The sequence below is a fragment of the Triticum aestivum genome, chromosome 1D (genome assembly GCF_018294505.1).
Source record: "Triticum aestivum cultivar Chinese Spring chromosome 1D, IWGSC CS RefSeq v2.1, whole genome shotgun sequence".
Taxonomy (NCBI): Eukaryota; Viridiplantae; Streptophyta; class Magnoliopsida; order Poales; family Poaceae; genus Triticum; species Triticum aestivum.
The window spans coordinates 409,961,696-410,033,784 of record NC_057796.1 but is presented as its reverse complement, the minus strand read 5'-3'; the positions used below and the strand labels follow the sequence as shown (position 1 = coordinate 410,033,784).

The following is a 72,089-nucleotide window of genomic DNA, read 5'->3' as shown; positions in this document are numbered from 1 at the left end:
CATAGTTCGTAGGTTCGTTATGGTCTAGTAACATCACGTCCAGAACAGGATTACCGTACCACTCTGGTGCGGATCTTACTCTGGTTGACCTACGAGGTTCAATAGTAACTTGGTCTGAAGTTTCATGATCACTATCATTAGCTTCCTCACTAATTGGTGTAGGAATCACTGGAACTGATTTCTGTGATGAACTACTTTCCAATTCGGGAGAAGGTACAATTACCTCATCAATTTCTACTTTCCTCCCACTCACTTCTTTCGAGAGAAACTCCTTTTCTAGAAAGGATCCATTCTTAGCAACAAATATCTTGCCTTCGGATCTGCGATAGAAGGTGTACCCAACAGTCTCCTTTGGGTATCTATGAAGGCGCATTTCTCTGATTTGGGTTCGAGCTTATTAGGTTGAAGCTTTTTCACATAAGCATCGCAGCCCCAAACTTTCAGAAATGACAACTTGGGTTTCTTGCCAAACCACAATTCATAAGGTGTCGTCTCAACGGATTTAGATGGTGCCCTATTTAACGTGAATGCAGCCGTCTCTAAAGCATAACCCCAAAACGATAGCGGTAAATCAGTAAGAGACATCATAGATCGTACCATATCTAATAAAGTGTGGTTACGACGTTCGGACACACCATTACGTTGTGGTGTTCCAGGTGGCGTGAGTTGCGAAACTATTCCACATTGTTTCAAATGAAGACCAAACTCGTAACTCAAATATTCTCCTCCACGATCAGATCGTAGAAACTTTATTTTCTTGTTACGATGATTTTCCACTTCACTCTGAAATGCATTGAACTTTTTAAATGTTTCAGACTTATGTTTCATCAAGTAGATATACCCATATCTGCTCAAATCATCTATGAAGGTCGGAAAATAACGATACCCGCCGCGAGCGTCAACACTCATCAGACCGCATACATCAGTATGTATTATTTCCAACAAGTCTGTTGCTCGCTCCATTGTTCCGGAGAACAGAGTCTTAGTCATCTTGCCCATGAGGCATGGTTCGCAAGTATCAAGTGATTCATAATCAAGTGATTCCAGAAGCCCATCAGCATGGAGTTTCTTCATGCACTTTACACCAATATGACCTAAACGGTAGTGCCACAAATAAGTTGCACTCTCATTATTGAACTTATATCTTTTGGCTTCAATACTACGAATATGTGTATTACTACTATCGAGATTCAACAAAAATAGACCACTCATCAAGGGTGCATGACCATAAAAGATATTACTCATATAAATAGAACAACCATTATTCTTTGATTTAAATGAATAACCGTCTCGCATCAAACACGATCCAGATATAATGTTCATGCTCAACGCTGGCACCAAATAACAATTATTCAGGTCTAAAACTAATCCCGAAGGTAGATGTAGAGGTAGCGTGCCGACCGCCATCACATCGACTTTGAAACCATTTCCCACGCGCATCGTCACCTCGTCCTTAGCCAATCTTCGCTTAATCCGTAGCCCCTGTTTCCAGTTGCAAATATGAGCAACAGAACCAGTATCAAATACCCAGGCGCTACTGCGAGCATTAGTTAAGTACACACCAATAACATGTATATCACATATACCTTTGTTCACATTGCCATCCTTCTTATCCGCCAAATACTTGGGGCAGTTCTGCTTCCAGTGACCAGTCCCTTTGCAGTAGAAGCACTCAGTCTCAGGCTTAGGTCCAGACTTGGGCTTCTTCACTTGAGCAGCAACTTGCTTGCCATTCTTCTTGAAGTTCCCCTTCTTCCCTTTGCCCTTCTTCTTGAAACTGGTGGTCTTGTTGACCATCAACACTTGATGCTCCTTCTTGATTTCTACATCCGCAGCTTTTAGTATCGCAAAGAGCTCGGGAATTGTCTTATCCATCCCTTGCATATTATAGTTCATCACGAAGCTTTTGTAGCTTGGTGACAGTGATTGAAGAACTCTGTCAATGACACTATCATCAGGAAGATTAACTCCCTGTTGAGTCAAGTCGTTATGGTACCCAGACATTCTGAGTATATGTTCATTGACAGAACTATTCTCCTCCATCTTGCAGCTATAGAACTTATTGGAGACTTCATATCTCTCAATCGGGGCATTTGCTTGAAATATTAACTTCAACTCCTGGAACATCTCATATGCTCCATGACGTTCAAAACGTCGTTGAAGTCCCAGTTCTAAGCCGTAAAGCATGGCATACTGCACTATCGAGTAGTCATCAGCTTTGCTCTGCCAGACTTTCTTAACGTCATCAGCAGCATCTGCAACAGGCCTAGCACCTAGCGGTGCTTCCAGGACGTAATTCTTCTGTGCAGCAATGAGGATAATCCTCAAGTTACGGACCCAGTCCGTGTAGTTGCTACCATCATCTTTCAACTTAGCTTTCTCTAGGAACGCATTAAAATTCAACGAAACAGTAGCATGAGCCATTTATCTACAACAACATAGACATGCAAAATACTATCAGGTAGTAAGTTCATGATAAATTAAAGTTCAATTAATCATATTACTTAAGAACTCCCACTTAGATAGATATCCCTCTAATCATCTAAGTGATCACGTGATCCAAATCAACTAAACCATGTCCGATCATCACGTGAGATGGAGTTCTTTTCAATGGTGAACATCACTATGCTGATCATATCTACTATATGATTCACTCTCGACCTTTCGGTCTCAGTGTTCCGAGGCCATATCTCCATATGCTAGGCTCGTCAAGTCTAACCCGAGTATTCTGCGTGTGCAAAACTGGCTTGTACCCGTTGTATGTGAACGTAGAGCTTATCACACCAGATCATCACGTGGTGTCTCGGCACGACGAACTTTCGCAACGGTGCGGACTCAGGGAGAACACTTGTACCTTGAAATTTAGTGAGAGATCATCTTATAATGCTACCACCGAACTAAGCATAATAAGATGCATAAAGGATAAACTTCACATGCAATCAATATAAGTGATATGGTATGGCCATCATCATCTTGTGCCTTTGATCTCCATCTCCAAAGCACCGTCATGATCCCATCGTCACCTGCTTGACACCTTGATCTCCATCGAAGCATCGTTGTCGTCTCGCCAACTATTGCTATCACGACTATCGCTACTTCTTAGTGATAAAGTAAAGCAATTACATGGCGATTGCATTGCATACAATAAAGCGCAACCATAAGGCTCCTGCCAGTTGCCGATAACTGTTACAAAACATGATCATCTCATACAACAATTTATATATCATCACGTCTTGACCATATCACATCACAGCATACCTTGCAAAAACAAGTTAGACGTCCTCTACTTGTTGTTGCAAATTTTACGTGGCTGCTACGGGTTTAACAAGAACCGTTCTTACCTACGCATCAAAAACCCCAACGATTTTTTGTCAAGTGTGTTGTTTTAACCTTCAACAAGGACCGGGCGTAGTCACACTCGATTCAACTAAAGTTGGTGAAACTGACACCCGCCAGCCACCTGTGTGCAAAGAAAGTCGGTAGAACCAGTCTCACGTAAGCGTATGCGTAATGTCGGTCCGGGCCGCTTCATCCAACAATACCGCCGAATCAATGACATGCTGGTAAGCAGTATGACTATTATCGCTCACAACTCTTTGTGTTTTACTCGTGCATATAACATCTACGCATAGACTTGGCTCTGATACCACTGTTGGGGAATGCAGTAATTTCAAAAAAAAATCCTACACACACGCAAGATCTATCTAGGTGATGCATAGCAACGAGAGGGGAGAGTGTTGTCTACGTACCCTTGTAGACCGAAAGCGGAGGCACTATGACAACGCGGTTGATGTAGTTGTACGTCTTCACGATCCGACCGATCCTAACACGGAAGGTGCGGCACCTCCGCGATCTGCACATGTTCAGCTCGGTGACTTTCCACGAACTCTAGATCCAGCTGTGGTCGAGGGAGAGTTTCGCCATCACGGCGGCGTGATGACAGTGTTGATGAAGTTACCGACGCATGGCTTCGCCTAAGCACTACAACGATATGACCGAGGTGGAAATCTGTGGAGGGGTCACCGCACACGGCTAAGACAACTGTTAACTTGTGTGTTCTAGGGTGCCCCCCTGCCCCCGTATATTAAGGAGAAAGGGGGAGGCCGGCCAGCCCCTAGGGCGCGCCCCCAAGAGGGGAATCCTACTAGGACTCCAAGTCCTAGTAGGCATCCACCAAGAGGGAGAGAGGGGGAAGGAAGGAAGAGGGGAAGGGAAGGAAAGGGGGGCGCCGCCCCCTTCCCCTAGTCCAATTCGGACACAAGGGGGGCGTGGCCAGCCCCTCCTGGCCTTTCCTCTCTTCCCACTAAGGCCCATAGAGGCCCATTAGTTCCCCCGGGGGTTCCGATAACCCCCCGGCACTCCGATATTTATCCGGTGACCCCCGCAACTCATCCGATGTCTGAATAACATCATCCAATATATCAATCTTTATGTCTCGACCATTTGAAGACTCCTCGTCATGTCCGTGATCACATCCGGGACTCTGAACAACCTTCGGTACATCAAAACACATAAACTCATAATACCGATCGTCATCGAACATTAAGCGTGCGGACCCTACGGGTTCGAGAACTATGTAGACATGACCGAGACTCACTTTCGGTCAATAACGAATAGCGGAACCTGGATGCTCATATTGGTTCCTACATATTCTACGAAGATCTTTATCGGTCAAACCGCATAACAACATACTTTTTTTTTGACTGGGCATAACAACATACGTTGTTCCCTTTGTCATCGGTATGTTACTTGCCCGAGATTCTATCGTCGGTATCTCAATACCTAGTTCAATCTCGTTACCGGCAAGTCTCTTTACTCGTTCCGTAATGCATCATCCCGCAACTAACTCATTAGTCACATTGCTTGCAAGGCTTATACTGATGTGCATTACCGAGAGGGCCCAGAGATACCTCTCCGAAACACGGAGTGACAAATCCTAATTTCGATCTATGCCAACCCAACAAACACCATCGGAGACACCTGTAGAGCATCTTTATGATCACCCAGTTACGTTGTGACGTTTGATAGCACACTAAGTGTTCCTCCGGTATCCGGGAGTTGCATAATCTCATAGTCATAGGAACATGTATAAGTCATGAAGAAAGCAATAGCAATAAACTAAATGATCATAGTGCTAAGCTAACGGATGGGTCAAGTCAATCACATCATTCTCTAATGATGTGATCCCGTTAATCAAATGACAACTCATGTCAATGGCTAGGAAACTTAACCATATTTGATCAACGAGCTAGTCAAGTAGAGGCATACTAGTGACACTTTGTTTGTCTATGTATTCACACATGTACTAAGTTTCCGGTTAATACAATATTAGCATGAATAATAAACATTTATCATGATATAAGGAAATATAAATAACAACTTTATTATTGCCTCTAGGGCATATTTCCTTCACTTTCCTCCCCCCTACCCTTTTACCCCTTCCGGTAATAAGGAAAGGGGGGCCGAATTGGACTAGAGGCCCAAGTAGGATTCCTCCTACTTGGGGCGCCCCATGGCAGCTCCCCTCCCCCTCCCACCTATATATACATGGGGAAGGGGAGCCTAGAACACACACCAACAATTGTTAGCCGTGTGCGGTGCCCCCCTCCACAATTTACGCCTCCGGTCATATTCTCGTAGTGCTTAGGCGAAGCCCTGCGCAGATCACTTCACCATCACCGTCACCATGCCGTCGTGCTAACAGAACTCATCTACTTCCTCGACACTTTGCTGGATCAAGAGTTCAAGGGACATCATCGAGCTGTACGTGTGCAGAACTCGGAGGCGCCGTACGTTCGGTGCTTGATCGGTCGGAACAAGAAGAAGTTCGACTACATCAACCGCGTTGTCAAACGCTTCCTCTTTCGGTCTACGAGGGTATGTGGACACACTCTCCCCATCTCACTGCTATGCATCTCCTAGATAGATCTTGTGTGAGCATAGGAAATGTTTTAAAGTTGCATGCTACGTTTCCCAAAAGTGGCATCCGAGCCAGGTCTATGCGTAGATGATATGCATGAGTAGAACACAAAGAGTTGTGGGTGGTGATCGTCATACTGCTTACCACCAATGTCTTATTTTGATTCGGCGGTTGTTGGATGAAGCGGCCCGGACCAACCTTACATGACCACGTTCATGAGACTGGTTCCACCCACAGACATGCAACTAGTTTTGCATAAAGATGGCTGGCGGGTGTCTGTTTCTTCAACTTTAGTTGAATCGAATTTGACTGCGGCCGGTCCTTGTTGAAGGTTAAAACAGCAAACTTGATAAATCACCGTTGTGGTTTTGATGCGTAGGTAAGAACGGTTCTTGCTAGAAGCTCGTAGCAGCCACGTAAAACTTGCAACAACAAAGTAGAGGACGTCTAACTTGTTTTTGCAGGGCATGTACGATGTGATATGGTTAAGACATGATGTGATATACGTTATTGTATGAGATGATCATGTTTTGTAAAAGTTATCGGCAACCGGTAGGAGCCTTATGGTTGTCTATTTATTGTATGAATTGCAAACGCCATGTAATTGCTTTACTTTATCACCATGCGTTAGCGATAGTTGTAGAAGCAATAGTTGGCGAGACGACCACAACGCTACCATGAAGATCAAGGTGTCGAGCCGGTGACGATGGAGATCATGACGATGCTTTGGAGATGGAGATCAAACGCACAAGATGATGATGGCCATATCATGTCACATATTTTGATTGCATGTGATGTTTATCTTTTATGCATCTTATTTGCTTAGTACGGCGGTAGCATTATAAGATTATCCCTTAACTAAATTTCAAGGTATAAGTGTTCTCCCTGAGTATGCACTGTTGCGACAGTTCGTTGTGTTGAGACACCACGTGATGATAGGGTGTGATAGACTCTATGTTAACATACAACGGGTGCAAGAAAGTTTTGCACATGCGGAATACTCGGGTTAAACTTGACGAGCCTGGCATGTACAGACATGGCCTCGGAACACTGGACATTGAAAGGTCGAATGTGAATCATATAGTAGATATGATCTACATAAAGATGTTCACCATTGATGACTACTCCATCTCACGTGATGAACGGACATGGTTTAGTTGATTTAGATCACATATCATTTAGATGACTTGAGGGATGTTAATCTAAGTGGGAGTTCTTACGTAATTTGATTAATTGAACTTAATTTATCATGAACTTAGTCCTGATAGTTTTTGCATATCTATGTTGTAGATCAATGGCCCGTGCTACCGTTCCCTTGAATTTTAATGCATTCCTAGAGAAAGCTAAATTGAAAGATGATGGTCGCAACTAAACGGACTGGGCCCATAACTTGAGGATTATCCTCATTGTTGCACAGAAGAATTATGTCCTTGATGCACCGCTAGGTGTGCCACCCCCTCTAGCAACTGCAGACATTGTGAACGCCTGGCAGTCGCGTGTTGATGACTACTCGATAGTTAAGTGTGCCATGCTTTATGGCTTAGAATCGGGACTTCAAAGACATTTTGAACGTCATGGACCATATGAGATGTTCCAGGAGTTGAAGTTAATATTTCAAACAAATGCCCATGAAGTCTCCAACAAGTTCTATAGATGCAAGATGGAGGAGAACAGTTCTGTCAGTGAACACATACTCAAAATGTCTGGGTATCATAATCACTTGACTCAGCTGGGAGTTAATCTTCAAGATGATAGTGTTATTGACAGAGTTCTCCAATCACTGATACCAAGCTACAAAGGCTTCGTGATGAACTATAATATGCAAGGGATGGATAAGACAATTCCCGAGCTCTTCGCAATGCTCAAAGCTGCGGAGGTAGAAATCAAGAAGGAGCATCAAGTGTTGATGGTTAACAAGACCACTAGTTTCAAGAAAAAGGGCAAAGGAAAGAGGGGGAACTTCAAGAAGAATAGCAAGCAAGTTGCCACTCCCGGGAAGAAGCCCAAATCTAGACCTAAGCCTGAAACTGAGTGCTTCTACTGCAAAGGGACTGGTCATTGGAAGCAGAACTGCCCCAAGTATTTGGCGGATAAGAAGGATGGCAAAGTGAACAAAGGTATATGTGATATACATGTTATTGATGTGTACCTTACTAATGCTCGTAGTAGCACCTGGGTATTTGATACTGGTTCGGTTACTCATATTTGTAACTCGAAACAGGGGCTATGGATTGAACGAAGATTGGCTAAGGACGAGGTGATGATGCACGTCGGGAATGGTTCCAAGGTCGATGTGATCGCCGTCGGCACGCTACCTCTACATCTACCTTCGGGATTAGTTTTAGACCTGAATAATTGTTATTTGGTGCCAGCGTTGAGCATGAACATTATATCTGGATCTTGTTTAATGCGAGACGGTTATTCATTTAAATCAGAGAATAATGGTTGTTCTATTTATATGAGTAATATCTTTTATGGTCATGCACCCTTGAAGAGTGGTTTATTTTTGTTGAATCTCGACCGTGGTGATACACATATTCATAATATTGATGCCAAAAGATGCAAAGTTGAAAATGATAGTGCAACATATTTGTGGCACTGCCATTTAGGCATATTGGTGTAAAGCGCGTGAAGAAACTCCATGCGGATGGACTTTTGGAATCACTTGATTATGAATCATTTGATGCTTGCGAACCATGCCTCATGGGCAAGATGACTAAAACTCCATTCTCCGGAACAATGGAGCGAGCCACTGACCTATTGGAAATAATACTTACCGATGTATGCGGTCCATGAGTGTTGAAGCTCGCGACGGGTATCGTTATTTTCTGACCTTCACAGATGATTTGAGCATATATGGGTATATCTACTTAATGAAACACAAGTCTGAAACATTTGAAAAGTCCAAAGAATTTCAGAGTGAAGTGGAGAATCATCGTAACAAGAAAATAAAGTTTCTACGATCTGATCGCGGAGGAGAATATTTGAGTTACGAGTTTGGCCTTCATTTAAAACAATGTGGAATAGTTTCACAACTCACGCCACCTGGAACACCACAGCGTAATGGTGTCCGAACATCGTAACCGTACTTTATTAGATATGGTGTGATCTATGATGCCTCTTACCAATTTACCACTATCGTTTTGGGGTTATGCATTAGAGACAGCTGCATTTACGTTAAATAGGGCACCGTCTAAATCCGTTGAGACGACGTATGAACTACGGTTTGGCAAGAAACCTAAGTTGTCGTTCTTAAAGTTTGGGGTTGCGATGCTTATGTGAAAAAGCTTCAGCCTGATAAGCTCGAACCCAAATCGGAGAAGTGTGTCTTCATAGGATACCCAAAAGAAACTGTTGGGTACACCTTCTATCATAGATCCGAAAGCAAGATCTTTGTTGCTAAGAATGAATCCTTTCTAGAGAAGGAGTTTCTCTCGAAAGAAGTGAGTGAGAGGAAAGTAGAACTTGATGAGGTAATTGTACCTTCTCTCGAATTGGAAAGTATCTCATCACAGAAAACCGTTCCCATGATGTCTACACCAACTAGAGAGGAGGCTAATGATAATGATCATGAAACTTCAGATCAAGTTACTACTGAACCTCGTAGGTCAACTAAAGCATGTTCCGCACCAGAGTGGTACGGTAATCCTGTTCTCGAAGTCATGTTACTAGACCATGACGAACCTACGAACTATGAAGAAGTAATGATGAGCCCAGATTCTGATAAATGGCTTGAGGCCATGAAATCTGAGATAGGATCCATGTATGAGAACAAAGTGTGGACTTTGGTTGACTTGCCCGATGATCGGCGAGCCATAGAGAATAAATGGATCTTCAAGAAGAAGACTGACGCTGATGGTAATGTTACTGTCTACAGAGCTTGTTTCGAAAGTTTTTGACAAGTTCAAGGAGTTGACTACGATTAGACTTCCTCACCCGTAGCGATGCTTAAGTCTGTCCGAATCATGTTAGCAATTGCCGCATTATATGATTATTAAATCTGGCAAATGGACGTCAAAACTGCATTCCTTAATGGATTTCTTAAAGAAGAGTTGTATATGATGCAACCAGAAGGTTTTGTCGATCCTAAAGGTGCTAACAAAGTGTGCAAGCTCCAGCGGTCCATTTATGGAATGGTGCAAGCATCTCGGAGTTGTAATATACGCTTTGATGAGGTGATCAAAGCATATGGTTTTATACAGACTTTCGGAGAAGACTGTATTTACAAGAAAGTGAGTGGGAGCTCTGTAGCATTTCTAATATTATATGTGGATGACATATTGTTGATTGGAAATGATATAGAATTTCTGGATAGCATAAAAGGATACTTGAATAAGAGTTTTTCAATGAAAGACCTAGGTGAAGCTTCTTATATATTGGGCATCAAGATCTAGAGAGATAGATCAAGACGCTTAATTGGACTTTCACAAAGCACATACCTTGATAAAGTTTTGAAGAAGTTCAAAATGGATCAGTCAAGGAAAGGGTTCTTGCCTATGTTACAAGGTGTGAAATTGAGTCAGACTCAATGCCCGACCACTTCAGAAGATAGAGAGAAAATGAAAGTCATTCCCTATGCCTCAGCCATAGGTTCTATCACGTATGCTATGCTGTGTACCAGACCTGATGTGTGCCTTACTATAAGTCTAGCAGGGAGGTACCAAAGTAATCCATGAGTGGATCACTGGACAGCGGTCAAGAACATCCTGAAGTACCTAAAAAGGACTGAGGATATGTTTATCGTTTATGGAGGTGACAAAGAGCTCATCATAAATGGTTACGTCGATGCTAGCTTTGACACTGATCCGGATGACTCTAAGTCACAAACCGGATATGTATTTATATTGAATGGTGGAGCTGTCAGTTGGTGCAGTTCCAAGCAGAGCGTCGTGGCAGGATCTACATGTGAAGCGGAATACATAGCTGCTTCTGAAGCAGCGAATGAAGGAGTCTGGATGATGGAGTTCATATCTGATCTAGGTGTAATACCTACTGCATCGGGTCCAATGAAAATCTTTTGTGACAATACTAGAGCAATTGCCTTGGCAAAGGAATCTAGATTTCACAAAAGAACCAAACACATCAAGAGACGCTTCAACACCATCCGTTATCAAGTCAAGGAGGAATACATAGATATTTGCAAAATACATAGATATCTGAATGTGGCAGACCCGTTCACTAAGCCTCTTCCACGAGCAAAACATGATCAGCACCAAGACTCCATGGGTGTTAGAATCATTACAATGTAATCTACATTATTGACTCTAGTGCAAGTGGGAGACTGAAGGAAATATGCCCTAGAGGCAATAATAAAGTTGTTATTTTATATTTATTTATATCATGATAAATGTTTATTATTCATGCTAGAATTGTATTAACCGGAAACTTGGTACATGTGTGGATACATAGACAAAACACCGTGTCCCTAGTAAGCCTCTACTAAACAAGCTCGTTAATCAAAGATGGTTAAGCTTCCTAACCATACAAATGTGTTGTCATTTGATGAACGGGATCACAACATTAGGAGAATGATGTGATGGACAAGACCCATCTGTTAGCTTAGCATATTGATCGTTCAGCTTTATTGCTATTGCTTTCTTCATGTCAAATATATATTCCTTCGACTATGAGAATATGCAACTTCTGGATACCGGAGGAATACCTTGTGTGCTATCAAATGTCACAACATACCTAGGTGATTATAAAGATGCTCTACAGGTATCTCCGAAGGTGTTTGTTGGGTTGCCATAGATTGAGATTAGGATTTGCCACTCCGAGTATCGGAGAGGTATCTCTGGGCCCTCTCGGTAGTACAGATCATAAGAAGCCTTGCGAGCAACATGACTAATGAATTAGTTGCAGGATGATGTATTATGGTACGAGTAAAGAGACTTGCCAGTAACGAGATTGAACTAGGTATGAAGATACCGACGATCGACTCTCGGGCAAGTAACATACCGATGACAAAGGAAATAACGTATGTTGTCATTACGGTACGACGGATAAAGATCTTCGTAGAATATGTGGGAACCAATATGAACATCCAGGTTCCGCTGTTGGTTATTGAGCGGAGAGGTGTCTCGGTCATGTCTACATAGTTCTCGAACCCGTAGTGTCCGCACGCTTAACGTTCGATGACGATTTTGTATTATATGAGTTATGTGATTTGGTGACCGAATGTTGTTCGGAGTCCTGGATGAGATCACGGACATGACAAGGAGTCTCGAAATGGTCGAGGGGTAAAGATTCATATATAGGACGATCATATTCGGACACCAGAAGTGTTTCGGGGTGTACCGGGTACATATCGGAGTATCAGGGGGGTTACCGGAACCCCTCGGGAGATTAATGGGCCTTATGGGCCATAGGAGGGGAGCACACCAGCCCACAAGGGGTGGTGCCCCCCCTCCCTAAGGAAGGAGGCCAAATAGGAGAAGGAGGAGGGGGTTCGCCCCCTGAGGGAGTCCTGGACTAAGGGGTCCTCGGGCATCCAGCCTGTTATCCATGGGCCGGACTGATGGGCTGTGAAGACATGAAGGCCGAAGACTGTACCCGTGTCCGGATTGGACTCTACTTGGTGCGGAAGGCAAGCTTGGCGACCGAAGATTCCTTCTTATGTAACCGACTCCATGTAAACCCTAGACCCCCCCGGTGTCTATATAAACCGGAGGAATTAGTCCGGAAAGGACCGAGATACATTACCGTAGTCATACAGGCTAGACTTCTAGGGTTTACCCATTACGATCTCGTGGTAGATCAACTCTTGTAACACTCATATTCATCAAGATCAATCAAGCAGGAAGTAGGGTATTACCTCCATAGAGAGAGCCCGAACCTGGGTAAACATCGTGTGCCCCGTCTCCTGTTACCATCGATCCTAGACGAACAGTTCGGGATCCCCTACCCGAGATCCGCCAGTTTTGACACCGACATTGGCGCTTTCATTGAGAGTTCCACTGTGTCGTCGATGAAAGGCTTGATGGCTCGCCTTGTCCTTAAAGACAACATCACCGCCGGGGTAGTCCTGGCCCAAGGCCAAACCCTCCGGCTGGGCGACTTTACTATGATCGCCCGTTCGGCCGTTGAGCCGACGATGACCTCTCGGGCCATCGAAAATCCCCTTCGCATCAATTCCGGACACTCCAAGCAGATGGATCCGGTCGAGTTTTCGTCCTTAAACGAGCTCCTAGATCGCATCACCGCTTTGGGAATTGCTACCCCTTGAGCACTGCGTTGGTTTTCCCTTGAAGAGGAAAGGGTGATGCAGTAAAGTAGCGTAAGTATTTCCCTCAGTTTTTGAGAACCAAGGTATCAATACAGTAGGAGGCCACGCACGAGTCCCTCGCACCTGCACAAACAAATAAAATCCTCGCAACCAACGCAATGAAGGGGTTGTCAATCCCTTCACGGTCACTTACGAAAGTGAGATCTGATAGATATGATAAGATAATATTTTTGGTATTTTTATGATAAAGATGCAAAGTAAAATAAAAGGCAATAAAAATAGCTAAGTGTTGGAAGATTAATATGATGGAAAATAGACCCGGGGGCCATAGGTTTCACTAGTGGCTTCTCTCGAGAGCATAAGTAATACGGTGGGTAAACAAATTACTGTTGAGCAATTGACAGAATTGAGCATAGTTATGAGAATATCTAGGTATGATCATGTATATAGGCATAACGTCCGAGACAACTAGACCGACTCCTGCCTGCATCTACTACTATTACTCCACACATCGACCGCTATCCAGCATGCATCTAGAGTATTAAGTTCAAAAGAACAAAGTAATGCTTTAAGTAAGATGACATGATGTAGATGGATAAACTCATGCAATATGATATAAACCCCATCTTGTTGTCCTCGATGGCAACAATATAATACGTGCCTTGCTGCCCCTACTGTCACTGGGAAAGGACACCGCAAGATTGAACCCAAAGCTAAGCACTTCTCCCATTGCAAGAAAGATCAATCTAGTAGGCCAAACCAAACTGATAATTCGAAGAGACTTGCAAAGATAACCAATCATACATAAAAGAATTCGGAGAAGATTCAAATATTGTTCATAGATAAACTTGATCATAAACCCACAATTCATCGGTCTCAACAAACACACCGCGAAAGAAGATTACATCGAATAGATCTCCACAAGAGAGGGGGAGAACATTGTATTGAGATCCAAAAAGAGAGAAGAAGCCATCTAGCTAATAACTATGGACCCGAAGGTCTGAGGTAAACTACTCACACATCATCAGAGAGGTTATGGTGTTGATGTAGAAGCCCTCCATGATCGATGCCCCCTCTGGCGGAGCTCCGGAAAAGGCCCCAAGATGGGATCTCACTGGTACAAAAGGTTTTGGCGGTGGAATTGGGTTTTTGGCTCCGTATCTGGTAGTTTGGGGGTACTTAGGTATATATTAGAGGAAGAAGTACGTCGGTGGAGCAACGTGGGCCCCACGAGGATGGAGGGCGTGCCTGGGGGGGTAGGCGCGCCCCCTACCTCGTGCCTTCCTGGTTGATGTCTTGACGTAGGGTCCAAGTCCTCTAGATCACGTTCATTCCAAAAATCATGTTCCCAAAGGTTTCATTCCGTTTGGACTCCATTTGATATTCTTTTTCTGAGAAACTCTGAAATAGGCAAAAAAACAACAATTCTGGGCTGGGGCTCCGGTTAATAGGTTAGTCCCAAAAATAATATAAAAGTGTATAATAAAGCCCAATAATGTCCAAAACAGAATATAATATAGCATGGAACAATCAAAAATTATAGATACGTTGGAGACGTATCAAGCATCCCCAAGCTTAATTCCTGCTCGTCCTTGAGTAGGTAAATGATAAAAACAGAATTTTTGATGTGGAATGCTACTTAGCATAATTTCAATGTAATTCTTCTTATTGTGGCACGAATGTTAAGATTTAATATGATTCAAGATAAAAGTTTAATTTTGACATAAAAATAATAATACTTCAAGCATGCTAACCAAGCAATTATGTCTTATCAAAATAACATAGCCAAAGAAAGTTATCCCTACAAAATCATATAGTCTGGCTATGCTCCATCTTCCCCACACAAAATATTCATATCATGTACAACCCCGGTTTTAGCCAAGAAATTGGTTCGTACTTTTTAACGCGCTTTAGCCTTTTCAACTCTTACGCAATACATGAGCGCAAGCCATGGATATAGCACTATGGTGGAATAAGGTATAATGGTAGGGGTTATGTGGGAAGACAAAAAGGGAGAAAGTCTCACATCAACGAGGCTAATCAACGGGCTATGGAGATGCCCATCAATTGATGTCAATGCAAGGAGTAGGGATTGCCATGCAACGGATGCACTAGAGCTATAAGTGTATGAAAGCTCAAACAAAAGAAACTAAGTGGGTGTGCATCCAACTTGCTTGCTCACGAAGACCTCGGGCATTTTGAGGAAGCCCATCATTGGAATATACAAGCCAAGTTCTATAATGAAATTTCCCACTAGTATATGAAAGCGACAAAATGAGAGACTCTCTATCATGAAGATCACGGTGCTACTTTGAAGCACAAGTGTGGTAAAAGGATAGTAACATTGTCCCTTCTCTCTTTTTCTCTCATTTCAATTTTTTTATTTGGGCTTTTCTCTTCTTTTTATGGCCTCTTTTTTTTATTTAGTCCGGAGTCTCATCCCGACTTGTGGGGGAATCATAGTCTCCATCATCCTTTCCTCACTTGGGACAATGCTCTAATAATGATGATCATCACACTTTTATTTACTTACAACTCAATACTTAGAACAAAATATGATTCTATGTGAATGCCTCCGGCGGTGTACCGGGATATGCAATGAATCAACAGCGACATGTATGAAAGAATTATGAATGGTGGCTTTGCCACAAATACAATGTCAACTACATGATCATGCAAGGCAATATGACAATGATGGAGCGTGTCATGATAAACGAAACGATGGAAAGTTGCATGGCAATATATCTCGGAATGGCTATGGAAATGCCATAATAGGTAGGTATGGTGGCTGTTTTGAGGAAGATATAAGGAGGTTTATGTGTGATAGAGCGTATCATATCACGGGGTTTGGATGCACCAGCGAAGTTTGCACCAACTCTCAAGGTGAGAAAGGGCAATGCACAGTACCGAAGAGGCTAGAAAATTGCGGAAAGGTAAGTGTGCCTATAATCCATGGACTCACATTAGTCATAAAGAACTCATATACTTATTGCAAAAAATTATTAGCCCTCGAAGCAAAGTACTACTACGCATGCTCCTAGGGGAAGGATTGGTAGGAGTTAACCATCGCACGATCCCGACCGCCACACAAAGGATGACAATCAATAAATACCTCATGCTCCGACTTCGTTACATAACGGTTCACCATACATGCATGCTACGGGAATTACAAACTCCAACACAAGTATTTTTTTCAATTCCATAATTACTCAACTAGCACAACTATGATATTACCACCTTTATATCTCAAAACAATTATCTAGTATCAAATTTCTCATTATATTATAATTAAAGCAAATTTCCATGCTATTTTAAGACTCTCAAAATAATATAAGTGAAGCATGAGAGATCAATAGTTTCTATAAAACAAATCTACCGCTGTGCTCTAAAAGATATAAGTGAAGCACTAGAGCAAAACTATATAACTCAAAAAGTATAAGTGAAGCACATAGAGTATTCTAACAATTTCCGAATCATGTGTGTGTCTCTCAAAAGGTGTGTACAGCAAGGATGATTGTGGTAAACTAAAAACAAAGACTCAAATAATACAAGACGCTCCAAGCAAAACACATATCATGTGGTGAATAAAAATATAGCTCCAAGTAAAGTTACCGATGGAAGTAGACGAAAGAGGGGATGCCTTCCGGAGCATCCCCAAGCTTTGGCTTTTAGGTGTCCTTAGATTATCTTGGGGTGCCATGGGCATCCCCAAGCTTAGGCTCTTGCCACTCCTTGTTTCATAATCCATCAAATCTTTCACCCAAAACTTGAAAACTTCACAACACAAAACTCAGCAGAAAATCTCGTGAGCTCCATTAGCGAAAGAAAACAAAACACCACTTCAAGGTACTGTAATGAACTCATTCTTTATTTATATTGGTGTTAAACCTACTATATTCCAACTTATCTATGGTTTATAAACTATTTTATTAGCCATAGATTCATCAAAATAAGCAAACAACACACGAAAAACAGAATCTGTCAAAAACAGAAAAATCTGTAGTAATCTGTAACTAAAGCAAACTTCTGGAACTCCAAAAATTCAGCCAAAATAGGACGACCTAGAAAATTTGTTTATTGATCATCAGCAATTGGAATCAATATTTTATCACGTTCTGGTGATTTTTAAAAATTATTTTCATGAACAGAAAGTTTCTGGAATTTTCAGCAAGATCAAATAACTATCATCCAAGAAGATCCTATAGGTTAAACTTGGCACAAACACTAATTAAAACATAAAAACAAATCTAACCAGAGGCTAGATCAAATATTTATTCCTAAACATAAGCAAAAAGCAAAAAACTAAAAAAAAATTGGGTTGCCTCCCAACAAGCACTATCGTTTAACGCCCCTAGCTAGGCATAATAGTAAGGATAGATCTAGGTATTGCCATCTTTGGTAGGCAAATTCTTAATGGAGTTATGCTCGGTGATCCTTTGATCTAAAGCATCCAGCCGCTTATTGCAAAGCATAATCAGATTATTCATGCGGTTGATATTCCCACCAATACTTTTAAGAGGTTCAACATTTTTTTGTAATTCACATAATTTCTCTAGAATTTGAGTCTCTTCTTGGGTAAGGGATGATCCTTTTTATGGGGGGGTACTCCCACTATCCCCTCTATAATTTCATAAGCAAAGCCAGGATCAACATCAATAAAACTACCTTTGGCGGAAAAATCGAGGAGTTGTCTATGGGGCAAGGTTAGCCCAACATAAAAATTGCGAAGCAAGATTTTAAAATCTCCCTCTATATTGCAACTACGATAAGATTCGAGCATCCTAAACCAAGCATCTTTTAAATTTTCCCCTTGTCTTTGCTTGAAGTGGAGGACTTCAAAGTCGGGAGACGAAGGGATGAAGGCAGAGATAGCCATAATGACAAGCAAGCGAAAAAGAGGCGAACGGAAAAGAGAGGGCGAATAAAACGGCAAGGCTGAAGTGGGGGAGAGGAAAACAAGAGGCAAATGGCAAATAATGTAATGCGGGAGATAAGGGTTTGTGATGGGTACTTGGTATGTTGACTTTTGCGTAGACTCCCCGGCAACGGCGCCAGAAATCCTTCTTGCTACCTCTTGGGCACTACGTTGGTTTTCCCTTGAAGAGGAAAGGGTGATGCAGTAAAGCAGCGTAAGTATTTCCCTCAGTTTTTGAGAACCAAGTTATCAATCCAGTAGGAGGCCACGCACGAGTCCCTCGCACCTGCACAAACAAATAAAATCCTCGCAACCAACGCAATAAAGGGGTTGTCAATCCCTTCACGGTCACTTACGAAAGTGAGATCTGATAGATATGATAAGATAATATTTTTGGTATTTTTATGATAAAGATCCAAAGTAAAATAAAAGGCAATAAAAATAGCTAAGTGTTGGAAGATTAATATGATGGAAAATAGACCCGGGAGCCATAGGTTTCACTAGTGGCTTCTCTCGAGAGCATAAGTAATACGGTGGGTAAACAAATTACTGTTGAGCAATTGACAGAATTGAGCGTAGTTATGAGAATATCTAGGTATGATCATGTATATAGGAATCACGTCCGGGACAACTAGACCGACTCCTGCCTGCATCTACTACTATTACTCCACACATCGACCGCTATCCAGCATGCATCTAGAGTATTAAGTTCAAAAGAACAGAGTAATGCTTTAAGTAAGATGACATGATGTAGAGGGATAAACTCATGCAATATGATATAAACCCCATCTTGTTATCCTCGATGACAACAATACAATACGTGCCTTGCTGCCCCTACTGTCACTGGGAAAGGACACCGCAAGATTGAACCCAAAGCTAAGCACTTCTCCCATTGCAAGAAAGATCAATCTAGTAGGCCAAACCAAACTGATAATTCGAAGAGACTTGCAAAGATAACCAATCATACATAAAAGAATTCAGAGAAGATTCAAATATTGTTCATAGATAAACTTGATCATAAACCCACAATTCATCGGTCTCAACAAACACACCGCAAAATAAGATTACATCGAATAGATCTCCACAAGAGAGGGGGAGAACATTGTATTGAGATCCAAAAAGAGAGAAGAAGCCATCTAGCTAATAACTATGGACCCGAAGGTCTGAGGTAAACTACTCACACATCATCGGAGAGGCTATGGTGTTGATGTAGAAGCCCTCCGTGATCGATGCCCCCTCCGGCGGAGCTCCGGAAAAGGCCCCAAGATGGGATCTCACTGGTACAGAAGGTTGCGGCGGTGGAATTAGGTTTTTGGCTCCGTATCTAGTAGTTTGGGGGTACGTAGGTATATATAGGAGGAAGAAGTACGTCGGTGGAGCAACGTAGGCCCCACGAGGGTGGAGGGCGCGCCTGGAGGGGGCTAGGCGCCCCCCCCCCCTACCTCGTGCCTTCCTGGTTGATGTCTTAACGTAGGGTCCAAGTCCTCTGGATCACGTTCGTTCCGAAAATCACGTTCCCGAAGGTTTCATTCCGTTTGGACTCCGTTTGATATTCTTTTTCTGCAAAACTCTGAAATAGGCAAAAAACAGCAATTCTGGGCTGGGCCTCCGGTTAATAGGTTAGTCCCAAAAATATATAAAAGTGTATAATAAAGCCCAATAATGTCCAAAACAGAATATAATATAGCATGGAACAATCAAAAATTATAGATACGTTGGTGACGTATCAGGAATCGCCACCGATTACGATCGGATCGGGCCTAAAACCGATCAGGGAGAAACTGAAACTCCACCGGTCACCCACCAGATTGCGGTAGTCGTGGAGCAGGACGGCAAGTCTTCTTATATATCAAAGATGGACTATGTTCGGATCGCTGTTCATGAAGAGCCGGATACTCACCCGCGAAAGGATGCGACCAGCCCACCGAACATAGCATCGGACGGCGGTCCCAAACAATCAGAAGATATTCCGGAACCCGGACTATCAAGTCCGGAAGGTCGTCAGACTCCGGATAATCGGTCAGGTCAGGGTTCGGATTTAATTCCACCCTCCCACCCGGACATAGATGCTCTCATGAGCATAAAACAGCAGTCTCAGGAAAAGGTCCACCACTTCTGGGCCAGGTTCCTCCTTGTCAAGGACAAGGTAAAAGATTGCCATGACGAGGACGCAATATCAGCGTTCTGCAAAAATTGCGCGGACGAAGGAATCCTCAACGCCATCAATCGCCGCCGCATACTGAAATTCGCTGACTTAGCAACCATCGTACAAAAGTGCTGCGCGATGGAGAGCGCCTGGGAAACTCGGGCTGGGAACCGTCAGTTCCAACCCAACTCCCCCTACAGGCGAAAAGGGGGCACCCTCGTGGCACGCCCAGTCCAACAGTCAAAAAACACAAAGCCACTATACGGCACGACACCGTTCTGGAGTGGTGGCTCGATGGCCCATGCAAAATATATACAACAACAGACACCGTGGCAACCCACAGCCTTAGAGCATGTTGGATACTACGACAGGTAGCCAAGAGCGGCGAGGACATCCTTATCAAGGACGCCCCGGAACAGCACCCCCCAGAAGATGACGACTCAAGAGTATTGACAGTCTTTGAGACATTCGCTTCAAACAACAAGCACAAAAGGGCACTCCGCGAGCTCGACGAAGTCTGCCAAATAGCTGTAATAAACCCATGGAACGACACGGCAATAACATTCAACGCCGGTGACGAACCAAAATACAGAACAGTACGAGCGCCAGCCGCGTTAGTCCTCAGTCCCATCGTGGATGGGTTTCGACTCACCAAGGTCCTCATGGACGGCGGCAGCAGACTAAATCTCATTTATGAGGATACACTCCATAAAATGGAAATAGACAGGAACCGCATCAAGCAAAGTAACACAACCTTCCGGGGAATTATTCCTAGTCGGGAGGCGCGATGCGCGGGCAAAATCACACTTGACGTGGTATTCGGCACGCCGGAGAACTATCGGTCCGAAGAAATAACCTTCCAAGTGGCCCCTTTCAGCAGCGGATATCACGCCCTGTTGGGGCGGGATGATTTTACACGCTTCTAAGCTATACCTCACTACGGGTATATGAAGCTCAAAATGCCCGAACCAAATGGTATAATCACTCTCATAAGTGATCCGGACATAGCACTCCGCGCTGAAACAAAACCGCATCCCTGGCCCTGGAGGCGCTATCCGAAGCCCTCGCGGCCGAAGAATTAACCGCACTACGCTCCACAGTGGACAGGGACGATGTGATCCTCGACAAACGCTCCAAATCCACCTCATTCAAACCAGCAGAAGAAATAGTCAAATTTCAGGTCCACCCAACGGACCCCAAGAGGACAGCATCTATCGGAGCTCAACTGAACCCAACAGTTGACGCCGCACTACGAGAATTCCTGCGCGAAAACTGGAACATATTTGCCTGGCACCCTTCAGATATGCCAGGGATCCCACACAAGTTGGCCGAGCATAGCCTCAACATATTAAAGGGATTTAAACCAGTCAAGCAAACACTGCGGCGCTTTTCCAAACCCAAGCGACAAGCCATGGGGGAGGAGCTGGCCAAGCTCATAGAGGACGGATTCATTAGAGAAATCAAGCATCCGGACTGGCTGGCAAACCTGGTGATGGTACCAAAGAAGGATAAATCCTGGCGCCTATGTGTCGATTTCAAGGATCTCAACAACGCTTGCCCTAAGGATCCTTTTCCCCTTCCCCACATTGATCAAATCATCGATGCCACCGTAGGACACGACTCACTGTGTTTCCTTGATGCATATTCCGGATACCATCAAATCAAAATGAAGGAATCCGATCAAGCTGCAACAACATTTATTACCCCATACGGGCCATTCTGCTTCAACACTATGCCCTTCGGGCTCAGGAACGCCGGCGCGACATACCAACGCATGATTCAAACATGCCTGGAGAAACAGATCGGCAAAACGGTCGAAGCTTACGTCGATGATGTCGTCATCAAAACTAGGCATGTCGAAACACTAATAGACGATTTACGTCTTACGTTTGACAACCTCCGGGCATACGACATTAAGCTTAACCCGAAAAAGTGTGTCTTCGGCGTCCCCCCTGGAAAACTGCTAGGCTTCATCGTTTCCAATAAAGGAATCGAAGCAAATCCGGCTAAAATCCGAGCTCTGCCACAGTTGGCTACACCAACAGACCTTAAACAGGTCCAAAAGCTGGCGGGATGCGTGGCAGCACTAAGCCGCTTTATCTCCAGACTAGGAGAAAAGGCACTACCACTCTATCGCCTCTTACGGCACACTGATAACTTCGAATGGAAAGACGCGGCGACTGCCGGACTGGAGGAAATAAAGACCCTCTTAGCAAGCAATCCAATCCTGGCTGCACCGAACGCGGGTGAACCCATGTTGCTATACATATCGGCAACACATCAAGTAGTGAGCGTCGTGCTCGTCGTCGAACGAGAACAGGACGGACAAAAATTCCCACTTCAAAAACCAGTATACTACGTATCTACTGTCCTCACACCATGCAAATCTCAGTACCCCCACTACCAAAAGATAGCATACGCGGTTTTCATGGCATCCCGCAAGCTACGACACTACTTCAGGATTGCTCAATCACGGTGGCTTCTGAGGTCCCACTCAATGACATAATAAACAACCGCGATGCCATGGGACGTATCGCCAAATGGGCCATAGAGCTACTTCCATTCGACATAACATACAAGCCACGTCGAGCCATCAAATCTCAAGTACTGGCCGACTTTGCCGCCGAATGGACCGAGGCCGAACTCCCTAAAGAGTACGGCGCATACTCCAACTGGGTCATCTATTTTGATGGCTCCAAAATGTTGGCAGGACTAGGAGCGGGAGTCGTATTAACATCCCCCACTGGAGACGTCGTCCAGTATGTACTCCAGATATTATACACAGACTCCAACAACGCAGCCGAATACGAGGCCCTACTGCATGATCTTCGGATGGCCACATCCATGGGCATACAACGCCTGGAGGTGCGCGGGGACTCGAACCTCGCGATATCTCAGATAAACGGCGACTTTGACGCCAAAGATCCAAAGATGGCAGCTTATCGCAATGCCGTGTTAAAAATGTCGGCTCGGTTCGAAGGACTTGAATTTCATCACGTTGCCCGATAAAGCAATCAAGCAGCGGACGTCCTGGCTCACATTGGCGCTAAGCGCGACCCCGTCCCACCTAACATCTTCCTAGAAAGGCTCTTCAAGCCATCCGTGGTGTGGCAAGGGGATGGCGGCGACCACAGTTCAGATCCGAACACAACCTCAAATCCCGAACATACAGACAGTACCGGGGGCTCAGCCACCGAAATAACACCATCGGCCCATCTCATTATGGCAGTCATCGTCCCATGGACTGAACCCTTCTTGGCCTACATTAATAGGAAGGAGCTTCCCAACGACCAGAATGAGGCTCGCCGCATTGTCAGGCGTTCGAAGGCCTACAAGGTCCACGACGGAGAGCTCTACAAGAAAAGCACTACCGGAGTACTTCAAAGATGTATCTCCGAAGAAGAGGAGCGGCAGCTGTTAGCGGAAATTCCCACTGGCCTCGGCGGACACCACGCCGCAGCTCGGGCCCTCGTTAGCAAAGCCTTCCGCACTGGGTTTTATTGGCCGACTGCCCGAACGGACGCGCAGGACCTTGTCCAACGCTGCGTCGGATGCCAGCTCTTCGCCAACCAAAGCCACATGCCCCCAACTGCCTTGCAAACCATCCCTATTACTTGGCCTTTCGTGGTCTGGGGCCTAGACATGGTTGGACCCTTAAAGGGGGAAGCCATAAGAAAAAATATCTGCTGGTTATGGTGGACAAATTCACTAAGTGGATAGAGGCTAAACCGGTCAAAACGGCTGAGTCCGGCCCGCTGATTGACTTCATATCCGGTGTTGTGCACCGTTATGGTGTCCCACACAGCATCATCACCAACAACGGCTCTAATTTTACAGCCGACGAGGTAAAAACCTAGTGTACTAATCTGGGTATTAAACTCGATTACGCCTCCGTCTACCACCCACAAACCAACGGTCAAGTCGAACGAGCCAGCGGTCTTATTATGAGCGGCATCAAGCCCAGACTAGTGCAGTCTTTGAAAGAATCAAACAAGCACTGAGTCGAGGAGCTCGACTCCGTACTCTGGGGGCTGCGGACCACGCCCAGCCGTACTACCGGATACACACCTTTCTTCATGGTGTATGGCGCAGAGGCCGTATTGCCCTGCGATATTATTCACGACTCACCTCGAGTGCGTATGTATGAAGAGAGAGAAGCCGAGCTCGATCGGCAGGACAGCCTAGAAGCCCTCGAGGAGGAACGCGATGTCGCAAAAGCCCGTTCAGCATTCTACCAACAGCAGGCTCGAAGATACCAAAGCAGAGAAGTACGGGCCAAGACTTACAATGTTGGCGAACTCGTTCTACGCCTGCCGGAGAAGAAGAAGGACAAACTCAAGCCCAAATGGGAGGGTCCCTTCATAATTGACGAAGTTCTCACCGGAGGAGTGTACCGTCTTTGTGATGCATCAGACAATCGCCTCGAGTCGAACCCCTGGAACGCGGCCAGACTCCGAAGATTCTATGTCTAGCGTCGAACTCCCTGTTCGTCTCCTTCTCCCCTGTGGTTTCCATTATTTTTTCTCTCTTTTCCGATTACTTTTTTTTATTCTTCACTTTAAAGTTTTGGTACGGCTAGACCGCACACCGCTAACACATACATATTTCAAATATGTATGTCTATTATACCTGGGGGCTTCTTGGACAGAAGCTTTTTATCATTATTCTTCGAGCATCAAGCTCTTGACATATGAGTTCTTCCATATGTACCTTTTCTTCACCACTATATGCATCGATATGACTTATGTTTTGGCCAAGCTGGGTTGCCTGGCTCCTGTGCTTATGCCCTACGTTCCCGTTAGTTCGGCTAGGGCATAAAGGGAGCACCTCTGCGATTGTTACTGCCGGGTCATCCAGATGTGTACCTCAGACTGGGTGAAGCCGAAAGCTAGCGTTCTTAAGGGAATATTCGGTCGGTGAATTAAAGACATTTTTGCAATTACTCCACTGGTAACCCACAGAAGTTACATACAAGGTGATTTCTCCATCACAAATCGGACATGTACATTAATACATGCACACCCAGGGAAAGGAACCCTTAACGGAACTATTCTCTCTGGAAGATGTTTCTTACGATCTAAATGTAATATAACATAACTAGCAAAATACAACTTGTCTGTTCAAGCAACTATGACCCCTACGCCTAGCTTTCCAGGCATACCCCGGCCTATTCGGCCGTGAGGGTATTCGGAAACACTCTGCACCGTTGAGTCCGGAGGTCGAAGCGAAAAGGTCTACCATGACAAATGCTATACAATTCAGCGAGAATTACATAGGGCAAGGTAAGTACATAGTCACTTGGACTCAAACACTTCCCCCTCTATACCGTCCAACAGGCGGTCTAACTTACAATTCTTTTGGGAATATTTGGCGGCCACCTCTACTTGGTCATATACTAAACTAACGGGAATTTCTTCCCCATTTGACCCTAGCGGTCCAACCCGGGCCAGGTGATTCGGATCCAGCTTGGTATATCGCGTTTTAACCATAGCCCAGGCTTCTCGCGCACCCTCTCGGTAGGCCGATATCTTCCATAGTCGGATACGCCGCCGCGCTCCCTTGAACAGCTCTACAAGCTCCTCCATACTTCCTGGAGGGGAGTCGGACGGCCATAAGGCCTTAGCCACACTCCGCATGGCTAGCCGAGCATGCTCATGCACTTGTGATAGCCTCTGCAGCAGATCACTTGATGATCCGGACACCTCCTCTTCAGGACGGCCCGTCAGTACACCTGCAAACATGACTATATCAGTCCCATTCATCTCTGAGCTACTTCACAAATAGTTCGGACACATACTGAAGATACCGCCCCGCAGTTTTTTGTTCTCCTTCACGGAATCGGCTAGCTGGGCTCGAACATCTTTCAACTCTTTACCCAATGTAGTGTTGGAATCCTGTAGCTTGTTTTTATCGTCTCTAACGCGGGTCAGCACACGCTCGCCTGCGGCATGTTGCCTTTTGGCCTCTTTTTCTCCCTCTTGGGCGATCTTCAACCTCTCTTCAAGTTGATCAGACGACCCTATTACGCGATCAGCAGCGGCGTTAGCACAGTTGGTACACAATCATTGTTCCTCGGTGGAGGGGAACATTACCAGAAGTCGACTTCTTGACGTTTTCCAGTTCGGCGGTAGCAGCTTTTAGTGCGCCCGACACTGCTCAAGCTCTTGGGCTAGCAGGCCATTCTTCTCTGCGAGGACCTGATTGTTCAACAATCCTTAAATCAGTTGTGCCAACTGCTTTCAGTCTCGGGGGCTACAGGCATACGGCTATCTTTTTTGACAAAGAAAGCTTACCTGCACATCTGTCAGATATTGCCTTGTGGCTTTTCTAAGCCCGTCTCGAGCAGCCCGGATGTATGCGTCGCCCGAGCTAAAGGCATTGAATGCCTCGTCCGAGAACTTTGGGTCTCGTAAAACAGCCCTGCAGCGCCGATGTTTCATGGCGCTCTCTACCTCCGAGTTGGTGACAGACATATTGTCCGAACCCTCGGCCGAAGGGCAGTCCGGCTTTGTTCTTACATCGGCCCCCGTCTCCCCGACTGGACCTAAATCCCGGTTGTCGGGAGCACGACCGACCGGATCCCCGGACACAGTACGGCGAACCTTTTTCCTGTAATCAAACAGACGCACAGGTCACAGTTGGATGCGGCCACTGAAAAACATATTTATCCGTACCTCCTCGATGAAGGCCCGGTGGTGCCTTCACCGGCCCTCCTCTTCGAAGGCCTGCCCGGCGCAGGAACTGATCTCCTCGGAATCGTCGAACGCCTCCCCTGTGGAACGCACGACAATGCGGTGGGTGAGGCAGTGTAAGAGAACCCCTTCAGAGAAGGTGTTTCTTGATTACTTACCTGTGAAGCAGGAAGAAGGCCAGGGTAGTCGGCGGTGATGGCCACTTCGGTGCCATCATAGCTCGTCTGGTAAAACAACCCCTCCGCGAGCACCACGAATACATCCGGATCCTCTTCAAACCCGGGATCAAGCTCCCGGTTGTGGTTCTCTGGCTATGGGGCCGGACTATGAAGTCCCTCGGTGACCTTTCGCCAGTGCTGTCATAAGCAAACAAACTTGAAATTTACCAAAGGCAATTCGGAGATGGAAGGAGTAAAAACAGAGGGTTATACATAGAATACCCGTCTCTGAGTTTGATGCAAAGAAATTCCTCTTCCTCCCCTTTGAACAGCTCGGCTAATATCTTAGCCAAAGCGGCAGGGGTATCCGGACCTCTCCGGCCGCAGCGGGAGGCGTCATCCTCCCCATTGTAGTGCCACATTGGAAGCTCTCTGTATTGGAGCGGCTGAACCCCACGCGCTATGGAGATCGCCATAACCTCGACTACTGTGAGTCCGGATTGAACGAGCTCTTTTATCTTGCTCATCAGCTGACGAACCTCCGCTCCGTCGTCCTCTTCAAGGCTCCGGAGACGCCAACTATGACATTTCTTCAGCGGGACGCTCACAAATTCAGGAAGACCCTTTCGAACCGGGTCGGGAAGCGTGACGTCCTCAATATAGAACCATTCGGAGGGCCATTCGTCAGGTGCCTTCCTTGGTGTGCCGGACGGATATCCGGTATCGGCGACGCGCCATACTTCGGCTCCGCCCACTTCAAATATTGACCCTTCGTGATTACGCGGGACGAAACAGAACAACTTCCTCCACAACTCGAAATGAGCCTCGACGCCCAGGAATAGTTCGCATAAAGCGACGTAACCCGCAATGTGCAGAATGGAGGCGGGAGTGAAGTTGTGCAGCTGGATGCCATAGTACTCCAGAAGCCCTCGGAGGAACGGATGGATTGGAAATCCAACGCCTCTTAGCAGGTAGGGGACAAAACACACTCGCTCTCCCCTGGGCGGATTGGGGAAGTCCTCTGCCTGAGTCCCACCATTGAAGGAAGCTATCCCCGCTCGAACAGGGACTAGATCTGCAGGAGGGAGAAATCCCTACGTTTGCAACTTCGTCAATTGGCTATGAGACACCGAACACCTCTCCCACTCGCCTTTCTCTGGGATGGAACGAGCGGAGGAGCTGGGAACGCTTGCCATGCTGGAATGGTTTCTCCTAAGCAGTCTCCGGGGATTTCTTCTGCGTGGCACCGAATGGATCTGGGATCCGATCTCTTTAAATAGGCGCTCTTCCTTGCATGAGCGGGGTGTTATTTGCAAAAATACCCTGACCTTCCACATTCGCTCGACATGTGGAAGATGAAGATTATTTAACGCGCAGAAGCCAAGGAGGCGACATTGGATCAATGGCCGAATACATTACTTAGAGATCATTGAAGGAGGAACCCGCCTTGCAATGCCGAAGATAATATGTGTGCCGAACACCTCGCTATTGAAGACTGGTTCGGGGGTTACTGAGGGAGTCCTGGACTAAGGGGTCCTCGGGCGTCCGGCCTGTTATCCATGGGTCGGACTGATGGGCTGTGAAGACATGAAGGCCGAAGACTGTACCCGTGTCCGGATTGGACTCTACTTGGCGTGGAAGGCAAGCTTGGCGACCGAAGATTCCTTCTTATGTAACCGACTCCATGTAAACCCTAGATCCCCCCGGTGTCTATATAAACCGGAGGGATTAGTCCGGAAAGGACCGAGATACATTACCGTAGTCATACAGGCTAGACTTCTAGGGTTTAGCCATTACGATCTCGTGGTAGATCAACTCTTGTAACACTCATATTCATCAAGATCAATCAAGCAGGAAGTAGGGTATTACCTCCATAGAGAGGGCCCGAACCTGGGTAAACATCGTGTCCCCCGTCTCCTGTTACCATCGATCCTAGACGCACAGTTCGGGACCCCCTACCAGAGATCCGCCGGTTTTGACACCGACACCCCCCCTTTCCTTCCTCCCCCCTCTCTTCCCTTTCCCCCCTTTCGGTAATAAGGAAAGGGGGCTGAATTGGACTAGGGGCCCAAGTAGGATTCCTCCTACTTGGGGCGCCCCATGGCAGCTCCCCTCCCCCTCCCACCTATATATACATGGGGCGGGGGCGCCTAGAGCACACACCAACAATTGTTAGTCGTGTGCGGCGCCCCACTCCACAGTTTACGCCTCCGGTCATATTCTCGTAGTGCTTAGGCGAAGCCCTGCGCGGATCACTTCACCATCACCGTCACCACGCCGTCGTGCTAACGGAACTCATCTACTTCCTCGACACTTTGCTGGATCAAGAGTTCGAGGGACGTCATCGAGTTGTACGTGTGCATAACTCGGAGGCGCCGTACGTTCGGTGCTTGATCGGTCGAAACGAGAAGAAATTCAACTACATCAACCGCGTTGTCAAACGCTTCCGCTTTCGGTCTACGAGGGTACATGGACACACTCTCCCCCTCTCGTTGCTATGCATCTCCTAGATGGATCTTGCGTGAGCGTAGGAAATTTTTTGAAATTGCATGCTACGTTTCCCAACAGTGCGGACCTAGAGGTCGGCGGCTCAATCCCACCCCCGTGGATGCTAATGTTACTTTGAAGTACTCACCTCCCTCGAGAGGTGTTCCTCCACTCCAACCAGCCAAAATACCACGTGCGCGCGGTTCCTTGGTGCCCAGCACCATGCCAGTGGAGTGACGAACCAGCGGGAGTTGGTCGGCAGAATTGGGTAAAGAACATGGAATTTTTAGCTTTGGTCATTTTGCATAAACTACCCGAAGAAACAACTTTTAGAGACAAGTTAAACCCCGAACTTCTTTTTCTTTAACTAAAAAGATACACTTAAACCAATTAGTAGGCTAAAGTGTGCAATTTTTAAGTTAATAAACTAAAGTGTGCATCTGTGTGAGTTTATGTGTGCATCTGCGTGAGTTTATGGAACATGAAGTAACAAAGCATTTCACTCTTATTAGGGCTTGTATAATGCATGGTGTTTAGAGGAGGTAATAAATCAGTCTCCTCTTAAGAATCAATTGCTTATTTATTGAGGATAGACGTTTAATTAGACACTTATCCTGTAGAGATAAGCACCAACGCCTAAGAAAAAATTGGCTTATTTTACTGAGGATTATGCAAGGCTATGAAAGGTTATGGAAGGAGGAGGGACAGGGTCAAGTGGACAACGACTTGCTTTGGTCATTTGCAGAAACCACCCCCCTCAAAAACAACTTCCACGGATGTCGTCCTTCACATGCACACGTGTCCGACAAGAAATTACAGCAAAGACGGCTTTTTATCCCTGACCAAAGCCATACACTTAAACCAGTTGATAGACTGAACTGTGCGATTTTTTAGTTCATGAACTGAAGTGTTTATCCACCGTCAGTGTAGTTCATCCACCGTTAGTTTATGGGCTAATGAGGCATTGCACTGTTAGAGAGGGAGGAGGGACATATAGTCAAGCTGACAACGATTTCTAAAGCGCAAAAGGTCCAACTAAGTGACATAAGCTCGGCCAAGTGGCGGCAGCTCGAAACAACAGCCAGCAGAAAAAATCAACGCAAAATCGCGTCTTTTCGCAAACAAAAACCTCCCACACCGGCAAGAACCAGGGGATCGTCCCTCCCTCCCTCTCTCCCCACCCTCCTTTCCCACCCCAATCCAATCACGTCACACTCCATCTCCTCCGCCCCTCTTTCCAAGATTCTCCCCACCATCGCCAAAAAGATCGGCGGCGAGACGAGAGAGCGAAAGGCCGGCGAAAAGGGACCCTGCAAGGGGCAGCTCGGTGCCGTGAGCCGAGAGGAGAGGCCGGTCCACCGATTGATCGATTCCGTTTCCATATCGCTCCCCGGACCCCGAGATGGGATTTTGATGCCGGATTCTCCCCCGCTTTCTTTATCTCCAATTTTGTTCTTCTTCTTGCTATGTCCCTCGTGGGGTTTCCAGCTTCCAACTGGAACTTTTCGTCGTTATAGAGGCTTCGCTCCTGCTGTCCTTCCGCCCCTTCAATCTCGCACTCCAACCTCCGGTGGTCGGCTGTGTTCTTCCGATTTCAGAGCAGCTCGCCATTTTCGCCGGAGACTGCTGCTGCTGCTGTCGTCCGACATACTCTGTTCTTGATTCCAATTTCTTTTCCCGGCCGGGCGACAAAGTGGTTGTTCTTGGCATAATTCTAGCACAAATGGACGACGGGGTGGACCTCCCGAGCCAATTCCTCTTCCCCCACCCGGAGATGCCGGGCACGTTCGGCGACCTCCTGGGCGACGCCGCCGCCGCGACCTGCACCCACACGCACACCTGCAACCCTCCGGGCCCGTCGGCCGCCACGCACACGCACACCTGCCTGCACACCCACACCCACCAGCTCTTCGCCGCCGGCAGCGAGGACGACGACGCGGCGAGGCCCCGCCGGCCGCTGGGGAACCGGGAGGCCGTGCGCAAGTACCGGGAGAAGAAGAAGGCGCACGCCGCGTTCCTGGAGGAGGAGGTCAAGAAGCTCCGCGCCGCCAACCAGCAGCTCCAGCGCCGGCTGCAGGGCCACGCCACGCTCGAGGCCGAGGTGGCGCGGCTGAGGGGCCTCCTCTTCGACGTCCGGGCCAAGATCGACGCGGAGGCCGCCGGCGCCTTCCCGTTCCAGAAGCAGTGCAGCGTCGGCTCCGTGGTGTGCACGGACCCGACCCTCTGCTTCAACAATGGCAACTCTGAGGCCGGTGGTGCCTGTTGGGAGGGCAGCTCCGGGCCGGCGTCTGTGGATTGCAGGTTCGATGAAGATGGCAGTGGCAATGGCGGCGCGTCGCGGGAGATCGATGCTCCGGAACAACCGGTGCGCCCCATGGATGTCGTTGAGCTCTGCTTTCCTAGCTGAATCTATGAATGTGCTCAAGGATTGTTTGGGGTTTCGTTTTGGCAGTTGTTGCATGAGAGTTGTTTTACATTTTTGGTGAAAATATACTCTCATGGAATGAAAGGGCAATCAGTGAATATAACTGATATAATGTTCTTATGTTTTGATACTATGCTTATACTCATATAACAGCAATAGAAGGAGGTTACAGTTATACTCAGGAGGATGTGTTCTGGTACAAAATTGTAATGCCAACATGCGCTTCATCTCTGAATCTCTGGTTTGGATTCGTTAGTATTCATGCAATCGGATGGGACCATGATACTGATAAAAGAAATGCACCGTCTTCGGTTCTTTCTCGCTGTTCAATATCAATTTCTTAGTTGACTTGAGCATCGATTCAGAAAAGTTGTTCCACACATAACAAGATAAGCCTCAAGCAAAACGGAATGCTGTTTTGGTACATTGTCTGCTTTCGTATCTCCTGGTGCAGATAGAGATAATGATCTAACCAATGGGATTAAGAATGCTCAGTACAAGTACGCAAATGCCGGGCTTAATATTTTGTGGTGTAGAATTCAAGAGGCGCACTTTTCAAGCTCTCCCTTTTCTTTTTCTTGTTGGGAAATATAACAACGGAATAGCATCTGAATCTTTCTAGCTTCACTAGTACCACATGCTATTATTCTTTCCGACGGCGATGTACTGGATCATCTGGGAGAGGCGGCATTCAGGTTAGTATGCAGACAATCAGACGGGGCCATGGTACTGATAAAATGCACTGTCTCTGGTTCATTTTCCCTTCTTCTTTTTTGAAAGAAAAGAGAGCTCCCAGCATTTTCTGTGAATGAGAGCTGATAATGATGCAGAAATGTTTTGCACTTGACATGGCTATGATCAGTGCACTATCTGCTTGTTGTTCAATGCTGTGTGCACCAATTGATGCCACTAAGAATGTTCGATGCACATCGGGTTTGTAATTTTGTAGAGTAGGATTCAAGAGGCAAACTTTTGAACCAAATTATCTGAAGCTTTCTACCTTTATCAGTTATCGCACATTCTATTCTGTTCCGTTCCGACGGTGACGCAGTGGATCATCTGGGAGAGGCGCCATCCAGGTTTACTCTGTCTGATCAAGTTGGCCATGGCAGATTCCTGGTGGATTACAAACCAAGCACAGGGAATGTACTTTGATCCGACGTGTTGCCCTGTCACAAGTCCACATGTACCCTTTTGAAAAAGCAAGGATGCATGGCCGTCAATCAGGGTTTGAAGTTGGTATCCACTGTTGCAATGCCAAGACCAAGGACAGCTGCTAATCTTGGCGGCATGCATCACCATCTACAGCAGCATCTGCCATTATTTTTCCCTGAGAGCGAAGTCTGAATTGAGCTGAACACTTGTTCTTTCGCATTAAGCTAATGTAATGATATTCGTTCATCATTGACAGCCCCGGAACCTGTAGGCTGATCATTGGCTGGCCACTCCCTTTCATCTCGACAAGTATATTGATATTTGCTCTTGTCGCGAGTCCTCTCGTTTTTCAATTGCGACTTAGATTTCGTTCGTGTACGCTACATGTTTATAAACAAAAAAGATGCCCCATGCCGTTTTCAGCTCCATCCGTGGGTTGTTATGTTAATCTTTCGCTGGCGGGGGGTCTACGGATTATCTAGGCAGTTGGCAATCCTGACGTTCGTCTGCACGAACTGCGCACGTCTCCGCTGATGGCGACGGTATTTTCTCATTCTACGTACATCTCACCACAATGAGGTGAAGGCACGTGAAATTTCATTGGGCACCTTTGGAATGCCACTGTGATACTAACTTGGCAGAACAATCAACTCCTAATAGAGATCTTGTAAAATCTCCACATTCCAAACCAGGCTTCCAAAAGTTGGTTAATCTGCTGAGCACAAGGAAATTATTTGCTCACATGTAAAGCGACTTCATCTTCACACACACGAACGACTTGGTGTTTGCATAGGGAAGAACCCAGTACGGCAGAGAAGCGTCAGCGCACCAACCAGCCGATTTAATTTGAAGAAACTTTTGGGAAGCAAAGCGCCCAGCAGCAGCATGGATCAACACTGGCCGCACGCATCAACATCACACGAGCAGGGCTATCAGGGGTTGAAACGTGCACAAGGCACAAGATGTATCCCAACGAAGGTTCCAAAGTACCAAAAACATGAAATAGTTCTTGGTTGTTTTACTCATTTCCTTGGGAAAATAATAATTCGCTACAATCAGGCGGAGGGAATTGTCAGTAGTTAAGACTCGGGACTATTCACATTAATGAGTAACCATCACAGGTCTTGTCGCGTTAGTTCAAAAGTCGCTCGTGCGTTTCAAAATGAAGGACGGGATCGGAGAAAGACCTCTTTATGCAAAGTCCTGGAGAACCGAGTTCGCGGTCACGGTAGGAAGCGATCTCTATCTACATCATTTCATATGCTGCGCTCTCCAGTCAACAGCAAAATCTGTGCCATCGTCTTCGTCGTCGCTCGATGAGTCGCTGGCGCTGGAATCCGTGTCCATGCCGACGGGTTTGCTGTTCGCTTTAGCAGTCCGTGCGGCTTTTGACTCGGTGAGCTGTTTCTTCAGCATATCTACTCGCTGCCTGTACTCCCTGTGTACAGATAAATAAATGAATAATGAGTTGACAACAGAAAATAAATAACTTCACTTTGCAGAAAGCCTATAAGCCAATAAGCTGAAAATAAATGAATGATGGATACATGAACAGAACAAGATGTAGAAAGGAACATACTCTTGCTCTAAGGTCAAGTACTCTTCCCTCTCGGCAGCAGCATCAATCTACAAGGCACACGCACAAAATTCGCTAATATCAGCAGTGCACAACAATACGTGCAAGGTAACAATGTAGAGAGGTTAGCCTAACCTCCTCTTCTTCGAGGCGGTCATCAACTTCCTGGAGGTCTTCCTGAATTTCCTTTTCAAATTCTTTGTATGCGTCGCTGCGCGGGAGTTTAACATGTTTCAGATGAGAATATCAGGCACAGAAAAACTTAAGTCCAACTGAATACAGATCTTACGTAAAGATCCAAAGAAGCAATTTTTGTTACACACACAGGGGAAAATGCATGGAAACAACAGAGGAAATGAAGAATTGCACAGACAAGACAACGCAAAAAACTATGGAAGCATAAAAGCATTTATTTTTTAGCAAAAAGGCAGGAGTGCTACCCATCCATCCATTCAAGAACAGAAGAGTTTATGGTACAGAAGCTTTCCAACAGCAAGCACAAGAGCAGAAAACAATGATTATTGACCCTTCCAGACTCTGCAGTTTTGTAACTTGACAGCACTTGTGCAAAAATGCAACATGGTTGTAGAAGTAACATGGCTTATTTAGGAAATTATCCTCATTATTCTGTAACAGTAGAGTGAAGCTAGCTAAGGTCATAAAAGGCTCCTTACACATCCAAACAAAAGCCTATAAGGGTATGTTTGGATGGTGGCCAATACTCATGCTACCAATTTTTTAGTCCTGACTAAAAATTTGGTTTTGGTTTGGTTGGTTACCATTGTTTTGGCATGTCAATCTCCCTTTGTCTAATCTAGTTCATTTTTCTTGCCAATGTCGGCCGTCTCATTGGCAACCAAAAGCGCAACCAAAATTTTGGCTAGCCAAATATTTGGTAGGGCTAGCTTGGACTAGAACCATACCTTAAATCCTAACAAAATTTCATTATGTCAGATTAATTATTGTGGAAACAAAAAGGACTGCAAGAATAGCAATTCTTTAGTGAAGAAACCTTACTTGATGTCAACTTTTGGAGGTTGAATACCACGTGCACGGAGATCCGCATCTTTGTTATCGAAGAATCCTTCGGGCAGAGCTTTTACTTGAGCAGTTTCCAGATTATTCGCCGCTTGAGACGATGCACTGGTTTCGCTGGGCTGTGTGTTACTGCTATCGAAGAAGCCATCTGGGACACCTTTCACCTGCACGGGATTGGGGTTGGTGGTATTTCCCGAAGTCCTATTGGGCTCCTTTGGAGCTGGAGCAGGAGTTGGAACTTCATCTTCATCTTCTTCTGTATAATCAAAAAAATTCCCTGGAAGAATTCCTTTCACGTCGGTACTGCCTTTACTCCCTTTATTTGGAGCTTGGTCCATCCTGACAGATGGTTTATCTGCACTTGCTTCTTTGGTTGCTGGTTGAGCATTAGCCACTTGATGACGTACAGGCCTTCCCTCAGAACCAGTACCTACCCATCAAAGTTGTTATATTAAGGCACTCAAGTCAACAAGACCTTCAGGTACATCACAACTGCTAAATGCACATTGCAGCTGCTACTACAACATAATGCTGCTAGCAGGAATCTTCACAGAAAATACACAAAATGTTCACTATAGATGGAAGCTCTAGTGCTCTACAGAAAATAGAACAATATTGATAGTACTTACTATCCAGAAATTAGGATGTGTTCATGCAGCTTTACTAGTTCTAACGTCATTTCTTGCTTAAATGATACTCCCTCCGTCCCAAAATAAGTGTCTTAACTTTATTACTAAAGTCAGTAGAAAGTTGAGACACTTATTTTGGGACGGAGGGAATAGCAATTTTGTAAGATAAACAGTTATTAGGTATAGCCAGGAGGAATGTAAACTGTCATGTATGAAGGCTTTGACTGGATGGCCTCCATCCGTAAGCTTTTCCTTGCTTGTATGATAAAGGTTGCGGTGCAAAGTGAGGTTTTTTAGCACAAAAGCATACCTTGCTAAGCAAGGTTAGATGGGTAATTGCTTGGTCTAGCAGGAACCAAATGTGCTCTATTATTACTGCTCTGTACAACATGCTATCTGACTATTTTGGTGAGGATAGAATCAATGGCAAGCATAACAGACAACCAGTGGAAACCCAAAACAGGAAATTAGATGTGAGCAATTCCTTAGCCATGATACTGATAATTTACCTAGACTTACCAAACAAAGCAAGATGACACAGAGCAGAATACAATCAAACAAATGTATAGACAAGGCTGACCAAGTTCAGTTTATACTATGATCTTTAGCTTGCGAGGAGGGGGGGAGGATGTTTTGGCATTCTCACCATCACTTTGCCTTTTCGTTCCCTGATTGTCAAAAAAATTGGCAGGCATCGGAGAGGATTTTGCTTTCTGAGGCTCAGCTGGTCGTTCATGACTGACATTATTGCCACGAGGAGCTGCAGCTGGTGTAACTTTAGCGGCTGCGACAGCTTTTGCCTGTACCATAAATCGCCAAAATTAACACAGCTCACAAAGAATGTACACAGGCACCTTTGCAGCAAATATACTTCAGTCAGATTGGTACAATACATAAATGAGATGAATCTTTTCATCGGGAAAAAAGCATGCAGCTTAACAGTGAGCAGAAAAACTATACTTGAAATGAACAGAAAAAATGAAACACCCTGGTTATCAACAAACCACGAAAAATGGGTTATTATTGATACCCAACATGTTTGCATTGAAGTAAACCTTAGTGGTTGTCCAATTTGCTACAGGGTCATATACTCATATCTAGAATAACTACCAAACAACATGACAGCATACCCAGTAAAGCTGGAGACTGAGCGCTAACACTTTGAATTTCCATATGAAAACAGACCTAGACCGGCATAGAAATCCCCACATTCACGTTTCTGTCATACATACAGTTGTCCTTACTCAGTAAACACTAACATGGCTTAATTACTCTGCTTACCTCATGATGTTTCCGTGAAACCTGGTGCGCAGGCCAAAGTGCTTCGGATTTCAACGTAACGTTGCAGACTCTACAGATGGGCTGATCATATTCATTATACCTGCAGAAGATAATGCAACTGGCTATTAGATGATGTTATTGCTTGATTATCTTACAGATGAGCCGATCACCCTCAACTGGTTTAAGATTCGCATCAATGGGATTTAGCTAAGCAAATATAAGCAATGCATAAGGGGGCTAGATTGACACGAGACTATGCAAGGTTCGAACCCCGAGATGAAATCGGAAGGCAACTGTAAATCCGCACTACCATGGAATCAAACTTCAACACTGCGATGTCCCACCCTCTGCTCGAGAGCAAGCACAGTGGCGAACTCGGTCTCACAGTGCGCACAGCAGCAGCACCAAACACCCAGTAATTTTAGGCCTACGCATCAAACCCCTGACGCCCGCGCCGGCTGCCCGTCCCCATCTTGCTAGGGTTACATCAGGCGAACGCGCGCCCCGGCCCAAACAATCGCGGCCGTGGAAACCGGGTAGGCGGAAGGATCCGGGTTCCGGAGACAGTACTCTAGCAGGGAGGGAAAGGGAGGGGGGCGGAGGAGACCTGACGAGCGAGGGGTCGATGCGCTTCTCCTGCTTCTCCTTGGCCTCGCGGAGCTTGGCGCGGAACAGGGCCTTCCTCTGATCCATGCGCGCCGCCGGCGAGGTAGGACCGGGAATCCAGACGCCGAGGCTGTGGCGGCTGCGCCTCGCCTCTCTTCCTTCGAGAACCTTCTTTAGCTTTCGCGACGGGGGGCGGCGTCGAGGTCCAAGGAGAGGAGGGAGACGACGAGGCAGCGCGGCGTCTGCTCCGATGGCAAATGGGCCCGAGGGGCCGAACTTGAGCCGCACAAATGGGTAAAGCGATTGACGGACGGGCAGGCCGAGTGGACCGCACACCGCAGAAAAGCCCGGAGAGTTTGGCCTGCGCCACTGGCTGGACACGTTCCACGAAAAAAACTGGACGGCGCCATCCGGGAAATAAACTTCCCCTCAAAACAAAATCCGGGAAATAAACTTGAGATCACTCTAAAAAAAGCTTGAGATCAACATCTGGCCATCCTGTTTGAAGCTTTGTTTCCAAGGTCGTTGCCTGGTTAGCCTCTGCAACATTGTGCACAAGCTTGTTTCCAAGGTCATTGCCAATAGGTTAAAGTTCATCACACGAGAGATCATATCAGATAATCAGAGTGCATTCCTATTAGTGAGGCTTATCTCAGATGACATCGTGCTCACTTACGAGATGTCCCATTTCCTAAAACAGAAGAGCTCCGGTGGTGCGTGTTTTGCAGCCCTCACGTTTGACATAACCAAAACTTACAAGTCACGACTACGTCGAGTGGAGTTTTTTGGAGAGGATTTTGTTGCGGTTGGGGTTCCGGAGTAATTAGTGAACTTGACCTCCAAATGCATCAGATGTGTGACGCATAAGTTCAAAGTGTACACATCATACACGGAGACAGTGGTCTCATGCCAGGGTCTTGGTCAAGGGGATCCCATATCCTCGTACATGTTCCTGTTGTGTGCGGGGAGAGGTTATGTGTGTTACTTCATCGGGTGGAGGTTGCAGGACGATTGCGTGGGATTCAAATCACGCCTATGGCCCCTATGGTAACCCACCTCTCGTTCGCGATAACTCACTCCACCTACTTGAAGCTACAAAGAATGGGGCAACAGAGATCAATGAAAATTTACAAGTAAATGAGGCAGGTTCTGGGCAAGTGGCAAAACAAGATAAATCCTCCATTCTTTTCAGCGGGAACATATCGAATGATAACAAGCAGTCTGCGGGTGCTCGGTTTACAGCAGTAAAATTCAAAGGTAAGAACAATGTTTTGGAATACCATAAGGAACTGTTATGGGCTCGGATACTAGGGTGGATTGAACATTTTCTCGCGATGAAAGGAAGGAGCTTCTTATTAAGGCGGTTGCACAAGCAATTCCCACCTACGCGATGGGCTGTTTTGATCTCACAAAGAGTCTGTGTGACGAGCTTTGGCAACATGATTTGTCGTTATTGGTGGTCACAATAGGATAAGGAGCATAAAATGCATTGAATGGGGTGGGAGAAGATGAAAACTTGCAAAATCGGAGGCGGTTTTTGGCTCAAGGACTTGCACTCTTTCAACCCTTGTGATGCTATCGAGGCAGGCCTGGCGTCTGTTGCACACTCTAGAATTCTTATGTGGAAGTGTCTTGCAAGGTAAATGTGTGGCACCCCAGCTCAGAGAAAACCGGAACGCCCCGTAATCCAGCCCAGAGATCGAGGTGAAGTCTTCTGGAATACGGCACTGCTTAGTATAGAACAAACCAGCTCTCTATTACAACACGAATATGAATACAAGGGTTCCGATATTACAATGAATAACATCGGCACGGCGACACTACGCCAACCACGGTTGCTCTATACAAGCAGCATAACAACTCGAAGCAGCGGAACAACTACTGGCAGCGGAACAACGAACAACGATGATGGACTCCAATCCACAGGGACTCTAGCTGGAACGTTTATCCTAGCTCGCGAACACAGGAACAACACCAAACAAGCAAGAAATCCAGACACGACCTGCAAACTGGCATGACACGCCAGGTCAGTCAGTACATTGAATGTACTTGCAAGCTCACAATAACCAGAAGCATTCAAGACAAACAACAGCATGGCAATTACAGGTTAAGCAGGAATTATCATTGGATCGTCAGGATAGCATGGCATGAACAACATGAACATAATATCGCTAGGACAATATATGATCATGGCATATAAATCTGATGATACTAGCATGCAACATGATGACACTACATGCACCATTTATTCTGCTCGGGTTACCTCGTAATCCATCACATGCATCACTTACCAACCTCGGACATTACACGATCATCTCAGGATCAAATCAAGCTTGGTATAAACAATACCGTAGTAATCATCAAATGACCACAAGGAGCTTGATCTTTACCCACGATTCTCGCACAACATCACGAATATCCAACAACTCGGTATCCTCGATACCACGGTGATCATTCCGGAGATCACAACTATGACCAACACTTGGTCTCAAACGGTGATCTTTCCGGCGATCACAACCAACTTATCTCATCATCGAACCGGGGTTGTTATTAAGCACATTATTATTATTACTGTTGACTCACAGTGGGACCGACTATGAACTGGGCCCTTATCCGCGGGCGCGGCTATCGATAGATTTAATATACACTCTGTAGAGGTTAGTACAATGTACCCACACTACGGAACCCATGGCCTCGCATTCCCATTCGGGTGGACCAACGGCATTCCGACAAAACCGGTCTACTGCCATGACACTCTCCCGGCCACTCCGACCCACTCCCAACTGGGCTAGTCCTGGGTGGCCCCGTGTCTACCAAAGACACAACGACCACCGTCGTGGCCAAAACTTCCCTCACGGGGACCGGATCCATAATAATAACAACGGGCACACAATGTTATGTCTGCTTACCGGGCCAGGGTACCGCACGCCCATAACCTTCCCTAGTTGGAGGCACCGGTGAGAGGCACGACAATAGACCCAATTAGGACCTTCCCATAAAGGTAAGCGTGGTTGCACTGGTCAGTTCGATATGGTGGCACCATGACTCAGCCAACAGGTGTTCAAGTTTAATTTAATCCGGTTAAACTTGAATGCAAATATGCTGAGCCATGATAAAATAACATGATGCAATTACAATGCATGAGCATGATATCAACATAATCATGAGAGGACCGCATAACTATCCACCATATCATCAATGAATCATATCCAACTAAGCATGGCATACTGACTGGCATGAACATCATAAGTACATACTTCTCCGAAACATAGCATGACCACTAGCATCAACAATAAATATCATGCAAGAACATAACAACAATGCCATCATGCAAGCATTTAACCAACTGGATGCAATGGAACAAGCGTAACAACGGTACTCGGGACAGGCGGCAGTCATGCACCGAAGACCATTACCAACATCAACATGTACTACTAGCAAGCATAAGCATATGAAAAGAATACTAGCAACTAGCAGGGCATGACAACCAGGTGCATAACAACATAGCAAGAAAGTAAGCACTAATCCAGAAGCCTTACCGAAACAACGATAACCATATTTTAAACAACCAAACATTTAATAAATATTCAAGTTGAAAACCATGGCTACTGCATGACTATCATGCTAGTGGGTATTGTGGCTTGCCCTGGGGGGCGGAGACTCCAGGAAAAAGTGCGGTGAAGACGCGGAACGAAACGCCGGACAGTTCTTTCTCGGAGGGGGCTGATTAGAGGCAAGGGCATAATGGTCATTTTCACAGTGTGAACACTTAGTGAAAATGTTACCAAAAGATAGAGCTCGACGATACAAAGAAGTGAGCGTTGGTTTCACCTCGATCGGAGTTACGGTTGCGGAGTTATGAGGTGTAGAAGATCAGGGACTAATCTGTAAAAATATCATCACAAACAAGTCCCTGAGTGGATAAGACAGAAACAGATTTGAGAAAACACGCTTTCTGACTTAGAAAACGTACTTCAGGCCGAAGTAGAAACAGAATACGCTTACAGACAGAAGAAAATGTACTCTGGGAAAATGCGTTTCCACTTACGCTGAGCTGGCAAGGGGTGGGGGCGATCGGGTGGTCTCCTTCCTCTTGCTCCTGTGCTCCCGTGAGCAGAGGAGAGGAAGCAGGGGAGGGGCGGCAAGGGGGGCAGCCGGCTCCGGCCAAGTCCGCCAGGCAAAGGCCACCGGCGGGTGCGGCTCGGCCAGCCGCAGCGGAGAGGGGCAGCAGGGACGCGCGGGGATGCCTTGGGGAAGTGGCGACGGGAGGAGAACAGAGAGGAGCAGGGCGGGCGCCGGCGATGGAACGGGCTGCTCCGGCCACCTCAGGCCAAGGCGCGGGCACCGGCGATGGAACGGGCTGCTCCGGCCACCTCAGGCCAAGGCGCGGGCACCGGCAGGTTCAGGGCGGAGCACCACATCCATTCAGAGGCAAAGGAGGCGCCGGAGAGTGGTGGAGAGGTGGTGAGACGCGGCGACCGGGGAGGCTACAGAGAGCTCAGGCGGTGGAGGTGCTTGGCGAAGCAAGGCGCTCCGGCGATGGGAAAGTGGGTAGGGCGAACCGCGGTGACGAGGGGAACGCGGTGGACAGCTCTGGAGGAGAGGGGAGGGGCTAGGTTTGCCGGAAACGAGAAGACCGGCGATGGACGAGGCGAACTCCGGTGAAAAGAAGAGGGGGCCGAGGACTCCGGTGGACTAGAGAGGCGAGGGAGGGATGAATGAGATGAGGAGGGGTTCGGGGGTCCTTATATAGGCGCGGGGGAGAGCTCTAGAGCTCACGAGCGAGCTCCCGACCGAGCTTTAATGGCGGGCAGAGGCTGGACGCGGCACGGGCATGGAGCTAGCGGCTCATTTATGGCGAACCACGACGACGCACCGATGCAGGGCGACGCAGTCGAGCACGGGCGAGCTCCAGGACATGAATGGAGGTCGAGACGAGGAGGGAGGCGACGAGCACAGTGGCCGGACCGAGCCAGAGCTTGCATTGTGCGTGACGCCAGCGTGATCACCACGGGCACCGGTGCAAGCGGCGTGTTCTGGCCGGGCCGACCATATCAAGTAGATAGACCGTCGTGCCCTTAGCCAAAATGAGGAAATAAATCGGTACAGGGGCAAAGAATAGATTTGCACTTAGCTCCAAAGTAAATCAGTAAGAAGTTGTTTGTAACTCTCTGTGGTTAAACCAGCTAGGTAACATGGTAAAGAGTTTGTCTAGAGATGATCACACACTAAGGTGATTTTGATCACCAAAAATAAGACTAAGAGGAGGAGCTTAGATGAGGGTTGCTGTAGAAAGTGCAAAACTGGCCAAAATTAGGGATTTGGATGATACACTCACATATTTGATTGTCATGAGCTGAAATCTGGCAGAGAGGGGTTATATGATGGTATGAAGCTTCTGTAAAGATTTCATGCCATTTGGAAATACCAAAGTGGCACTTGCTTCACAAAGCTTCATTCTGGACAGAAACTTGGAAAAATTGCACAGGGCAAATGGTGTAATGGGTTGAGCCAAATTTTGGTGGAGTGAGTTTATATAGGTAGAAGCATTTCCTGGTAAACTTTCAGCTCAATTGAAGCAACATAAAATATAGTTACTTCACAAACTAAAAATCTGATCAGAAACTAAGATTTGGGGCTGGGCTCACATAGATGAGTTACATGAGCTCAAATTTGGTGGAGAGTCATAATTTGATCATATGAAGGAGCTTGCAAACTTGCAACTCATTTGGATATGCCTAAAGTATAGCTCCTTCACAAAGTTCCTTCGTGGACAGAAACTTTGGAAAATTGCTGAAAAATATTTACTATGCAAATTGAGTTGAATTTTGGCATGAGCCAATGATATGGAGAGGAAAAGGTGTCCAAGAAGTTTGGGGTCAATCAAGCAAATATAAATAGCACTTCCTTTGCAAAGTGCCATTTAGGGCAGAATAGGAAAAGAATTATTGGAGGATTATTTTTGAACATGGCAATGAAATATTTTGACATATTTGAGCAAGATAGGACCCAAACAATTTATGAGAATTATTTGGGAATTTTAGGAGTGAAAGAAATATAGGTTGCTTCACAACCTAGGGTTTAAAGGGTTATTCCTTTATCAGAAAAGGAATATTCCCAACAAAAGAATTTTTTGTTAGGTCAAGGATGGAAATGACATGATCTTGGGATGATGATGAGGGTGACAAGCCACTATAAAACCTAGGAAGACATGATCTTCCCAAGTTTCAGAACCACATAGCCACGGAAAAGCAAAACAAAACAAGAAATCCAAAAAACCAAAGAAAAAAAAGGCAAAAATCCAGGCTGTTACAAAATGTTTCCCAAATGATACCATTCCGGGAGCTACACCCACAATTAGTATGAAGTATATCATGACAAGTATTCTAAAGGGCCTACAAATTGTTGAAGAGGGGATTCTGGCATGTGTGATGTTAACTCAAAGAAATAATCTAGTATGCCATATTTGCATCGATTGGGGATAGGTCAATGTTTTTTTTCCCCTAAGAGCAACTCCAACGGGCTGACCCAAATGGTCCGTTTGGGTCGCCCGTCCGCTTGTCCGTGTCCGCTTTTTCGAATGGGTCGGCCTGTGCGCCCAACGGAGGCAGACGCATTTTAGACATGTCCGCGGAGGCATTCCGTCGAACATTTGGTGGGCGAGCTCCGCACCGCCGCCTCGCCCTGCAGCTCGCCTCGCCCTGCAGCTCGCCCCGCCTCCGCCCGCTCGCCGCCCCGGCGCTCGCCCCGTGCCATAGCTCGCCGCCCCGAGCTCGCCGCGCCAGTGCCGCAGCTCGCCCTGCAGCTCGTCGCCCCGCTCGCGGCGCCGCACCACGCCGCGCCAGTGCCGCAGCTCGTCGCCCCACTCGCAGCGCCGCACAGCTCGCCCCGCAGTCGCGAGCTCCCGCACCATGCTGCAGCCACAGCTCGCCGCGCCCGCCTAAAGCTCGCCGCCCCGCTCGCGGCACTCGTGTCGCAGCTGGACGCGCCCGCTCGCCACACCCGTGCCGCAGCTGGCCGCAGTCGCGAGCTCCCGCGCCACGCCGCAACCGCAGCTCGCAGCATCTGCGTGCATAGCCAAAGGGCATGTGCGCGTACACGCACACATGTACATGCACGCATGGCTAGCTGGACCAGAACGGACGAGCGTTGGGCGTAGCTCTACTTGTGCATATACACGCATGCATGGCATGCCTATACGCGCACTCGTCACTACAAACGGGAGCTCTGCTTACCGGCGAGCTGCGCCCAAAGAAGAGACCGCGCATCGACGAGGAGCTTGCCAAGGAGGAGGCCGCGGCGCTCACCGGCGCCGGCGTTGCCCCGGCTCCGGCGCTTCCTCGACGCTGCCCCGGCTCCGGCCCTTATCCGGCGCGGCGGCGTGGTTGGTGGTCTGGAGCAGGGTGGGTGGATGGGTGGGAGAAGAGAGAGAGGCAAGGAGGAGAGAGATGGGATGGGTGGTCGGATGACATGTGGGCCACGCAGCACATGTAAGTGCGCAGAAGCGGACGAGGAGAGCAAAGAAAGCGTCCGCTTTGTGTTCCGTCGCCGACCCAAATACAACCCAAATTTGAGACGGAAATGGGTCTGCGCGGATACAAAATAAAAATGGATCTCTACGATTGGGTAGTCTATTTTGTCCGCGCCGATCAAAACGAACACAGGCGGATGAAATGGGTCGCCCTCATTGAAGTTGCTCTAACTAAATATCCAAATACACGACACACTGTAGCACACAGCTGGGAACAAAATTGTTACGATTTGGCCGGTGAATGAATATGGCTTTGTTAAGACATGTGCATTCCGTCTGTGCTGACTCCTTAATTTACTACAAGATGCGGGCACGCACTCACGTAGGTAACCGATGAGGTATTCGGTGTGTTCTTATTCTTTAATAATTTATTTACAAGATGCATCGATCGACCGCCAAAGTGGCACGGTAAGGAACGAGGCGAGCCAGGCCAGAGACGCGTCCGTGCTGACGTAATCCAAGGAGCACCGAGGAAGACCTCCACAGGGTAAGCCGCCATGTGTGACGTCATCTTCTGCGTGGACGTCCCTGTCACCGAGGCCCCGGCGACCCGGCGTATATATACCCTTGTTGAGATGCTGCGACCAAGCTTCTCCAGCACTTGACTGCATGCCCAGCAGCTCATTGACGGAGAGAACCTCAGCTCCAGACCGATCGGCCACGCCACGCCCCTCCTCCTTCAGCTCAATGGAGAATAACCACCACCGGCAGGGACCGGCGACGTCTACGCCGGCGACGAGGAGCAGGACACGGCGGGACCCCGCCGAGGACCACCTCTACCGGGTGCCGCCGCAGGACTTCGCCCTCACCGTGCAGAGGCTCACCGGCGCCGCCCCTCCGCGCACGCCGCCTCCTCATCCTCCTGATCGGGATGATCGGCAGCCGTCCCCGGCACCGCCGCCAGCATTGTCCATGCAGGAGGCCTACCTGGACTGGTGCGCCTCCAACTGCGTCGTTCTCAGCCCCGGGACGATGGCCGAGATTGACCGCGCCGCCCGATTTAACTCAGGGGTAAACAATAATAACTGTAGTTAATAGTAGTACTAGCTAGCTTACTGCATATTCGTATACAGATATATGCAAGCTTTAGCTCGATCTCAGCCTCTTGTAATTTGACGTGCTGAAGGTTTTCGTACAGCACACATTTGCTAGGTTCGACAGACTCGCTATTTATAAACCAAGCTGATGTGTGTTATTGGCGAAATTAAAATGTTAGTACTATCCTTTTTCAAAAACAATTTACTGTATCCTTCATTCAACGCCTATTGTTCATCTTCTTCCTCTGACCACTCCCCCCCTTCCCCTACTCTGCCTCTCCTCCACCATGACGTTGTGGTTACCCACAGTGTGTCCCCGTCTTCTCTTCGGGGCTGCACATGAGGATTCGACTCCCGCCCACGAAAGCTTTGGCTAAAGTTCTGACAAGCAGGCTTAAGCCCATGATCCAAACCTTGGTACATGGCGACCAGACCGGCTTAATGAAAGGTCCATTGCTGAGAATTTCATCTACTCAGCGGACCTTCTTAATTGTTGCCACCCTAAAAAAAACACCATGGTTTTCAAACACGACTTTTGAAAAGCCTTGGACTATGTTAGCTGGGATTCCCTCCTCTCCATTCTTTTCGTTCGTGGCTTCCCTCTCGCCTGGTTTGTTTCTCTCCACACTGACAGCTCTACCTTCGTTGCCCCTACGACAACCTTCGTCTCTCCCGTCTTCACCTTTCCACATGCATATCTTGAGCTCCCTCTCCTGTCGATAAAACTTCCCTCCACCGCCTTCCAACCCACCTCTCCGGATGGGTGGTGAGGCTTCTCAGTCATGATGCTAGACTCACTTTGCTCTCATCCGGCCTTCACTCACTCACTTCATGTCTGTCTTTCGCCTCCCCAAAAAATCCTGAAACAGCTAGATGCGACCCGCAGAGTCTTCTTCTAGGTTGACCAAGAAACATGCACAAGGGCTAAGTGTATTATTTCTTCGAAAATGTTTGCAAACAAAAAATAATGGTGGTCTAGGTGTTAAAACCTGCTCACTCAGACTTATGAGGTTTGTGTACAAACTGCTGCAAAACCCGGATCTTCCTTGGGCTTAATGGTATCAGCACTCCTACTACACCCAAGATTTGACGACCAAACCCTCACACCCTCCTTCCTTTGCGGTTCGCACACCTACCCACCCTCCAGAAAATCTCTTGTGTGTTCACCAATAATGGCCAAGCTACTTTTTTGGACTGACTCCTAGCTCCTAAGTTAGCCCTTAGCCACTACTTACCCCCACCTATACCCGCACTCCACACACCCCACCGCCCTACACTCTCATGTCATGCAGATAGGATTAATGTCTAACCTTCGGAACTGCCTTACTAATGTTCCCTTGATCGAGCTAGATTCAGTGTTGTCTTTCTTGCAGGACCTTGCTATTAATGACCACAATTACGAAGGTTTTTACTACATGGGTCCTCCTTCATGAGGGTAGTGACATCGACACTAAAGTAGCTCTTACCTGGGACTCCAAAATTCCTATAAAGGTTTGGATCTTCGGTTGGCTGGTTTTTCTGGGCGGAGGTCCGAACATCAAAACCTACCTCTTCCACAAGCATATTGTGGATGAAGAAGCATGTCCTCGCTGCAATGCTCCTTCTGAAGACACACACCTCTTCCTCGGTTGCCCCCCGCCAAAGCAATATGGCGCCAGTTGGGTCTCCAAATCCCTACCATCGCTGACAACATTTGGGACACTTGTACTTCTGAGGGCCTCGACATCAACCTCTCGCCATCTGTCGCTCTCTCCATCCTAGGGAAAATCTGGGATTCTCAAAATGTGCAAGTCTTTTGCAATGATTCACACTCTACCAATATAACAATCACATACATTTTTTGATATTTTCTCTCTGGACATTCAGATGTAATGCTCCCTCTTTAAAGGTGGCGGCCATGTCATAGTGCGAATATGTGCCCCGCGCTCTGGCGCACTCTTGTAACAACTCGTCCTTGCGTCACTTTTAACAATGATTCAGTTGGGTACACCCCCCCTAATGATTGTTAAAAAAATCAAGTGACTATCAAATAGCAAGCATGCATCAATGAACATTGTACTAACTATTTCAGGTCCTATACATCCCAATGAGAACATCATCTTGTTTTGTTGGTCAAAGCATATTGTTAACATTTGCTTCCACCCTGCCCATAGCTTCTTTTGGATCTTCACCAAAAGCCTCAAGAATGGCTACAAATAACGTGATGTCATGTTTGGTGTAGTGTTGCGCAGGACCTATTAGGATATTACCATTCTTATGAAGCTTCCATAGCTTCAGGGACTACACTAGTGAGCAATGGTGCATTTGGCAAGTGCCTCCAACTGTCCAGATTCACCAACATTTGAAAGATGTGTAGAAGAAATACATTCACAATGTCGCAAGATAGAAGAGATTCAACAATCGTACCGGGCAGTGGGCCTGAAGAGGCATTGTCAACTTTGGTAGAGCTTTGAGAAGCCTTTTACGAGAGCATCCTTCTCTCATACATTGCAATTGCCTTCGTTGTCACTACCAAAGCACAACCTCTCGTACACAAGAGCGCAGGGTGATACCCAACTATATGATCTACACTACAGGAATCAGGCACTTTGCCGTCAGCCAGCAGACGGCAACAGGTCCGGCTAAATAGGCTACGGCAAAGGCATCTTTGCCGTCTGCTACCTGCTTTCCATCCATCATGAGATGTTAATGACTAGCATGACCGGGAATCTTCTGACATGGATGGTTATGAACTCGATCTTGTTGGGGAACGCAGTAATTTCAAAATTTTCCTACAATCACGCAAGATCTATCTAGGAGAAGCATAGCAACGAGTGGGGAGAGTGTGTCCACGCCTCGTAGATCGAAAGAGGAAGCGTTATATCAACGCGGTTGATGTAGTCGTACGTCTTCACGATCCGACCGATCCTAGCACCGAACGTATGACACCTCCGTGTTCAGCACACGTTCAGCTCGATGACGTCCCTCGTACTCTTGATCCAGTTGAGGCCGAGGGAGAGTTTCTTCAGCACGACAGCGTGGCAAAGGTGATGATGAAATTACCGGCGCAGGGCTTCGCCTAAGCACTACGACGATATGTCCGAGGTGTGTAACTGTGGAGGGGGGCACCGCACACGGCTAAAAGATCAACTTGTGTGTCTATGGGGTGCCCCCCTCCCCCGTATATAAAGGAGGGGAGGAGGAGGCCGGCCGGCCCTAGGGGGCGCGCCCAAGGAGGGAAGTCCTACTAGGACTCCAAGTCCTAGTAGGATTCCACCAAGAGGGAGAGAGGGGGAAGGAAGGAGAGGGAGAGAGGGAGAAGGAAAGGGGGGCGCCGCACCCCTTCCCTTGTCCAATTCGGACCGCAAGGGGGAGGCGTGGGCTGCCTTGGCTGCCCTCCTCTCTCTCCAATAAGGCCCATGGTGGCCCATTAGTTCCCCAGGGGGGTTCCGGTAACCCCTCCAACACTCCGGTTTTACCCGAAACCATTTGGAACACTTCCGATGTCCAAATAACATGGTCCAATATATCAATCTTTATGTCTCGACCATTTCGAGACTCCTCGTCGTGTCCGTGATCTCATCCGGGACTCTGAACAACCCTCGGTCATCAAAACACATAACTCATAATACAAATCGTCATCGAACGTTAAGCGTGCGGACCCTACGGGTTCGAGAATTATGTAGACATGACCGAGACACATCTCTGGTCAATAACCAATAGCGGAACCTGGATGCTCATATTGGCTCCTACATATTCTACGAAGATCTTTATCGATCAAACCGCATACAACATGCGTTGTTCCCTTTGTCATCGGTATGTTACTTGCCCGAGATTCGATCGTCGGTATCACCATACCTAGTTCAATCTCGTTACCGGCAAGTCTCTTTACTCGTTCTGTAATACGTCATCCCGCAACTAACTCATTAGTCACATTGCTTGCAAGGCTTATAGTGATGTGCATTACCGAGAGGGCCCAGAGATGCCTCTCCAAAACACGGAGTGACAAATCCTAATCTCGATCTATGCCAACCCAACAAATACCTTCGGAGACACCTGTAGAGCATCTTTATAATCACCCATTTACGTTGTGACGTTTGATAGCACACAAAGTGTTCCTCCGGTATTCGGGAGTTGCATAACATCATAATCTGAGGAACATGTATAAGTCATGAAGAAAGCAGTAGTAATGAAACTGTAACGATCATAATGCTAAGCTAATGAATGAGTCTTGTCCATCACATCATTCTCCTAATGATGTGATCCCGTTCATGAAATGACAACACATGTCTATGGTCAGGAAACATAACCATCTTTGATAAACGAGCTAGTCAAGTAGAGGCATACTAGGGACACTTATGTTTTGTCTATGTATTCACACATGTACTAAGTTTCCGGTTAATACAATTCTAGCATGAATAATAAACATTTATCATGAAATAAGGAAATAAATAATAACTTTATTATTGCCTCTAGGGCATATTTCCTTCAGTCTCCCACTTGCACTAGAGTCAATAATCTAGTTCACATTGCCATGTGATTTAACACCAATAGGTCACATCACCATGTGATTAACACCCATAGTTCACATCTCCATGTGACCAACACTCAAAGGGTTTACTAGAGTCAATAATCTAGTTTACATCGCTATGTGATTAACACCCAAGAGCACTAAGGTGTGATCACGTTTTGCTTGTGAGATAAATTTTAGTCTACGGGTCTGCAACATTCAGATCCGTATGTATTTTGCAAATTTCTATGTCTACAATGCTCTGCACGGAGCTACTCTAGCTAATTGCTCCCACCATCAATATGTATCTAGATCGAGACTCAGAGTATCCAGATCGGTGTCAAAGCTTGCATCGACGTAACTTTTTACGACGAAGTCTTTATCACCTCCATAACCGAGAAATATTTCCTTATACCACTAAGGATAATTTTGACTGTTGTCCAGTGATACACTCATGGATCTCTATTGTACCCTCTTGCCAAAATCATGGTGAGTCACACAATAGGTCTGGTACACAACATAGCATACTTTATAGAACCTATGACTGAGGCATAGGGAATGACTTTCATTCTCTTTCTATTTTCTGCCGTGGTCGGGTTTTGAGTCTTACTCAACTTCACACCTTGCGACACAGGCAAGAACTCCTTCTTTGACTGTTCCATTTTGAACTACTTTAAAATCTTGTCAAGGTGTGTACTCATTGAAAATCTTATCAAGCGTCTTGATCTATCTCTATAGATCTTGATGCTCAATGTGTAAGCAGCTTCACCGAGGTCTTTCTTTGAAAAACTCCTTTCAAACACTCCTTTATGCTTTCCAGAAAAATCTACATCATTTCCGATCAACAATATGTCACTCACATATACTTATCAGAAAGGCTGTAGTGCTCCCACTCACTTTCTTGTAAATACAGGCTTCTCCAAAAGTCTGTATAAAACCATATGCTTTGATCACACTATCAAAACATATATTCCAACTCTGAGAGGCTTGCACCAGTCCATAAATGGATCACTGGAGCTTGCACACTTTGTTAGCACCTTTAGGATCAACAAAACCTTCTGGTTGCATCATATACAACACTTCTTTAATAAATCCATTAAGGAATGCAGTTTTGTTATCCATTTGCCAGATTTCATAAAATGCGGCAATTGCTAACATGATTCGGACAGACGTAAGCATCGCTACGAGTGAGAAAATCTCATCGTAGTCAACACCTTGAACTTGTCGAAAACCTTTTGCGACAAGTCGAGCTTTGTAGATAGTAACACTACCATCAGCGTCCATCTTCCTCTTGAAGATCCATTTATTCTCTATGGCTTGCCGATCATCGAACAAGTCCACCAAAGTCCATACTTTGTTCTATACATGGATCTCATCTCAGATTTAATGGCTTCAAGCCATTTCGCGGAATCTGGGATCATCATCGCTTCCTCATAATTCGTAGGTTCGTCATGGTCTAGTAACATGACTTCCAGAATAGGATTCCCGTACTACTCTGGTGCGGAATGTACTCTGGTTGACCTACGAGGTTCGGTAGCAACTTGATCTAAAGTTTCATGATCATCATCATTAACTTCCTCACTAATTGGTGTAGGCATCACTGGAAGTCTGGAACTGATTTCTGTGATGAACTACTTTCCAATTGGGGAGAAGTTACAATTACCTCATCAAGTTCTACTTTCCTCCCACTCACTTCATTCGAGAGAAACTCCTTCTCTAGAAAGGATCCATTCTTAGCAACGAATATCTTGCCTTCGGATCTGTGATAGAAGGTGTACCCAATAGTCTCCTTTGGGTATCCTATGAAGACGCATTTCTCCGATTTGGGTTTGAGCTTATCAGGTTGAAGCTTTTTCACATAAGCATTGCAGCCCCAAACTTTAAGAAACGACAGCTTAGGTTTCTTGCTAAACCACAGTTCATACGATGTCATCTCAACGGATTTAGATGGTGCCCTATTTAACGTGAATGCAGCTGTCTCTAATGCACAATCCCAAAACGATAGTGGTAAATCGGTAAGAGACATCATAGATCACACCATATCCAATAAAGTGCGGTTACGACGTTCGGACACACCATTACGCTGTGGTGTTCGAGGTGGCGTGAGTTGTGAAACTATTCCACATTGTTTTAAAGGAAGGCCAAACTCGTAACTCAAATATTCGCTTCCGCGATCAGATCTTAGAAACTTTATTTTCTTGTTACGATGATTCTCTTCTTCACTCTGAAATTCTTTGAACTTTTCAACTGTTTCAGACTTGTGTTTCATTAAGTAGATATACCCATATCTGCTCAAATCATCTGTAAAGGTTAGAAAATAACGATACCCGCCGCGAGCCTCAACACTCATTGGACCGCATACATCGGTATGTATTATTTCCAATAAGTCAGTGGCTTGCTCCATTGTTCCAAAGAACGGAGTTTTAGTCATCTTGCCCATGAGGCATGGTTCGCAAGTATCAAATGATTCATAATCAAGTGATTCCAAAAGTCCATCTGCATGGAGATTTTTCATGCGCTTTACACCAGTATGACCTAAACGGCAGTGCCACAAATAAGTTGCACTATCATTATAAACTTTGCATCTTTTGGCTTCAATATTATGAATATGTGTATCACTACGATCGAGATCTAACAAACTATTTTCATTGGGTGTATGACCATCGAAGGTTTTATAACCGTATTGCAATAAACATGATTAAATCATATTCATGCTCAACGCAAACACCAAATAACATTTATTTAGGTTCAATACTGATCCCGAAAGTATAGGGAGTGTGCGATGATGATCATATTAATCTTGGAACCACTTCCAACACACATCGTCACTTCACCCTTAACTAGTCTCTGTTCATTCTGCAACTCCCGTTTCGAGTTACTACTCTTAGCAACTGAACCAGTATCAAATACCGAGGGGTTGCTACGAACACTAGTAATGTACATATCAATAATCTGTATATCAAATATACCTTTGTTCACTTTGCCATCATTCTTATCCGCCAAATATTTGGGATAGTTCCGCTTCTAGTGGCCATTCCCTTTGCAGTAGAAGCACTCAGTCTCAGGCTTAGGTTCAGACTTGGGCTTCTTCACTTGAGCAGCAACTTGCTTGCCATTCTTCTTGAAGTTCCCTTTCTTTTCTTTGCCCTTTTCTTGAAACTGGTGGTCTTGTTAACCATCAACAATTGATGCTTTTTCTTGATTTCTACCTTCGCCGATTTCAGCATCGCGAAGAGCTCGGGAATCACTTTTCGTCATCCCTCGCATATTATAGTTCATCATGAAGTTCTAGTAACTTGGTGATAGTGACTAGAGAACTCTGTCAATCACTATCTTATCTGGAAGACTAACTCCCACTTGATTCAAGCGATTGTAGTAATCAGACATTCTGAGCACATGCTCACTAGCTGAGCTATTCTCCTCCATCTTGTAGGCAAAATACTTTGTCAGAGGTCTCATACCTCTTAACATGGGCGTGAGTCTGAAATACCAATTTCAGCTCTTGGAACATCTCGTATGCTCCGTGGCGTTCAAAACATTTTTGAAGTCCCGGTTCTAAGCCGTAAAGCATGGTGCACTAAACGATCAAGTAGTCATCATACCGAGCATTGTCAAACGTTCATAACGTCTGCATCTGCTCCTGCAATAGGTCTGTCACCTAGCGGTGCATCAAGGACATAATTCTTCTATGCAGCAATGAGGATAATCCTCAGATCACAGACCCAGTCCGCATCATTGCTACTATCATCTTTCAACTTTGTTTTCTCTAGGAACATATCAAAAATAAAACAGGGGAGCTAAACGCGAGCCATTGATCTACAACATAGATATGCAAAACTATCAAGACTAAGTTCATGATAAATTAAAGTTCAATTAATCATATTACTTAAGAACTCCCACTTAGATAGACATCCCTCTAGTCATCTAAATGATCACGTGATCCAAATCAACTAAACCATGTCCGATCATCACGTGAGATGGAGTAGTTTTCAATGGTGAACATCACTATGTTGATCATATCTACTATATGATTCACGCTCGACCTTTCGGTCTCAGTGCTCCGAGGCCATATTTGCATATGCTAGGCTCGTCAAGTTTAACCCGAGTATTCTGCATGTGCAAAACTGGCTTGCACCCGTTGTATGTGAATGTAGAGCTTATCACACCCGATCATCACATGATGTCTCGGCACGACGAACTGTCGCAACGGTGCATACTCAGGGAGAACACTTTTACCTTGAATTTTAGTAAGGGATCATCTTATAATGCTACCGCCGTACTAAGCAAAATAAGACGCATAAAAGATAAACATCACATGCAATAAAAATATGTGACATGATATGGCCATCATCATCTTGTGCTCATGATCTCCATCACTGAAACATCGTCATGATCTCCATCGTCACCGACACGACACCTTGATCTCCATCGTAGCATCGTTTTCATCTCGCCAACTATTGCTTCTACGACTATCGCTACCGCTTAGTGATAAAGTAAAGCAATTACATGGCGATTGCATTTCATACAATAAAGCGACAACCATATGGCTCATGCCAGTTGCCGATAACTTTTACAAAACATGATCATCTCATACAATAATTTATATCTCATCACGTCTTGGCCATATCACATCACCACATGCCCTGCAAAAACAAGTTAGACGTCATCTACTTTGTTGTTGCAAGTTTTACGTGGCTGCTACGGGCTTCTAGCAAGAACCGTTCTTACCTATGCATCAAAACCACAACGATTTTTCGTCAAGTGTGTTGTTTTAACCTTCAACAAGGACCGGGCGTAGTCAAACTAGATTCAACTAAAGTTGGAGAAACCGACACCCACTAGCCACCTATGTGCGAAGCACGGCGGTAGAACCAATCTCATGAACGTGGTCATGTAATGTCGGTCTGGGCCGCTTCATCCAACAATACTACCGAATCAAAGTATGACATGCTGGTAAGAAGTATGACTATTATCGCCCACAACTCTTTGTGTTCTACTTGTATGTGACGCCCGGATAATTAGGCTACAGTAATCCCGCGTTAACGATGCCACGTCACCCCAGTTACTGTTGTTAATCTCGCGTAGTTCAAAACCAATTCAAATTCAAACTTGAAGTTTAAGTCGAACGATAAAAGTTTTCAAACAATAAAACAAAAATGTTCGGTTTGTGCCAAATATTACATAGTTAATTATGGAGAAGAAAACACATGTTTAGAAAATGCGTAAATATTTTAAATTGAAATAAACTGAAAAGAAAATAAATAAATAAAGGTAAAATAAAAAGTTAGGAGAAAGTCTAAAGCTGCACTGTGCACCGTAGCCCATTGCTACAATACACATCCAGCCCACTAACCCCCTTATCTCCTACCTCCTGTTCACATGCCCCGTTGGACGGCCGTGCGTCGTCCGTGTCCGCGGGAGGCCACACGCCGGCCATCCAGCGCCTCCCCGCGGCAGTTAAGAGCACCCCCGAGCCCCCTGGAACCATAGCATGTTCCTCATCCCATCCTCTCGCCCCTCTCCTCCCCACATCGCAGACCCGCCGCCGCCGTTGCCATGGGCTGCCTCCCCGCCGCGCTCCCCGTCGACCCTGCGCCCTTGTAACACGTCAAGAAGCTCTGTGGTGCTCCCCTGCTTTGACTAAGCCGCTGGATCGGAGCCAGGAGGTCACCACGACGACACGCGCGTCCACTTCCTCGCCTTCAGCCGCCGTCGTCCTCCCCGTCGATTAGCTCCGCCCCGACCCCCACCGGCTTCAACGAGCGGCTCCCCGTCACCGATGTGAGCGCCACTACATTTCCCCCCTCCCCTGAACTCGTCCCTCCATCTCCTACTATCACCACCGTAGTTCGTCACCGTTGTTGCACTCACTGTCGTCGCCTCCTCCTGGCCGGCCAAGCACGTGGGCGTGCTCAGGACCTCGTGGCGATGCCGTTCGTGTCCTCGAACCCCTGTGTCGTGTCCCACAGCCACGACCCCGAGCTCGGTCGAGCTCCGGTCACCGCCACGCTCCGCCGGCTCACCCGAGCTCCCCCGCGCGCGCCCGCAAGCTCCGGCCACCTCATGGCCGGCTCCGACCGCTGCTAGTTCTCCTGCTACTGCCGCGCCGCCGCCTGCAGCTCGTCTTGGCCGCACCTCCGCGCGTCAGCCCGCGCATGTGGTCGCCGCCCCCACGCCGCTCGTTGCTCCCGCGCAGCCCCGCACCCTTGTCCAGCCACCCGCTTGCTGTACTGCTGCTACTACTAACTACTGTAGATGCAACTAGCTTCCTGTCAGGACCGGTTCTCCAATAAACCATTTATTGAGAAACCGACCCTTTTATCGGACCAGCATAGAAGAATCCTTCTTACTGGTAGACAAATCCTTGATACAGAAATCCAGAAGTACTAAATATTATACAGGGATGAGCTGAGGCTGCTCAACAATTTATTACAAGCACGCCGATATAATACATAAAGGCGGATATGACACAAGGGGTATGGTGGCATAACTACTGACTCGTAATAATAGTGGTGGTGGATATGTCACAGTGAAGTGGGTGACTTGACTCCTAAATCTTACAACTCATCGAGCGCCGGAGTGGGGCTTGATGACTTTTATTCTGGGTAGCGGAAGCGTATATAATACAAGTGACCAATTCCAGGATCGCACGGGACTGACTGGGACTTCTCTAGGCGTCGAACTCGCTATCGAACTCTTCATCCATAAGATCGCCTTCGTCAACATCTGGCCAAATCAACAAGCCAGGTGAGTACTTTGAAAGTACTCGCAAGACAGTTTGGACATAAGATATAACAAATGCAAACATGATGCACATGAGCAGATTAGAAAGGCGCACTCAGATAATAATGTTGCACAGCATGATAAAAGGAAGTCAGGCGGTAATCCTCCTGAAATCCCAACAAAATGACTGAAGACCGATCGGGTGCCTGAAGCGACGCCTCGAAAGGTAAAAGTAAAATGACAAGGCCACAGTCGGGCTGCCAGGAATCACCCTAGGCAACGTTCAAGAAAAACCTTAAGACGGGGAGGCTACAACCTCGCGTAGCATGGGATCAAATTTATATGCGCGCTCTAAGGGGTGCCCCCCTCTTGGTCCCAACCGGAAACACCCATGCCCCCTGACCGGATGACTGGCTTTAATCCAGGGACATGGAACCCTCATCCCGGCCCCTCTTTTTGGTGTGTACAAGGAAAGAGGTTTGCAACTTACTAAACCGTATTCTTTGCAGAAAACATGTGGTAGCACAAAAGGGGACGGACGGTAACGTGGCTTGATCCACATTAACACGGGAGCTTAACGGTTGACATAAGACTGGCATGCTTCAACACTACCATCTCATCACCTTTCATGTCACCACATGATTATGTTATCACCCATCAAATGATCACATCAAGTATCGAAACATACTGGTAGTTGCCTTGCATGCAATAAACACTCACTGATGCTCATGTAAACATGCCATGAACTAACTATTCAAGCAAACATGCAAAACACTTATCATATCAAAGGTTCAAACATGCTTGCCTGGTTCGGAGTAATCGGAGTCTAGCTCGGCGAAGTTCGCGGCTCCGTCACCTCCTCCGGTATCTACGGTATAAAGAGAACGCGTACTAACGTGAATACCAAGTGTGCATAAAAGTAGTTCCAAATATTTTTCAAATAAATACTATAGAAAACTAGACAAAAAGATAAAACTGACAGAAAAAGAATCAACTAAAAAGCATCTTTTGTTTAAAAGATATAAAGGTTTTAGTCCAAGGACTAATCTGTGATGAAACAGAAAAGACCCAGGGGCTAGTTTGAAAAAGCAGAAAATGTTTCGGTTGGAAATACGCCAGCCTAGAAGGAAAGCGTACTTTGCCCGAAGGCGTTTTCAGAAAACGTTTCAAAACAGAAGAGGAGAGGCTGACGAGGGGGTCCCACCCGTCAGGTTCAAACTTTGAAACAGAGCTCGCCGGCGCCGAGGCTCGCGGTGGTCGCCGGCGTTGATCCACGGCGAGGAAAGGGGATCGGAGGGTACCTACGGGTTCACGGTGTCTTTCCGCGTCGGTGGGTGGTGGACTTGGTCGTCGGCGAGCACCACGTCGACGGTGGCCTTAACTCCGGCGGACGGTGGTTCGGGCGAGGATGGTACTCTCCGACGGGAGTTGCAACCTTCAAATTAGGGCGCGGGTTAGAGAAGTGGATGCACTAGAAGGCTACTGGCATGGGTTGAGAGGCGGGAGTGCACGCACTTGAGCAAATCTTGCCGGATCCCGAAGCGGATCGGGGCGGCCGGAGTTGGGGAAGAAGGCCTCCCCGAGGTCTCCCCAGTGGCTGGGTGTGGTTCTGGTGAGGTGGAGTGATGGTGCTTGGTCGAGATCGAGCTCGGGGCTTCCTTTTATAGCCGATCCGAGGCGGTTGCCGTGAACGTGATTTCTCCGGTGAGGATTATGGCGAGGCAGTGGTCGGACGAGAGGTTTAGGGGGCTGGGCAGCAGCGGATTGGTTCACTGACTCCGTTTCACAGTTAATCTCGGTCGGACTTGGGCGATACTCCAGCCCTCGACGGAACGGCCTCACGGGCTCGTCGGCGACAGTGGGCGTGCTCTGAGCCACTCAGGCCACGGCGACAGTGCTGCAGCGTGTCCAGAGAAGAGGACGGCCACGCGGAGGCTCCGGGTGGTGTGGGCGGTGCTGGACGGCGCCGTCCCTCGCTGCGCCTCTCTGGCAGCCGCAACGAGTGCTGCTACTGCCGCTCACGGGGGTGGTGTTCCTCCTGCCAGCTCACCTCCGACGCTCGCGCCCGTCCAGGCGACCGTGCGGCACGGTGGATAAGAAGGAGGAGCAGGGAGCAAGAGGCCAACGCGAGTACTGGCGAGATGGACGCCGCGGTTCTGAAGAAAACGACACCGGTGACTGAAACTGAACACTGAATACTGCACCTGCACAGAAACAGTGCATGCCACCTGTTCGATGAAATGATTCTGGCATGTGGGAAATTTTTCTGGTGCTGATCTTTGGTGGAGAGGTCTCTTGATGCATCTGGAGGCCTCATGATTTTTCTCAGAATTTTTGGAGAAGAAAAATAATGAATTTCACCAAAAATGACAAATTTGGTCCAAACTTGCAGTAAGCAAATTTTGAAAATTTTGAACTGTGGACCAGTGGATCTTCCTGGATCTTGGTTGAGGGTTCTAAGGACTAGCCAGGGAAACTTGTTTGGAATCAAAACTCAAAGGAATTCTAGTGGTTCCTTTGTAAATCACTTAGGGCTAAAATAAAAGACAGAAAAGATTTTTGATTTAAAATAAATAGAAATAATTTCAAGGGGAAGTTAAACTTGCTGGATTTGAAGCTTGACTTGACACAAAGTGGGAAGATGGCTTTTGGGAGGGAGATTTCAACTTAGGTCATGGCAAGAGATAATTTCTGAAAGGGGAAGAATAAACCCAAAATTTAAATAACCTCCTTCCCAAGAAAAGGAAATTAATAAAACCAAATAATTTTTTTTGGGGTGTCACAACACCTACCCCCTTAGGAAAAATCTCGTCCCCGATATTTCGGCTGATCCTCAAATAGGTGTGGGTACTCTGCCTGAAGAAAACCCTCTCTTTCCCATGTTGCTTCATCCTCGGTGTGATTGCTCCACTGAACCTTGAAAAACTAAATTGTTTTCTGACGGGTCCTCCTTTCGGACTCCTCCAATATTTTTATTAGCCGCTCCCTGTAGGTGAGGTCTGGTTGCACGTCAATGCTCTCATGCGATACATGCTTTTCCGGGTTGCTTACACATTTCCTCAACTGTGAGATGTGGAACACGTCGTGGACGTCTGACAGCTCTTTGGGTAGGTCTAGCTGGTAGGCTACTGTGCCTCTTCGTGCAACCACACAGAAGGGTCCAATAAATCTTGGGGCTAGCTTTCCTTTGACTTTGAACCGTTGTAGGCCCCTCATAGGAGATACTCGTAGATACACATATTCACCGGGTTCAAAGCTGACTTCACGATGTTTTCAATCGTAGTAGCTCTTTTGTCGGCTTTGGGCTGTCTTGAGTCGGTCCCTGATTTGTCTAACTTTCTCCTCGGCTTCCTTGAGCATGTCTGGGCCGAAGATATGACTGTCACCTGTTTCCGACCAATTTAATGGGGTACGACATCTCCGCACGTACAATGCTTCAAAAGGTGCCATTTGTAGACTGGCTTGATAGCTGTTGTTGTAAGCGAACTCGGCATATGGCAGGCTTTCTTCCCAACTGGTTCCATAGGTGAGAACACATGCTCTCAGCATGTCCTCTAGGATTTGGTTCACGCGTTCAGTTTGTCCATTAGTCTGGGGGTGGTACGCTGTACTGAATGCTAGTTGAGTTCCCAGAGCTTGTTGTAAATGATCCCAAAATCTAGAGACGAATTGAGTGCCCCGGTCGGATATTATAGTCTTTGGGACTCCATGCAGACAAACTATACGGGAGAGATAAAGTTTGGCAAGCTTCTGAGTTGAGTAGGTTGTCTTTACGGGAATGAAATGTGCTACCTTGGTTAATCTATCTGTGATGACCCATATGGCATCATTCCCGTGTTGTGACCGAGGTAGTCCGACAATAAAATCCATTCCAATTTCGTCCCATTTCCACTCAGGTATCCTGTTTGGCTGTAATAGCCCTGCTGGCTTTTGGTGCTCCGCTTTAATGCGCTGACACGAATCACAACATGCAACGAAGGTGGCTATATCCCTCTTCATACCGTGCCACCAAAACTTTTCCTGAATGTCCTTATACATTTTGGTTCCTCCAGGGTGGATTGAATATGGAGCGGTGTGGCCTTCGGTTAGAATTTGCCGTTTGAGGTCCTCAATGTTTGGTACGCAAAGTCTGTCCCCGTACCATAATACTCCCTCATTGTCTATGACGAATTCTGAAGGTTTGCCAAGACTCACTTTTCTCTTTATACCTTCGATGCTGGGATGTCCATGCTGAGCCTTCTTAATTTGTTCCATTAGGGTGGGCTGTATTTCCAAATTTGACACGTTGCCCTCAATGACCATTACCAAGTTGAGTGTGGTGAACTCCTGCTGAAATTCGGGCCTCAACTTTTGTAGACTGTCGTTGCCTGAGCTGGGGTTCCGACTAAGAGCATCTGCCACTACATTCGCTTTTCCTGGATGGTAGTGAATGCCGACATCATAATCCTTGACTAATTCCAACCAGCGTCGTTGCCGTAAATTGAGTTCTGGTTGTGTGAAAATATATTTAAGGCTTTTATGATCCGTATATATTTCACAACGATTCCCCAGCAAAAAGTGCCTCCACTCTTTGAGTGCATGGATGACTGCTGCCAATTCCAAGTCACGAGTAGGATAATTTTCTTCATGCTTCCATAGTTGCCTGGAAGCATATGCGACAACTTTGCCGTCCTACATCAATACGCACCCGAGGCCCTTCCGGGATGCGTCACAATACACTTCAAAACTTTTGTGTATGTCTGGCACAATCAATACCGGTGTTGTTGTTAATTTCCTTTTGAGTTCTTGTCTCGCACGCTTCAGTCCATACAAATTTCTTATCCTTCTTGAGTAACTGTGTTATGGTTTTGCTATGGTGGAGAATCCCTCAATGAACCTTCGGTAATATCCAGCCATTCCTAGGAAACTTCATACATCTGTTACGTTGGCCGGTGGTTTCCAGCCAAGTACGGCCTTGACTTTTTCTGGGTCCACGGCAACATCTTCTTGGGTCAATACATGGCCTAGGAAACCAACCTGTCTTAACCAAAATTCACATTTGCTGAATTTGGCGTATAATTTATGTTTCCTTAATTCTCCCAGTACAGTTCGGAGATGTTCAGCATGTTCTTCTGGTGTCTTAGAGTATACCAGAATATCATCAATGAACACCACAACAAATTTGTCCATAAATTTCATAAACACCTTGTTCATGAGGTGGACAAAATATGCGGGGGCATTGGTCAGTCCAAACGGCATTACTGTGAATTCATATAATCCGTATCTGGAGGTGAATGCTGTCTTAGGTATATCTTCTGTTCGAACCTTTAATTGATGATACCCCGATCTTAAATCAATTTTCGAGAAAACCTTGGCTTGTGCGAGCTGGTCAAATAAATCATTTATCCGTGGCATCGGATATTTGTTTTTGATGGTGACCATGTTGAGTGCTCGATAGTCAATACATAATCTTAGTGTCCCATCCTTTTTCTTTGCAAATAATACTGGTGGACCCCAAGGTGAGGAGCTGGCTCGTATAAATCCTTTGTCCAGTAATTCTTTTATTTGCTTCTTTAATTCTACCAACTCGGAGGGTGCCATTCTGTAGGGTTTCTTGTAAATGGGGTTGGTTCCAGGTGCTAGTTCAATGCTGAACTCTATTTCCCGGTCTGGTGGCATGCCTGGTAGTTCTTCGGGAAATACGTCAGGGAACTCACACACCACTGGAACTCTTCTTAACTCTGAAATGTCCACCTTGTTCAACTTTGGTTGTCGTGACCTTGGTCTTTCTTGAGCTGCAACTTTTATTGTCTTGCCGTGATGATGAGTGAGAATTACAGTCCGATTGAAGCAGTCGATAAATCCCTTGTTGGTGGTTAACCAGTCCATTCCTAGGATAACATCCATTCCTTTATTTTCCAACACGATGAGATTTGCCTGGAACTTTAGTCCTTCAAACTCAATAATCACACCTTGACAGTAACTCTGAGTGATTTGCTTATTCCCGGGGGACTTGATGATAATGGATTTTTCCAAAGGAAGCATCGAAAAATCATGTTGCAAAACAAAACTCTTTGAAATGAACGAGTGAGAAGCTCCAGAATCAAACAAAACTGTGGCAGGTATTGTGTTGACAGGGAACGTACCGAGTACGATATCTGGGGCATTCTGTGCTTCCTCCTTGGTCACATGGTTCAAGTGACCTTTCTTGTGATTGTTATTGGGGTTGAAGTTGTTACGCTTGGGAGCTGGATTATTTCCACCGTTGTTCGGCTTGGGGGCCGAGTTCCTTGGCTTTGGGCACTGTTTGGCATAGTGTCCTTCCTCTCCACAAGCATAGCAAGTAACACCTAGGCGATACGTAAAATCCTTGTCCCTTGCATGAAAATATTTGGTTGGGCTTGGAACATTGGTCGTGGATTTGTTCGCTCCATTTTTCTAAAAATCAGTCTTGTTCCGGTTGTTGCGAGCATGAGTAGTTTTGTCCCTTTTGCGCTTGTGAATATCCTCCAAGCTGCGGCGCTCATTTTCCAATGTAATAGCCTTGTCCACAAGTGTTTTGAAATCTGGAAAGGTGTGTACGACCAGCTGGCATTTAAGTGCTGGTGCCAGACCGTCCAAAAATTTCTCCAGCTTTTTATTTTCAGTCATATGCTCTTCGTTGGCATAACGAGATAATTGAGTAAACTGACTATTGTACCCAGTCACTGTCATGCTCCTCTGCTTGAGTTCATCAAACTCTCTTTTCTTGATCTTCATAATGCTCCTGGGAATGTGCACCCCATGAAAACCTTCTTTAAATTCTTCCCAGGTGATGTTATTTTCATTGGGGTGCATGTGTAGAAAATTCTTCCACCATGATGCAGCTGCTCCAGTGAGGTAGTGAGGTGCATAAAGTACCTTCTCACGGTCTGAACATTGTGCAATAATTAATTTCCTTTCAATGTCTCGAAGCCAATCATCGGCCTCAAGCGGCCTATCAGTGTGAGCGAACGTTGGGGGACGTGTCTTTTGTAGTTCAGACAATTTGGAATGCGGCTGGTATGGTTCACGGTGATTTCCCATATTGATAACATGATTCATCATTTCTTGATGCTGTTGCTGGCTCTCCTCATAAAGGCGGCATACTTGAGAAAATGCTGCTTCACTGCCTTGCTGACTTGACTGCCCCTGTGTGAAGTTGTTGCTTGTCTGGGTACCATAATTTTCTTCCGGCGGACTTGGCATGGAACGAGTCCAGGGACGAGGCATTTTCCACTCAGGGGTATTTTTGCAAAACTCATGAGAAAAATCGCGTGGCACAAAGAATAATTTTGCAAAGGCGAAATTTAAAAGACTCCAAGATTTTGCAAGAAAAACACTCGATTGCGCATGGAGAAGGACTGCTCAGTACATATCTTACCCGCGAGTCGTAATTATACAATACATCACTCAGGATGTGCGTACACATTCCTGACATGTTATTTAGGCTAGTGCACTTCTCCGAGTCCCTACATGATGCGCACACAAACTACTTCTCACCAAACTTATATACATATAAACATATCACACAAGCTGGCACATCGCACGTCTGCTAGTCACACTCAGTCGGAGATGGTGAAAACTTCCTTCGGCCTGCCGAGGGTAAGACCCAGTGGTGCAGGAGACTCAACCTCCTCCTCACTAATAGGCTCCAGGCGCGAAGTACTGAGTTGAGGAGTTGGTGCGGGTGGGGCAGGTGGTGCAGCTCTGATTGGAGTAGGAGCAATGACTTGGTCAAACTCCTCAGTGGTAGGCAGGCGGTGAGCGGTGGCTAAAATGGCAGGCGCATAGGATGCTGAGGACGAGACGAAAGTCAGCGGCGGTGCCGTGTGGAGAAGCTCCCTCCTGTTGGCGGAACAGCCCTGAACTGAGTCCATACGGGCAGCCACAAGGTCGTCCTCAAGGTTGTCAAAAGCTGCCTCAAGAGCTTTGAGATATTCAACAAGCATCTCAATAGCCTCATCTCTCTCTCTCCCCTAGGGCAAGCGAATGCATAGTGACAAGTATATGGCACATGGCATGGGAGGTAGCGGTAGCAACGAGTCTTCATCGTAGGAAGAACATCCCGAAGACGAGCTATCGCCTCACGGGCAGCCATCTGCATGGCATGCCTCTCCGTAGGCATGGACCTTCCCACAAAACGGAAGTGGCGAGACGCAGAACGTCCTCCCTTGAATTGCACCGCGGCCTGGTGCATAGACACGCTGTCGCTGATCTTGTGCTGGTAGAGTGTGAACTCTGGACGAGTCGATGGCCCGATCGCGAGCTTGGTGATGGAGACGAGAAGCTTGATAAACCCCTCAGGTACATTGGCGAACACCTGAGATTCGCAGTCGCTGCCAGCCATCTACAAAGGTAGACAAAAATTCCGAATAGTCAAATCATAAATTTATGATGACCAACAGAAAATTGCTACATTTGCAAAAAAAATGTTGAAAAAGCACTAAAAATGCTAATAACTGATTAGCGATCACACCTAGCGGCTTCCTACAGTCAGTCTAGCTCTGATACCAAGGTTGTCAGGACCGGTTCTCCAATAAAACATTTATTGAGAAACCGACCCTTTTATCGAACCGGCATAGAAGAATCCTTCTTACTGGTAGACAAATCCTTGATACAGAAATCCAGAAGTACTAAATATTATACAGGGATGAGCTGAGGCTGCTCAACAATTTATTACAAGCACGCCGATATAATACATAAAGGCGGATATGACACAAGGGGTATGGTGGCATAACTACTGACTCGTAATAATAGTGGTGGTGGATATGTCACAGTGAAGTGGGTGACTTGACTCCTAAATCTAACAACTCATCGAGCGCCGGAGTGGGGCTTGATGACTTTTATTCTGGGTAGCGGAAGCGTATATAATACAAGTGACCAATTCCAGGATCGCACGGGACTGACTGGGACTTCTCTAGGCGTCGGACTCGCTATCGAACTCTTCATCCATAAGATCGCCTTCGTCAACATCTGGCCAAATCAACAGGCCAGGTGAGTACTTTGAAAGTACTCGCAAGACAGTTTGGACATAAGATATAACAAATGCAAACATGATGCACATGAGCATATTAGAAAGGCGCACTCAGATAATAAAGTTGCACAGCATGATAAAAAGGAAGTCAGGCGGTAATCCTCCCGAAATCCCAACAAAATGACTGAAGACCGATCGGGTGCCTGAAGCGACGCCTCGAAAGGTAAAAGTAAAATGACAATGCCATAGTCGGGCATCAAGGCGACACCACATAAAGGGCTCATAATGGAATATAAACGACAGTGCGTGCCACAGTCGGACGTCTAAGCGACATCGCATAAAGGGCTTATATCAAAAGTAAATAACAAGGGTGCCATAGTCGGACGTCTGAGCGACATCACATAAAGGGCTTATATCAAAAGTAAATAACAAGAGTGCCACAGTCGGACGTCTGAGCGACATCACATAAAGGGTTTATATCAAAAGTAAATAACAAGAGTGCCACAGTCGGACGTCTGAGCGACATCACATAAAGGGCTTATATCAAAAGTAAATAACAAGAGTGCCACAGTCGGACGTCTGAGCGACATCACATAAAGGGCTTATATCAAAAGTAAATAACAAGAGTGCCACAGTCGGACGTCTAAGCGACATCACATAAAGGGCTTATATCAAAAGTAAATAACAAGAGTGCCACAGTCGGACGTCTGGGCGACATCACATAAAGGGCTTATATCAAAAGTAAATAACAAGAGTGCCGCAGTCGGACGTCTGAGCGACATCACATAAAGGGCTTATATTTCATTAATCGAATTCAAGTAGCTCACGCACTTAAGTTATTTCAAGGGAATACTCATGTACGTAATAATAAACTGGTTAGTCCATCCACAGGAATAACGTTCAACCTGGTTTACCACTCATGTTTATTCACCGGGGATTTCCACTGAGACTGACACAGAGACTGACGCTGAGACTGATACTGACACTGAGATGGGTATGTTGACCAAGAACCTTGACCATGGACATGATTACTCGGATGGTTTTGACTCTGCAGAGTTTGTACTTTTTAACCACAGCCAACGGATTTCAGTAGTCACAAAGGACTAGTTCCGTTTACGGTATTTTAGGAGAAACACATCTAACCAGTACACACCCATTCCACATTCTGCTGCCAGGAATCACCCTAGGCAACGTTCAAGAAAAACCTTAAGACGGGGAGGCTACAACCTCGCGTAGCATGGGATCAAATTTATATCGCACGCTCTAAGGGGTGCCCCCCTCTCGGTCCCAACCGGAAACACCCATGCCCCCTGACCGGATGACTGGCTTTAATCCAGGGCCATGGAACCCTCATCCCGGCCCCTCTTTTTGGTGTGTACAAGGAAAGAGGTTTGCAACTTATTAAACCGTATTCTTTGCAGAAAACATGTGGTAGCACAAAAGGGGACGGACGGTAACGTGGCTTGATCCACATTAACACGGGAGCTTAACGGTTGACATAAGACTGGCATGCTTTAACACTACCATCTCATCACCTTTCATGTCACCACATGATTATGTTATCACCCATCAAATGATCACATCAAGTATCGAAACATACTGGTAGTTGCCTTGCTTGCAATAAACACTCACTGATGCTCATGTAAACATGCCATGAACTAAATATTCAAGCAAACATGCAAAACACTTATCATATCAAAGGTTCAAACATGCTTTCCTGGTTCGGAGTAGTCGGAGTCTAGCTCGGCGAAGTTCGCGGCTCCGTCACCTCCTCCGGTATCTACGGTATAAAGAGAACGCGTACTAACGTGAATACCAAGTGTGCATAAAAGTAGTTCCAAATATTTTTCAAATAAATACTATAAAAAACTAGACAAAAAGATAAAACTGACAGAAAAAGAATCAGCTAAAAAGCATCTTTTATTTAAAAGATATAAAGGTTTTAGTCCAAGGACTAATCTGTGATCAAACAGAAAAGACCCAGGGGCTAGTTTGAAAAAGCAGAAAACGTTTCGGTTGGAAATACGCCAGCCCAGAAGGAAAGCGTACTTTGCCCGAAGGCGTTTTCAGAAAACGTTTCAAAACAGAAGAGGAGAGGCTGACGAGGGGGTCCCACCCGTCAGGTTCAAACTTTGAAACAGAGCTCGCCAGCGCCGAGGCTCGCGGTGGTCGCCGGCGTTGATCCACGGCGAGGAAAGGGGATCGGAGGGTACCTACGGGTTCACGGTGTCTTTCCGCGTCGGTGGGTGGTGGACTTGGTCGTCGGCGAGCACCACGTCGACGGTGGCCTTAACTCCGGCGGACGGTGGTTCGGGCGAGGATGGTACTCTCCGACGGGAGTTGCAACCTTCAAATTAGGGCGCGGGTTAGAGAAGTGGATGCACTAGAAGGCTACTGGCATGGGTTGAGAGGCGGGAGTGCACGCACTTGAGCAAATCTTGCCAGATCCCGAAGCGGATCGGGGCGGCCGGAGTCGGGGAAGAAGGCCTCCCCGAGGTCTCCCCAGTGGCTGGGTGTGGTTCTGGTGAGGTGGAGTGATGGTGCTTGGTCGAGATCGAGCTCGGGGCTTCCTTTTATAGCCGAGTACTGGCGACCATGCGGCGCAGTGGATAAGAAGGAGGAGCAGGGAGCAAGAGGCCAGCGCGAGTACTGGCGAGATGGACACCGCGGTTCTGAAGAAAACGACACCGATGACTGAAACTGAACACTGAACACTGAACCTGCACAGAAACAGTGCATGCCATCTGTTCGATGAAATGATTCTGGCATGTGGGAAATTTTTCTGGTGCTGATCTTTGGTGGAGAGGTCTCTTGATGCATCTGGAGGCCTCATGATTTTTCTCAGAATTTTTGGAGAAGAAAAATAATGAATTTCACCAAAATGACAAATCTGGTCCAAACTTGCAGTAAGCAAATTTTGAAAATTTTGAACTATGGACCAGTGGATCTTCCTGGATCTTGGTTGAGGGTTCTAAGGACTAGCCAGGGAAACTTGTTTGGAATCAAAACTCAAAGGAATTCTAGTGGTTCCTTTGTAAATCACTTAGGGCTAAAATAAAAGACAGAAAAGATTTTTGATTTAAAATAAATAGAAATAATTTCAAGGGGGAGTTAAACTTGCTGGATTTGAAGCTTGACTTGCACAAAGTGGGAAGATGGCTTTTGGGAGGGAGATTTCAACTTAGGTCATGGCAAGAGATAATTTCTGAAAGGGGAAGAATAAACCCAAAATTTAAATAACCTCCTTCCCAAGAAAAGGAAATTAATAAAACCAAATAATTTTTTTTGGGTGTCATACTTTCCCAATATTACATTGAGTAACCCCCTGGACTGCCCCTAAACAGCCACTAAACAACTACTAACAGGAGCAAAAATATTATGTGAAGGTAGTATACTTGACAAACTCCATTTTATCCCACTGGAACAAATCCATTCGATGCATGGTTTAAGTCCTATGAAAATCACAAAATGTTATCTTCTGTTAACAGAAAACAGATTCAACCTCTAGCATTGTGTGTGTGTGTGTTGTGTGAGTGCACGTGTGTGCGGCCGGCCCAAACTAGTTAGGTCTAATTTAATTAGCTAGATTAGTCCTAGGATTAATTCTGCTGTTTAGGTAGTATCATTTTAGTGCCAGATTAGCCTAATAGCCTATGACATGTGGCCCCATTCTAATCTAGACACTAATTTAATTTAGATGCCTATGACATGTGGGCCATACCTCACCTTTTGACCAGTCAAAGTAAAATGGTTGACCAGCCCCTCGGGTCCCACTGTCATACAAATAGGCTAGTGTAACACTACGTAACAAATGCACATTCTACCTTCAATTCGATTTAGACAATTTCAGTAATTCTAGAAAATGAATTAAAACTTTAGAAAATCATAGAAAATAATCCGTAACTCGGATGAAAAAACTTTGTACATGAAAGTTGCTCAGAACGACGAGACGATTCCGGTTACGCAGCCTGTTCGTCCGCTACACATCCCTAGCATAGCAAACACGCAACGTTCCCCCTCCGATTCGTCTGTCTGAAAACGTGAAACACCGGGGATACTTTCCCGGATGTTTCCCCCCTTCGCTGGTACCACCTCCTACCGCGTTAGGGCACACCTAGCACCGTGCATTGTCATGTCTTCCATCGTCATGCTTATGATTGCATTATATTTATTGTTTCTTCCCCCTCTTCTCTCGTTAGACACCGAGACCGACGCCGCTGCTACCCAGTACGACTACGGTGTTGACGACCCCTCCTTGCCAGAACAACCAGGCAAGCCCCCCTGATCACCAGATATCGCCTATTCTTCTCTATACTGCTTGCATTAGAAGAGTGTAGCATGTTACTGCTTTCGGTTAATCCTATTCTGCTGCATAGCCTGTCATTATTGCTACAGTTGTTACCCTTACCTGCTATCCTACTGCTTATTATAGGATGCTAGTGTTCCATCAGTGGCCCTACACTCTTGTCCGTCTGCCATGCTATACCATCGGGCCATGATCACTAGGGAGGTGATCACGGGTATATACTTTATACTTTATATACATGACACATGTGGTGACTAAAGTCGGGTCAGCTCGTTGAGTACCCGCAAGTGATTCTGATGAGGGGGCTGAAAGGACAGGTGGCTCCATCCCGGTAGAGGTGGGCCTGGGTTCCTGACGGCCCCCGACTGTTACTTTGTGGCGGAGCGACAGGGCAGGTTGAGACCACCTAGGAGAGAGGTGGGCTTGGCCCTGGTCGGCGTCCGCGGATACTTAAAAATAACACGCTTAACGAGATCTTAGTATTTGATCTGAGTCTGGCCACTGGCCTATACGCACTAACCAACTATGCGGGAATAGTTATGGGCACTCGACGTCGTGGTATCAGCCGAAGCCTTCGTGACGTCAGCGACGGAGCGGCGCGCGCCGGATTGGACTGGAACGCCTGCTAGCTAGGTCTGCTTCCGGCCGCCCTCGCAACGTGCAGGTGTGCAATGGGCGATGGGCCCAGACCCCTGCGCCATAGGATTTAGACCGGCGTGCTGACCTCTCTGTTGTGCCTAGGTGGGGCTGCGACGTGTTGATCTTCCGCGGCCGGG

General features: G+C 46.4%; 2 protein-coding genes across 2 annotated transcripts; one reads left to right on the top strand and one right to left on the bottom strand.

Annotated features, from left to right (window-relative positions):
* Positions 1–30,699: 30,699 nt before the first annotated feature.
* On the top strand, positions 30,700–32,387 carry LOC123171659 (basic leucine zipper 23). Its single transcript, XM_044589049.1, has one exon. The coding sequence runs from the start codon at positions 31,267–31,269 to the stop codon at positions 31,948–31,950; it is 684 nt and encodes a 227-aa protein (XP_044444984.1). The 5' UTR covers positions 30,700–31,266; the 3' UTR covers positions 31,951–32,387.
* A 1,715-nt stretch (positions 32,388–34,102) lies between these two features.
* On the bottom strand, positions 34,103–38,530 carry LOC123182464 (protein ABA AND ROS SENSITIVE 1). The gene is made up of 7 exons (XM_044595034.1): positions 38,255–38,530; positions 37,648–37,747; positions 37,013–37,166; positions 35,717–36,167; positions 34,835–34,910; positions 34,703–34,749; positions 34,103–34,561 (listed from the first exon to the last, which is right to left on the bottom strand). The coding sequence occupies exons 1-7, from the start codon at positions 38,338–38,340 to the stop codon at positions 34,375–34,377; spliced, it is 1,101 nt and encodes a 366-aa protein (XP_044450969.1). The 5' UTR covers positions 38,341–38,530; the 3' UTR covers positions 34,103–34,374.
* Positions 38,531–72,089: the final 33,559 nt, after the last annotated feature.

Coding starts and splice junctions, on each gene's coding strand:
- LOC123171659 (XM_044589049.1), top strand. CDS start 31,267: ATGGACGACGGGGTGGACCTCCCGAGCCAATTCCTCTTCCCCCACCCG.
- LOC123182464 (XM_044595034.1), bottom strand. CDS start 38,340: ATGGATCAGAGGAAGGCCCTGTTCCGCGCCAAGCTCCGCGAGGCCAAG. Junction 37,167..37,647: donor TTTCACGGAAACATCATGAG/GTAAGCAGAGTA, acceptor TTTATGGTACAG/GCAAAAGCTGTCGCAGCCGC. Junction 36,168..37,012: donor AACGAAAAGGCAAAGTGATG/GTGAGAATGCCA, acceptor TTTGATGGGTAG/GTACTGGTTCTGAGGGAAGG.